Genomic DNA, 72,089 nt, shown 5'->3' with positions numbered 1-72,089 from the left:
CCAAAGCGCATCCTGGAGAATACATCCTCAACCTTCTTCTCTCTGGCTGTGACTCTAGCCCTTCCCACTTGACTCTGGGTAGCATGGTACTGCCGTCCTGTGTCTCCGGTATCCCACAGTCGTTGCCACTTCTCACAGGTTCTAGCTTTAACTAGGCTCTTGACTTCGGCCTTGCTGTGTTGTACCTTCAGGTCAATAGACTCCTTCTTTAAAGCATCCTTAGCAAGTTTGTCAGCCATTTCGTTGCCTCTGACGCCTATGTGTGCAGGTACCCATAAAAACACTATTTCAACCCCAGCCTTGACCAAGTTGTTACCACTCTGCATTATTTCAAATATAAGGTCTTGCCTTGACTCTGACTGGCCATTCTTTATACTCAGAAGTGCTGAGCTCGAGTCAGATGCTATTACTGCCCTCCTGGGCTTGTTGTCCTCCACCCACTGTAGTGCTAACCATATTGCTAACAGCTCAGCTGTATACACCGCCAGGTCATCACTGGCTCTTTTCGCCATTGTCGTCTTAATTCTTGGAATTGCATAGGCCACCCCAACCTTCTCATCCTTCCTTGATGCATCTGTGAAGATTGCTACCCACTCAGCATATTTTTCCCCCATATACCATGCCACAGTGCTACTGTCCATTTCATTGCCTTGCCTCTCCTTAAGTAACCACAAATCTACGTTGAGATCCTCGTACAGCCATGGGGGGACTGCTGGGTACACAACCGTGGGGGACACACTGACTGTGCTCAGCTTCATCTCAACCACCGCTCGTTCAATAGTCCATCCAAAGCTCCTTCCCTCCTTCTCTCTCTCTTGACTACGTGCCAACACAGTCTGAGTCATATGGTTGTCATTGTGTCCCCTCAGGTTTGCCCAGTACACCATAGCCAATTGAGATCTCCTTAAGTGGAGGGGCATCTCCCCCATCTCAACTTGGAGCGCAGCTATAGGAGTGGTCTTTACTGCACCACAACATATTCTTAGGGCCTGGTTGTGGACTACATCAAGTTGTTTCAGCGTCGTCTTAGCAGCTGACCCATACGCCATACAGCCATAGTCAAATACTGACCTCATCATTCCTGTGTAAATAGTTTGTAATGCTGTCCTGCTCGCTCCCCAGTCCACGCCACATAAGCACCTCATCACATTGAGCACCCTTTTACATTTGTCCACCATCTTGCTCACATGTACTCCCCATGTCAATCGCTGATCAAACCATAGCCCTAGGTATTTGAAGGATTCAACCCTTTCTACATCTTTACCAGCCAGCCTAAGCTTGAATTCTGCAGTGTTCCTTTTCTTTGTGAACAAGATACATTTGGTTTTATCTTCCGATATGCGAAAACCCCACTGGATAGCCCAGTCTTGCACCATGTCTATTGCCTGTTGCATTTTCTTTGTTAAAAAGGTAATGTTTCTCCCCCTCTTCCAAATCGCCCCATCATCTGCAAACAGTGCCACCCCTGTCATGTTTTGGACATCTTTAAACATACCATTTATCATTATAGAGAACAGTAGTGGGCTGACGATGCTGCCCTGCGGCGTGCCGTTTTCCACAGTGTAGCGCCCAATGAGACAACCGTTAATTCGCACCATTATTGCTCTGCTGGACAAGAATGCTTTCACCCATTGCAACATCTTCCCCTTTATACCTAGCCGGCTTAGCTGGATTATCAGTCCTTCTTTCCACAGCATATCATATGCTTTCTCTATGTCTAGGAATACTGCTGCTACTGCCTCCTTATTTGTTTGTGCTTTTCTAATTTCGTCCTCCAAGATTAAAACCGGGTCCATTGTTCCCCTTCCTTTCCTGAAACCACTTTGGTAGCTTTCTAGCATCCCCTGTACTTCCACCCAGTAGCTCAGTCTGTCGTTTACCATTCTCTCCATAGTTTTGCCCATATGTGACGTCAGCGCTATAGGTCTGTAGCTTGTCGGCTGCTTGGGGTCTTTCCCAGGCTTTTTAATTGGAATGATTACCGCCTCCTTCCACTCAGTAGGGATCCTCCCTGTTTCCCATACTCTATTGTAAAGCTTTAGAAGTACCTCTTGCCCCTCCTCTGTTAAATTTTTGAGCATGCTATAACAGATTAAATCTTTCCCTGGCGCCGATTTCCCTAACTTCCTTAGGGCTCCCTTTAGCTCGGATCTAGTGAAAGGCATATTCAGTACTCCCTCATCCTCTCCCACTTGCGTGTCCATATGAAAATTACTCAGCGTTTCTTCTCTTCTTCTTTTTTCTTCTTGGTTTAGGTTATCTGTGCTATGCACTTTTACCAGGGTCTTTGCAACAACTTCTGCTTTTTCCTTACTGTCGGTAATGGTCCTCTCGCCATCGATCAATATTGGGAAATCATACGCCTTTCCATTACCCTTCATCTTCTTAATCATCCCCCACACTCTCTCTATTGGGGTTGTCCTGCCAATAGAACTGCAGAATTCCTGCCAGTATTTCAGCCGCCATTGAATTTGAACTTGGCCTCTTTATAGGCTACGGGGATAATTGGTGACTGCAAGGTGACATGGGAGATGTAGTGCGTAAAACGGTAACGCTGCGCTCTCACTCCAGAGGAGACAGAGGCAGTCCGTTACAATATGGCTAACGAGGCTAACGTGATATTATCAAACTTTCTCAAAATGCATCCTTTTGCCTTGATTTTGCTCTAGAGTGACTGTATTTCATCCCAAACGTGCAAAAATGAGGCAAACTTGTTCCAACTCCGGATAAATCCTTTAACTTGGGTTTGGGAGCAATAAAAAAAAACCTTCAGAGAAGGGACAGTTGGGATGAGTTTACTGACACTACCAAGGCTTTTTCATTGCATTTTCATTGCATAAACCCCTGCATGAGGGACGAATGAAAAGTGTGTTGCAAACAGAAATGATTCACTGTACTGCATTTTTAAAATATAAATGACAATGTACTACTATACATGTCATGGGTAAAATCGTATGTAATTTCTCACAATATAAATGACTGAAATGTAGGCCTATAGTTTCTCCATGCGCCAATGTCATTCTTTACTCATTGTTTCGCCTTTTTGCATTTACGCCCCGTGAATTTCCAACACCCCCCCCCCCCCCCAAAAAAGGCCCGTGTGAAATGCCGCCCACCCCCCCACCCCCCAAAAAAAAAAAAACCCGGGCTGCCCCCATAGTTTCCAAAAGTTCAGTGGGAAACACTGATCAGGTATGCATAATTATTAGGCAACTTTGTTTTCTTCTGGGAAAATGGGCCGCAAAATAGTTCTAACAAAGAAACTCTGAAAAGTCTATAAACAAATTGAAGTCTTCTAGAGGGATTGAAATGCGCAAGACGTTGGTCACGTTAGCACAGAACTATCAAATGCACCGTTAGAAAGTCATCAGTCTCATAAGAAATGTCACTGCAAAAAATTGAGAAGAATTTAAGGTGAAAACCTTACCAAAAAACCCTACAAAAAAACATTACCCTGCAGTCCTACCGTATTCCAGAACAGAAACCTACACAGAGTGTCCAGAAGAACAGGGTATTGAGCACTCAGAGACATAGCCAAGGTAAGAAGGGATGACACCAGACAACCATTTAACAAGTTAATTAAGTCAAGACTGGGTCAAAAATATGTGGGGACAGAGTTTTCAAAGGTATTATGGATGTAGGAAAGTGACCCTTGTAGACAGGTCATCAGCTGGGAAAATTAGGCCTTTCGTCCTACCGCACTTTTCTCTGTGGATTACTGACCAGAAGGCCTATTAGAAGAAATTAAAATATGGGGCCACCTCAGTTTTTGCTCAGAGTTCAATATGGCTGCCATTTTCCAAAATGACTTGTTTTCATGCATTATTACACTGTACTATAAGGTGATATTCATGAAAGATTGACTACTTTCAGCACTATTCTGTCCTACTCCCTTACATACATGTTTACAAAGTTGACCACCCTGCAATATCCAAAGGAAAGTGCTGAAAATAATGATTGAAATGCACATAGAAAGTCTATGGCTGGGAAAATTAGGCCTGTTGTCCTGTCAGGGTTTTCATAGTGGATTACAGACCAGAAGGCCTATTGAAAAAGATTCACCAGCTGGTTGCCATCTCAACTGTGGTCCAAAATTCAAAATGTTCTCTGTTTTTCAGAATGGCAGACTTTCACACATTTTTGTCAATACTGTAAGGCCTGAATTATCAATAAAGGCAACCTATTTTCAGTGAAATTCTGTCCCATCTCCAATCTACAGACGTGAGTACAAAGGTTGGCAACAGAATGATGTAAATATATATCTTGCCCCTTTGAAATATCTTAAGGATTGTTGTCAGAAAATGATTGAATTACACATACACAGTTGACTGCTGAAAAAAGGCTATTGACCTGCCAAACTTTTCACATTAGATTACTGACCAAAAGTTTTTCAGGCCTACATTTTTTTTTGCATAAAGCAAGGGTGAGTGTGCGTGCGTGTGTGCCCGCGCGTATCCCCCGCTCATCTTTCCTCTGTATTTCCCCCACACACTATTCTGCCTCCCACACACTATTCTGCCCCCCAACCCCCTCACTCATCCCCCCATGCTACTCTGCCCCCCCACCCCTCACTCACCCCCCACTATTCTGCCCCCCACGCTCAACCCCCCTGACTCATTCTTCCCCCACCCCCCCACAAAATACTTGCCCACCCCCCATCCAATGTGAAAAGTTTGGCAGGTCAACCACCCCCCCCCCCCCCCCCCCCGACTCAACTTACTCCCCCCCCCCCCACACACACACACACTATTCTGCCCCCCTGAACCCCCCACACTATTCCCCCCCACCACCTCACTCATCCCCCCCACACACTATTCTGCCCTCCGACCCCCTAATTCAACCCGACTCATTACCCCCCACCCCCCACTCTGCCCCCCTACCCCCGCTCAACCCCTCATTCATACCCCCGCTCCTCCACATCATTCGCTCTCCCCTACCCAACCCACCTAAACCGATCCCCCCCCCCCCCCCCCCCCCCCCCCCGTCTACTGTGTCTATGTCAGTGTATGTAAAGAAGCACACTGGCCACACACACTTGAGAAAAGCGCACTCAGGCACACACACACACACATGCACGCACGCACGCACGCACACACACACACACACACACACACACACACAGAGTTTGGCAGGAAAATATGCCCTTTTTCAGCAGTCCACTGTGTTTGTGAAATTCAGTCATTCGACAACATTCCTTTTGGATATTTAAAAGTGGCAAGATATATTCATGCCTTTTTCTAGACAACCTTTATACTCATGTATGTAAGGACATAGGACAATTTAGCTGAAAAATAGGTAATCTTTATTGATAATTATGGCCTTACAGTATTGAGAAAAATGTGTGAAAGTCTGCCATTCTGAAAAACAGAGAACATTTTGAATTTTGGAGCACATTTGAGATGGCAACCAGCTGGTGAATCTTTTTCAATAGGCCTTCTGGTCTGTTGCCCACTGTGAAAACCCTGACAGGACTATAGGCCTAATTTTCCCAGCCATAGACTCTCTATGTGCATTTCAATCATTATTTTCAGCACTTTCCTTTGGATATTGCAAGGTGGCCAACTTTATTTTCATTTTTTTTGTTTAGTCAACCTTTGTAAACATGTATGTAAGGAAATAGGACAGAATAGTGCTGAAAGTAATTAATCGTTCATGAATATCACCTTATAGTACAATGTAATAATGCATGAAAACAAGTCATTTTGGAAAATGGCGGCCATATTGAATTCTGAGCAAAAATTGACGTGGCCCCATGTTTTAATTTCTTCCAATAGTCCTTCTGGTCAGTAATCCACAGAGAACTTCGGCTGCCTGATGAAGGTCTAGTACCGAAACGTTGTTTATTAAAGAAAGAACAGCGAAATGGTCAGTGTGCGGGAGTTTCTTTAAACTATTGCAGTAATCCACAGAGAAAAGTGCGGTAGGACGAAAGGCCTAATTTTCCCAGCTGATGACCTGTCTATTGACAGACAGGGTGGAGGAGCCCATGGCTGGATCTTTGAAAGAAAGAAATTTGCATCTTTTAAGAAGGCAATGCAGTACTTTGCTGGCATTTGAGTGGAACTCAGGAACTCATCTGAGTGTGCACATTACTGATCTAGCCATAGGCTCATCTACCTGGTCCATTAACAGTCACTTTCACTAGTTCATAAAACCATTGAAAAACCTGTCTAAAGACATTTCTTGACCCAGTCTTGACTCAAGTTTCTTGTTGAGTGGTCTTCAGGTTTCAGTCTGTTTTACCTTGGCAATGTCTCTGAGTGCTCTTTTCTTGTGGATACTCAATGTAGGTTTCAGTTCTGGAATATGACAGCACTGCAGGGTAATAGTTACCTTCGCCGACTTTGTCGCGAAGGTTATGTTTTGACCGCTGTGTATTTATTTATTTGTGAATATGTTTGTACTTCGTATAACTCAGACAGAACTGAGCCGATTTTTATGAAATTTAGTGGGATGATTGGTCATGACCCAAGGAACAATCGATTAGTTTTTGGGAGTGATTGGGTCAAAGGTCAAGGTCACAAAGTCAAAAACGTAAATTGAGCCGATTTTTATGAAATTTAGTGGGATGATTGGTCATGACCCAAGGAACAATCGATTACTTTTTGGGAGTGATTGGGTCAAAGGTCAAGGTCACGAAAAGGTCAAAAACGAAAATTTACCGATTTTTATGAAATTTAGTGGGATGATTGGTCATGACCCAAGGAACAATTGATTACTTTTTGGGAGTGATTGGGTCAAAGGTCAAGGTCAAGGTCACGAAAAGGTCAAAAACGTAAATTGAGCCGATTTTTATGAAATTTAGTGGGATGATTGGTCATGACCCAAGGAACAATCGATTACTTTTTGGGAGTGATTGGGTCAAAGGTCAAGGTCAAGGTCACGAAAAGGTCAAAAGCGTAAATTTGCGATATCTCGGTTAATTGGCATCCGATTTGCCTGAAACCAGTGCCAAGATGTGCAGAATTCAATTCCCGATCTTGTGATGTGCCACACGTCATGGTGGTGTCCATACGTTTTTTAGTGGTTAGGGGTCAACGGTCAGTGGGGTCAAGACCTTGCGAAATGCACGTTTCTCATCTTTGTCTATGTGGCTCCAGTGACTTTTCTTTGCCAAGCACTATATGCCAGAACAACGTGTGCATGCTGAATTGAATAAGAGGTCAAGAATGGGCCAAAAATGTAATATTACGATATTCCGGTCCGATTTAAATGAAACTAACACCAAAATTTGGAGAATGTTATGCCCCACACTCTGAAGATGGCCAGAAAAAAATAAGTGGCGTAGGCGAAGGTTTGCGCTCTACCGAGTGCCCGTTCTAGTTTTGTGGTAGTTTCATCTTCAGTTCTTCTCAATCTGGCAGTTACTTTGTGAGCTCATCTCATGTGACACTGATGGGTTTGTAACGGTGCATTAGATGGGATGTGACCAATATTTCAAGACAGCCACACCCCTCTGGAAGTTCATTGTCTTTTCAGAGTTTGTTAGATCTCTTTTGTGGCCCATTTTCCCAGAGAAAAACAAAGTTGCCTAATAATTATGCACAGTAATTATGCCCTGATATATTATATTATACAAATATGCATTATCTGGAATGTTTAAATCCAATATGTGTTCATGTCCATAAAGGCTGGTGGCGGACAATATGCCTTAAATGGACGATATGGTCAAAAAACTTGTTTGCCTAATAATTCTGCACACAGTGTATACATTTCAAAAATCGTGGGATGTATCGAATCGTGAGTTGAGTGCATCGTTACAGCCCTACAATAATGTAAATGAATGAATCATGCACTTACAGGCAATGGTAAGGTGGACCTCATTGCTCATTTCAGAGTTGACAACGTTCGATGCATTGCACTCGTAGGGGCCTGTATCATAGCGTGTCACACTCTCTATGGTCAGAGTCCCTTTGTCAATTAGAACTCCATCACTTCCTGTGATCTCATCACTCCTGTTAAACCACTGGAATGAGGGGGATGAGCCAGAGGCGGAGCATGTGAGAGTGACAGAGCTGTTGAACTCCACCAGTTCAGTCGGACTGGCCTCTAGTCTCACATTAGATATTCGCTCTGGAGGTTAAACACAATAGGGATGGCACTTAGTATCAGTGGCGTAACAACTCGCTCACGGGCCCCGGTGCGAGTATCCAGCACGGGCCCTCGGAGGTTGTGCTAATTTTAGGATATTTTATCTAGCCATTACGGGTGAAAGGGTGGGCTATATTCTTTGCAATTGCAATAGCATCGTGAATGCTGCAACGATGTGCACATTTACATCATAGAGTATTTAAGTTATCTGTCCCAAAACAAAACAGGACAAACACAAAGAAAGGCTTTCGGAATATGTGTCTAGAGACCGGTTGAGACAGGGACAGGGGGCTGGAGACAGTAGCAGTGTGTGCGTGTGTGCTTGCGAGCGCATGGTGCCTGCTGACAGCAGGCTACACAGACGAGGGAGACAACCCTGCTGATCTTAAGCACCCCAGTTTAAACTTCATAAAAAATAACACTAAGGACTTAAAAGATAGATAGCACAATCAACAGGATATGCCTTCATAATGATTTCAATCTTCCACTACCCCACACAAGGTGCCATTGCAAAGTAGTTTTGCGTCCTTTGGCATCATCAAATAACGGCACAATATGCAATGCTGGTTATGGAAGACGGTCCCGGCTACCATAAACATGGGAAAAGATGGAGACGGTGCATGAATGGAAACACAACATCCAAGACAACCATGACAACACATTGGTGACAGCCCACCAGTAAAACATACACAGATAGAGCTCTACACACGCACACAGAATCGTCCACTTATTTAGATTTCTTTCTCCCCTCCCCTAGCTGACGACTCGAGTCCACTTCGTAACATAGCCAAGCTAACAGAAGAACTTAACTTATATTATGCTAACAGGAGAAACGCTAGATGATAAAATCAACATGGAGTGGAGATGCTGTTAGCAAGTCAGCACAACTAGTTGTCAATTGGAGAACACACAACTAAGTTATAACGCTGGGAATAACTACAGCAATACCGCTGTCACAGATTACAAACTAGAATGGACACCGTTAAAAATGTGCCTCGTCTCTTTCGTTTAGCCAGACCCTGCCGAACCCAGACTACTGGACTAGAAATGTGACAACAATTGGAAAATACCTAAAGGAGATGAGTGATATGAAATCAATATAATGCCACGGCGGACATTATTATAGGGAAACCTGTCCTTACCTTCTTCGTAGCGTCTTTGAAATCTTCTTAGATAATATCCAAGGAGGTCTAATATCCATAGGATGTTCTTGCTAGCCAGTGACTAAACTCATTTTATGTTCCGCCTTCAAGAAAGCCAACAACGCATACTACTACATCAACAACATAGATAAGACAAAAGGCCACGTTCGACTGACCAGCATGCATTTAATTTGAATTGGTAAGGGAATCAATCATGTGGTAATTCCTAACAGAACGTTACCACTGGCGACTCGCGCTCCCTGTTTACATACAGCCAATGATAGTGTATGAAAATATATATCTCACAATTCCTGGCCGCAATGTAAAAAATAAAATGCACAAATATAGCGTTCATGTGTTACCTTTATTGCTATTTGAAACATTTGTCTGAATAATTTGACTGCCCATGTAATGACCTGTAGCAATATAGTAACTAAAAGTGCCAATTTGCAATTGATTTAATGCTCTAAATTCGTCTTGTGGGAGTCTGCCACGGTCTATAATAAAGCGTAGCCATTCTTCAACTCGCTATCAATGAGTATACAGGTGGGGCCCGCGAACCACTTCGGAGGGCCCGTTCGCGGGCCCCTCAGTGGTCGCGGGCCCCGGTGCGACGGCACCTGCTGCACCGCCTATAGTTACGCCCCTGCCTAGTATCCAGAATAAAGCTTTCCAATTTAGCTACTTTAAAGTGGTAGTTCGCTATTTTAGACATTAAGCCCTGTTTGTGTGACTTCTGGGGTGAAGTAGAGATGTTCTCATCACAATTTTGACATTTGGTGCTGAACGGAGCATTTGGGTATCCAAGACTGCAGCCCCCCCACCTTTACATTGACTCCAATAGAGCACTCAAGCAATCGATTATAAAATGGCATTAAACTTTTGTTTGAGAAGACATGGAACTCACCGTGTGGTCAGTGGTAGACAGCGATAAATTGACCCGAAAATTGCAGCGAAATATGCCTTCTAACTGTTGTTTAGCATTTGGCGGACCTATTTTTTCCCCAGACGCCATTGAATAGCAGTAGACATCCAGCCAGTAGGTAGCGATAGTGTGTTGTTTATGTAGACATCAAGGAGCGAGGTAGAACGGCTATCTTTGAGCGGGACTGGCTACAAAAACTACAGCTTGCATACAAACCATAGATAGTAACGTAAACAAACGCACCCCCATTTCCGGTCGCGCGGAGTAATACTAGTCAAACCAATACAATCAATGAAGACGGACAATAATGAATATATCTTCTCTGGAAGCGTATTTCGCGGTGATTTTCGAGCCAACGTATCGCTGCCCACCTCTGACCACTCGGTGAGTTTCATGTCTCTGCAAACGAAAGTTTAATGCCATTTTATGATCGATTGCTTGAGTGCTTCATTGGAGTCAATGTAAAGGTGGGGGGGCTGCAGTCTTGAATACCCAAATGCTCCGTTCAGCACCAAATGTCAAAATTGTGATGAGAACATCTCTACTTCACCCCAGAAGTCACACAAACAAGGCTTAATGTCTAAAATAGCGAACTACCACTTTAAGTTGGACAACTTGATACAGAAACAACTCCATCATGACAGTAGCCTACCATTATACTCAATGATACACACATAATTCACAGACTGGTTACAATTATTAATACCTATTATGTTCTCCATCAGAATGATATTAAGCCTAGATTTTTTTTTCATAGGCTACCTCGTTGAATAACATTGAATTTAATTTATGCAGTAACAGAGGAAGGTCTAATTTGATTTACTTTGAAGACCATGTTTTGACCCACAACATTGTATCATTAAGATATTGATGATTCAGGTTCTGTTTCTAATTATAACCACCAACAGAACCAACAAAATCAATAACAGTAGGCCTACATACCAAATACTGTCAGTGTGGTTGCTGGATTGCTTACAACATCACCAATCTGAATGATCAGAGTGTACTCCCCAGTGTCATTGAGAGTCAGGTCCCTGAGCCCCAGTGTAGCTGTGGTTCCATCCACAGAGGCCCTGTTACGATAACTAGGATATATGACCACGTCACCACGAATGGCAGGTGAATAGCTCAGGTGCAGCAGTTGGTGGGTTGATGAGTCTGAACTCCACACTCCCTCCTACTGCTCCATTCAGAGGTCCAATTATTTGATGATTTTGACACAAACACTAGCCTGAGAAGTATGTGACAGTGAAATTATTTAATTGCAATGTAATTCTGGAGCATACGACTTAACTGAAATTGTTCATATGATACACATATATCTTTATATCTAAACCATATAACTCTCATAGCCTATACTTTAAAGAGCTTATCCCATTATAAAGACACACATATCAGTTTCATGGTTTTAACATAGGCCCATGGCTCTTACCAACTGCTATCAACATCCACACCGTGATGAAAACCTGTGGATCCATTCAACCTGAGATTAGACTGTGAACTGTTGTGCTGACAAGAGTGATATGAAACTTACATGAGCTCAGACTCGTGTTGTACTTTACTCCCAAAGACACAGCAATGTAGAAAGGAGGAAATGGAAACGGAAAGGGATTTACTCATGTTCTGTTTGGATACAGTAGACTAAAATATACAGTATTTATGGATAAGAGGGAATATTAACCCTCCTGTTATCCTTGGGGTCTATTTGACCCCATTCAAAGTTTAACGTCTGAAAAATACATGATGAACATAATTCTTTTGCTTCATCTTTGATGACTTTTCGTAAATATATGGGGTCAATGTGAAAAAAGTGAAATGTCCACAAAAATGTTTTCTCTAAGTGCTGTACACGTTTTGGTTACATCTGTGTTCCTTGGGGTCAATTTGACCCCAAATTGTTTTAACCCTCCTGTTACCCTCAAATTTTGGAACATCTGTGATCCTTGGGGTCAATTTGACCCCAACCACTTAAATGTCTACAAAACCAGTAGAAAACAACACTTTGGCACATATTTATGTCTCAGATATGTATTATTGCTCTGTTGGTGACATAAAAAGTCCTTTAAATATATCCTAGCACCCCCACACATAGCCCACACACCCAAAAAACTCCATGATTAGGCGAAATTTAGAAAAAAATAGCAAGAAAATGTCATTAATTGGTCTAAAAACAGATGGACACATATAATTGAAATTTTAGTGGCTCCATATACTCCCTAAATATGAATTTCTATTACTAATAACATTTGAATTTTTTTTATAGTCTGGACAGCGTCATGTCTGCAACTCATCTCGCACTTTGTCTTGCTAGCTCAGCTGTAGCTCCACCTGCATCGTCTCGTTGGAGTAAACAACACTCCCCACGGCTCTGAAATATCAGAGCCGTATATAGAGAGAGTCTGGCCAACTATGGGTTCAAACGTTCGAGCTATCCCGCTATTGTGATTGGTTCTGGGCTGGTCACATGTTTTATGGACGCCATTTTCGTTCCCCAAGCTCCCATTAATGAGCATGATCAGATATAAAAAATAACGCTTCACTATAATATTATAACATTATTATTATGACAAACTGTTGTGCATATGGCTGTAGTGCAGGGCCAGGTCAGGAGAAACAAGCGTCATCGTTAAACTCGTGATATAAACGGAGGATTTGGGACATGCATGGATATAAACTCCCCTTTATGGAATATAAAGGTCAGAATTAATAACCGGAAAGCAGCAGATTTCTCCATGTTGTGTGTGGTAAATGTATTTTTCCCCCCTTCGACTTTTGTTAACAATTACTTTTGAAAGAAATAGTCATGATGATGACGTGCTCTCAAAAACTCCTGTCCGCACTTTGAAAACGAATGAAAGGTTTCTGTCATAACTTGGATTTAGCTTGTCAAATCTTAATTGCCACCTGCAAGTATGCTATACTGTGAAAACATACCTTTGCCCACCAAGTTATTAGGCTATTTCTGTCGCGCTAATAAGGTCCTTCCCCCCTGCGATTTAAAGTCACGTCCAGTCTCATACTATGATATCCAGACTCATCCTACGAGCATCCAGACTCATCCTACAGTTCTACTGTCTGCAATCGCGATTATGCACTGCTGGGCACATCGTTATTTTTAAACTACTAAATCTCGACACAACGTGAAACTTTGGCGCAAGTATCACCAGTGTCCCTGTACATGAACTTGACCATCGTTGTGAATATTATTTCTGTACATTACTTAAATATCGACTTTGACGTTGGCTGTACCTAGGCAACAACAACTCGGAAGTAACGCTTGAATGCACTGCTGAGCACATCAAAACTATGCCGACAAAAGCCTCTTTTAAGTTCGTTCTATACGAACGAACTTGTTAACGTTTGTTTTCATTTGTTGAGATCTTGATAATACTACAACCCAAGTTTGATGGTCTATGAAGCCTTATTTGTATTTTAGATCCAGCGATTTTGACGGTATGCTGCCCATAGGGTTACACTGTAGAATCCTCGCCGTGGGGAACGAAAATGGCGTCCATGATTCGAGTTGGCCAGACTAGAGATTGTTTCTAAAGGAGCAACATGTAGGCACAATTACCACTACCCACAGTAGGCCTACAATGCCATATAAAACAGCGTTGAAGCATTAAAAAATCTTGTTTTAATTCTTGTAAAAATCGATATTTCCGGAGTCATGAAATTCATCGTGTGACGTCACATCCAATCAGAAATGTTTATTTTGTAAATTAACTAAAAACTATAAAATTATAAACCCAAATGATTTTTTACTTAATTAATGATTCAGGTTTATGGGTTTTGAATAATGGTGCACATAATATGTAAGAATGGTTTTCTATTAGAATGGTCCTTTAAAACTGAGTTCGGAAGACTTTAGTATTCAATACTATTGTTCAATGTTACAATATTGTACAGTAAAAGCAGAAGACGATATTATTCAGGAAATGTCGTCTGTGCTGAACATATAATCTTACGTGTGCAAAACCAGCCACATGAACATTTTAACAATGTCATATGCAGTGGGACATACAGTAGCTGACAAGTTACTGTTTGTACTTAATATACAGTAGCCTACCATTATAATCAATGATACACACATAATTCACAGACTGGTTAAAATTATTAATACCTATTATGTTCTCCATCAGAATGATATTAAGCCTAGATTTTTTGATAGGCTACCTCGTTGAATGACATTGAATTTAATTTATGCAGTAACAGAGGAAGGTAATTTGATTTACTATGAAGACGATGTTTTGACCCACAACACTGTATCATTAATATATTGATGATTCAGCTTCTGTTTCTAATTATAACCACCAACAGCACCAACAAAATCAATAGCAACAGTACATACCAAATACTGTCAGTGTGGTTACTGGATTGCTTACAACACCACCAATCTGAGTGACCAGAGTGTACTCCCCAGTGTCATTGAGAGTCAGGTCCCTGAGCCCCAGTGTAGCTGTGGTTCCATCCACAGAGGCCCTGTTACGATAACTCGGAGATATGGCCACGGAACCAGAAACGGCAGCGCATATTGTTACAGATCCAAAACTCCAGGTGAAAGTATCAGGTGTTGTAGATGGTGGGTTGATGAGTCTGAACTCCACACTCCCTCCTACTGCTCCATTCAGAGGTCCAATTATTTGATGATTTTGACACAAACACTAGCCAGAGAAGTATGTGACAGTGAAATTATTTAATTGCAATGTAATTCTGGAGCATAAGACTTAACTGAAATTGTTAATATGATACACATATACCTTTTTATCTAAACCATATAACTCTCATAGCCTATACTTTAAAGAGCTTATCCCATTATAAAGACACACAAATCAGTTTCATGGTTTTAACATAGGCCCATGGCTCTTACCAACTGCTATCAACATCCACACCGTGATGAAAACCTGTGGATCCATTCAACCTGAGGAGATTAGACTGTGAACTGTTGTGCTGACAAGACTGATATGAAACTTACATGAGCTCAGCTCCCAAAGACACAGCAATGTAGAAAGGAGGAAATGGAAACGGAAAGGGATTTACTTGTGTTCTGTTTGGATACAGTAGACTAAAATATACAGTATTTATGGATAAGAGGGAAAATTAAACACATAATCAGGTATAACAGTGAAGCCAGTGGAAGTATTTTTTTATTAAACTATTTATAGATGGGGTTTTCCCTCCCGAATATCGTAACAGAGGTATAAAAGAGCCCAAACCTCAACTGCCCCCTGGTGACCACAAAAAGGAACTGCAATTGAGAATCCCAAGAGAAAAAGAGCAGATGGTTTCCTGATAACAGCAGAGAGTAAAGTACAGCAAGGGTTTCTATTCTGGAAAGTTTCTTATCATTCTTCTCAACACAGCAGCTCATTTGTGAAGAACTGATTTGTTGAATGGATTCTCAAGTTTTGTTCACAGCATGGATGCTGACAACAACTGGTAAGTTAAAAAAACAATTAATATTTGCGTTAACTTGGGATATAAACAAAATATATAATGTCCAGTAGATAGATCAGGTAATACGGTTTTGACTGTGTCTTGTCCCTTAGGAGTATGCATGTGCCAAAATATACAAATAAATGGACCTCTGAATGGAGCAGTAGGAGGGAGTGTGGAGTTCAGACTCACCAACCCACCATCTACAACACCTGATACTTTCACCTGGTTGTTTGGATCTATGGCAATATGCACTGCCATTGCTGATACAGTGGCAATATATCCCAGTTATCATGACAGAGCCTCTGTGGATGGAACCACAGCTACACTGGTGCTCAGGGACCTGACTCTCAATGACTCTGGGGAGTACACTCTGGATGTCTCCATCGCTGGAATACAAAGCAATATACAAACAACACCAACATTATTTGGTATGCACATTTTATACATCTCCTGTGTGGTTAGTACAGAACAGATGTTTTATGAAAGTCTGTATTGCATTTTGGCACAGGGCAAGCTGATGTGATTTTACTGTAGGTGTGTTTTACAAGAGTTAGAGCAGCACTGCATTATACATCAATATTCCAGAAAAATAAAGGAATGTAATTGATTTTATGACATGGCCATCCTCAAACCTTGCAAAACCAAGATTGAATGTTATTCCTTTTATGTAAAGATGGATCGAATGATGTTGACTGACACAAACTTTATAATCTAGTCTTTCCAAGTGAGTAAGATTCACCGCTGCTTGATTTTATTAAAATTATTATTTTTTTGTACAGCAAAAGTTGCAGTAGACATTTAATTGTCAGCAGCAAACTACAGAGATATGTAGGCCAAATTGTGGACAACGGGACACTGAAACATCTCCAATAGTTGTGGTTCACAATAAATGTAACCGAGTGAATTCAACACTTGGCTAAAGCATTGAACACAAAAGACTTTGAACAGTAGATATTCAAGGTGAAATCTCTGGTTGTCCTGATCCTGATCTGGTAGCAGGTAAAAGTTCTGTGAGCTTAACCTGTGAGGCCAAGGGCTCCATCACCACCAGGAAGTGGATGAAGAATGGAGGAACTCTGTCTCCAGAACCAGACAGAGTCACCTTCAGTGAAGACAGCAGAACAGTGTCCATCAGCCCAGTACAGAAAGAAGACAGAGGAGAGTACAAGTGCCAAGTCAGCAACCCCATCAGTAATGTAGAGGCTTCTGGAACACTGATTGTGACCTGTAAGTTCAAATTCATTATTGTTGTTGTTATAGTAGTTTGTGTTTCGTTATCATATGTCTCACTTTGTATTACATTTTGGTAGGCCTATATTATCTGATAGGGTTGTTAGGTCAGTTCAAATAGCCTACACTAAACATTGGCCACATTTATTTTATCATTGTCAACTACTGTATTACCCTCATTCTCATCCTTTATTTTTTATAGCACATTTAAACACCACATGGTGTAGGAAGTAAGATACAACAGAGCAATTAATAATTAACTTCGACTCATAGGCAGAAAAGGTCATCTTTATTTTTAAGGTGTGTGGTAGGTAGGTAGGCCTATTACTGTGTTTGTGCAGGGGTGTAGCAAAAAATTGTGGACCCAACCAGCTCCAATGGACCCCCCCAACCATATATCACATAAATCAGAGTGTGTGTGGGCCCCTTATATCCTACATGGGGCCCTGGTCACACTTTACCCCCCTGTACGACACCCCTGTGTGTGTGTGTGTGTGTGCGTGCGTGCGTGCGTGCGTGCGTGCGTGCGTATGTGTGCGTGTGTGTGTGTGTGTGTGCATGCGTGTGTGTGTGAAAATCATGTCAATACATGTCCAGTATGTGACAGACATTAAAGTACGTATATCTTGAAATATATGAAGTTAAACACATCTTGTATGCTTCTTATCTTCACAGCACCAGGTTCGCTTAGTGGACACTGTGGATTGTCCGTTGGAGCCATTGTTGGAATAGTTCTAGCTGTTATTATTGTCATCGCTTCAGCTGGGATTGGAATGTTCTTTGTAGGGATGAAAATAGGGTTTGTTCACAGTATTCATTACTTGCTCTGTTCTGTGTATTAAATGCTATATGTAATATACATAAACTATGCATACTGTAGATAATATTAATATGTTGTGTCTTTTTTACATTGCCTGTCTTACTGTCTGTCTCTGAATATCTGTGTATCTGTGCACAATGCCAAATTTATGTTTTTTGTGGGTCAGGAAAACATCTACAGAAAGAGGTGCCAGTTTTTAACCATTCAGTGTTTTAGAATGATCAGAAACTAATACTTTTCAAGACTTTAGACACAACAAGAGCAATGTCTTAAATCTTTCTGGTTTGTTGTTCAGGTACAGCTGTCTACGAAACATCCTTCCCAACTAGTGCACATCCAATGACAGTGAGTATGTTTTAGATATATTTTTTTTATTTTTTAGATTATTCTTATATTGTTTTCAGTTATTACATTACTACTTATTACATTACTCTGCTTGTGTAAGTCGTAGTCTAGGAGACTGTAGAGACTGTGTTCCTGTCATACAGATGGCACTGGTGTTCATCCTCATTGTTAGCTGAAAAGCCTCAAGTACATCAAGTACACGCTCAAGGGCACTTCAGCCATCGGTGGAGGGAGAGGTAAGGGTGGGAATCAAACCTGCAGACCTGTGATCTTAAGACCACCTCCCTGACCGGTAGGCCACAGCTGCCCAATCCTATGTTTGATAGGCTAAATTGGAAATCATGATGATGATACAGTCATGGTATATTTTTAATTATAAAATACTATGTGGTGTGCTTGTGTTGCATTAGGAATCGTGTGTGAGTGGCCATGTGTATGTAAACACTGTTGGAGCTCCAGAGAAACAGCCTGGTCCAGTACAGGCCCATGTCTATGAGACCATGCCTGCTGAAAAGCTGAAGGTGAGTCACCCATAGCATGAAATTATTACACTCGATGTAGTCCTACATAAAATACTACCGGTACATAAAAACTATATATCATCTCAATGTGTATTTCCACTCATGTCCTTGTTTTATCTAACAGGTTCAAAATGTGACCTATGACACCAACATTGGGACACCAAAGTAAACCAAAGATAACAGTGTTTTATGTTTTGTATGAATTGCGTGATAATGCCGTTTAAGAACAGTATTTTCCAACCCATTCCTTCTGGATGCAGATGCTGACTACCGTGGGAACAGGCATGCTATGGAAAGAATGCGGTGTCCTTATCCATTGTGGAGCTGTGCAGAACATCTATTATTTTATGGTTTGAGATTTTGTACATATTTGGTGTGGAGAAGGTGGACTGAAGGGACAGAGATAAGTTTGTTCATGTATTAACATCGTTGCCAGATTGGGCGGCTACCCACCCCAATTGGGCTAGCCTACTTGGAATGGTCTGCGGGTAAAAACGGGAAAATTGGCCATTTGGCGTATTTTCTGCAGTTTTGTTAAATCAATGCAATTTGTTGAAATTGGGCGGAATTTAGCGCATTTTGGACGTTTTTGAGAACCTTTTGGGCGAGATTTGATCAGACACATCTGGCAACACTGTGTATTAACTGTGTCAGGCATTGTGAGGCTATGCACTGACTGCAAAATCAAGCATCAGTGACAAGTCAAGTTTAATGCAATACATTAACATACAGTGCATGCTATAACTGTAGGACACAACAAAATGTTAAAGCCAGGTCATCAATGTCCTGTGATCTGTTTGAATGAAAGCACACTCGAGGGTGGTTGAAAATAATGTATTAGAGCGATTAAACTATTAACTATGGACTGACTGAGATTATTATTACTGTGCATGAGAATGCGTGCCACCATGTGTATTTGTTCATGTGCTGTTGAACTTAAGACAATTATTGTATTATTGTATTGGAAAGTTCAGCTGGAATTTTTCCTCTTGACATACAAATTCTGTCCATCATGAATGTTCATAATTCAGATCTACAGTATGTACACCTGCCCTATTAACTCTGCACGCTCTACTCTACTGACATATAGGCTAACCATATAAAGTAAAGAGAACTTAATTCTTCCATAAAGCTATAAATATTGCTTTATTGCCATTAGGTTTCCAAGTGATTTGGCAGAACAACTAAACATTGGTTAATTATTAATTTAAGCTTGCCTTCACCTTAGTTGGGAGATGAATAAGGTACCTGGAATTAACGTCTGCGGAGAAGTGGGAACACATTCCCCAGAACCCTCTAGAGCAGTGTTTCCCAACCACTGTGCCGCGGCACACTAGTGTGTCGTGAGAGATCGTCAGGTGTGCCGTGGAAAATTCTTGTTTTCAAAAAAAAAAGAAGAAAAAAAGAATTAATTATTAGGTCTATCAGCAAATAATGCCAATATGTCATTATGTGTCTGCTGTTGACTGGCGTCCTAATCATGTAATAATTCCTTATCACTAGGTGGCAGCAGGTAGCGAATTGCATTGTAGTAGCTGTCAAAAAAGGCAAATGCTGTGCAGTGAGCTCGAGTTACTTTCATTTGAATTTAGGACTACCGGTACTTGTACATGAGATGACCGTTTCCATTATGCTTGGTATGTAAACGAAACACCCTTCACAAAACAAGAGTGCAGACTATTTTGTTGGCCTGCGTAAGCAAACAGAGAACCAAGCAACATTTATGAGGGAAAAAGGTAAACGAGAGAACCTTAAAGCTAGCTACCACGTAGCTGAACTTGTAGCTAAATCAAAAAAGTCACAAAGTGGCAGAGATGCTAATATTACCTGCCTGCAAAGCCATTGTAAATTAGATGCTTGGACCTGAAGCGGTTAAAGAAATAGCCAAAGTCCCACTCTCAATTAACACAATTTCCAGACATTGATGACATGTCTGCTGACATCGAAAGTGTGGTTTTGGAAAAGATCCGTGTCCATGAAATTTGCGTTTCAACTTGACGAGGCTGATATTAGGCCTAGTGGACATGCGCAACTCCTGGCCAATGCGAGTTTTGTGGATCGAGACGCAATCAGAGAAAGCGTTCTATTTTGCAAGGCATTGAACAGAGATTGATATTAAACATGCATATTCATATTGTAACAGTGGAATCTTTCCTAAATATCATTGCTACTGTCAGAATAAGCACTATTTTCTGTATTCCTACAAATAGAATGCTTTTGGACAGAATAACAATTTGTAAATAGTAGGCCTAGGCCTTCTTTGAAGTTTATAGCTTCCTTAAGAAGGGACATGTTAAGTGCACTTTTTATTTGAAAGAAGAAATTTAAAAGATGTTAAAAAAATACATTTTTGTGTTTATTTGATTGCTATTCAAGACACTTTTATAGGAATGACTATATTGTTAGGCGGCTACTATAATTTGTTTTCATTATTTCATCATTTTTGGTTGGTGGTGTGCTACGAGATTTTTTGAAGGGAAAAAGTGTGCCCTGGCTCAAAAAAGGTTGGGAAACACTGCTCTAGAGTTAACTGTGACAGTATAATAATTTTGGGGACTCTATAAATCCCTTCCTCTTAGTTGCTCCATTACTCTCTCTCTCTCTCTCTCTCTCTCTCTCTCTCTCTCTCTCTCTCTCTCTCTCTCTGCTGGTCAACTTGTCATTTCCAACCCTTTGATAAAGTTTTATTACTGCCATTAGGGTTCCAAGTGATTTTGCAGAACAAATAAACACACATTCGTGGATTGGTTAACCATTAATTTAAGCTTGGCTACACCTTAGCTGGGAGGAAATAAGGTAATGAAGTCCCGTGTTAAGAAATGGGAACACAATCTTCCCCCGTACAGCTACCTGTGCCCGCATATTGGGGCCCGGCTGTATAAAAACACTCTTCTCAGCTGTGTTGTTTCTCTCTCTCTCTCTCTCTCTCTCTCTCTCTCTCTCTCTCTCTCTCTCTCTCTCTCTCTCTCTCTCTCTCTCTCTCTCTCTCTCTCTCTCTCTCTCTCTCTCTCTCTCTCTGCTGGTCAACTTGTCATTTCCAACCCTTTGATAAAGTTTTATTTATTACCACAGGCCTAATACACTTGATACTATACAATGGTTTGCACTCCAATATATTTTGTTTATCTTTTTGTTTGACAGACGTCTGTGAACAGTAGCACCCCCTTTAGGCTATGTCTGATCTCTTTGAGCTAGATGGACATGGCAAAGGACCGTAACCATTGAACCCTGGGTCACTAATGATAAAAACATTAGCAAGTTTCAATGCATCGTGAAAACCAAATATTGTTTTGAATGCCTATGTATCTATGTATGTTTGGGGGCGCTGCCCTGAGCAGTAGCCAGTTGACCCTTAATTTCCTCCTGGGGATTTATAAAGTTACTTTACTCTACTCTATCTCAAAATAAAATAGCCCAGAGTTTCTCACAGTGGGGTGCAAGCCCCCCTGGGGGGGCGCGGAGGCATCTCAGGGGGGGGCGTGTGACATCTGATTTTGGGTTTTTTTTCCCCCAAGGAAATGATGTACTGTGTATCGGCCTTTTCCAATTTTCCAAAGTTCCAACTAAAGGCCGTGGGTGGCGTGCAGTTCAGTTCAAAGTTTACGCACAAACACAGGTTTCCAAAAAAGGGTTCTTGTTTATTCCAACGAAAAAGTCTTCATTTTCAACAAAGGTTCCATTTTCCAATATCCAAATTCTTATGTGTTAAATGGTAAAATCTTTTTATCGCACCAAAACCATGCCACGCCGCTCGACATTGATTCTAAGACAAACTTAGAGTGGCGGGCGTGACCTAAATACCTGCACCTGCGCTTGGGTAGGCGTCTCCAAAATTACCTAACTGGGTGCGCTTAAGAAAAAACAGAAATGGCCATGACATTCCGGCCCCTAATTCTTGAAAAACAAGCAATTACAAATCTATATACAATATATACAAGTGAATGGCCATTACGTGTACCGTGACAAATGTAAGCTTACATATTATTCAGTGCTATTTACATATGTACATACAATATTTGCAATTCAGGTTTCAAACATTTTTTTTTGTTTTGTTTTGGCAATAAAGTTCATATTCAAATTCAAAGTGGTTTTCAGTTCATAAACAAAAAAAATCTTCTTCTTCGTCTTCTTCTTGAAAGGAAAAAAGGCTCAGAGTGTATGCAATGGTCTGTGTGCATGTTTTCTGTGTACTTATGGACTGCGTGCATGTTTTCAGCAAAAAAGGTTGTGACGCCTATTGCATCACAAGTCAGTGAGTGAGCATCTGTAAATGTGTAGAGTCAGAGGTTCCAGAACATGACTCCATTGAAGGCGAACATTCAGTGGTACCCCCACCAGGAGGCAGATTCAATGTTACCCCCACCAGGAGGCAGAGGTTGTTGATGGGCTTTTCCAGCTTGTTGGTCTGTGTCTTCACACGGACCCGTGGAACGCACCCCTTGAAGTCGGCCATGGTGTTGGTGATGCGTCCAATGGGCCACGTACCTCTGGGTGCAGAGTCCTCCACCACGAGCACGACGTCACCGACTGTGAAGTTTCTGTGCGGCTTGTTCCACTTCTGCCGCCCTTGCAGTTGAGGGAGGTACTCGTTCACCCACCTCCTCCAGAAGAGGTCAGCGATGTATTCTTGGACTTGGCCTCTGCGGCAGATGAACCTCCTGACGCCGTTTATACAGGAATCTGCATTGAGAAAAAGCACCACCTCCAGGTGTACTGCGTGACAGGTTAGGCAAGTGAAAAGTGCTCCATATCTTTTGACTAGGCTTCTGCCTTTCTTGACTTCTATTGGCCCAAAATAATCTGGGCCGACATGAGTGAATGGTGAGGAATCAGCCGACACTCTGACAACAGGAAGATCAGACATGTTCTGCTCACCTGGTCTTTGGTGCTGCTTTCTTCGGCATATCACACGCTCACTGATGATCTTTCTGGCTGCTGCTTTTGCATGAGGAATCCAGTACTGCCGTCGTAGGGTGGAAAGCACATGATTTCTTCCACTGTGACCAACTTTATTGTGCACATGTTGAAGAATGAGCTTTGAGACATGACTTTCTTTTGGCAGTATTGCAGGGTGTGTTTCCACAGGTAAAGCGGACCTGCTCAGCCTACCACCAACTCTCAGCACATCATCAGTGGCAATGGGGTCAGAGTCGTACAGTGGACTGGATTTCTTCACACCACCAGATTTCAGTGCAGCCAATTCACTGGAGTTGTGTTTCTTTTGCACAAAGCGCACTATCGCCTCCTCTGCTAAGAGCAGGTCATCGACTGTGAGTGGTAAGTATTTTGTTTTCTTTTCCTGTTTAACAGAAGTTTGATCTCCACATTGTGCATTTTCTTTTATCTTTAGCCTTAGCTTTTCTTTCAGTTTCAAAATCCATGCTACAGCTCTTTTGAGCTTTGTCCAATTAGAAAAGTACATTAGCAGTTTAGTGGTGGGACATACCTCTTCAGCCTGAGCTGTGAAGGAAAGGGCCTCCTTTCTCACCTCTGGGATAGCGTCCAGATGCAGTGATGCTTCGCCCATGCTTGCATGCCACTCGTGCTCAGCTTTTACAGGTTGAGCTCCAACTGTTTTGCCAGCATCCTGTTCCGGCACACAGTAATGACTGCTGCAGCCAGTTGCAGATAAGGTATGGTGACTTGTTTGAGTGGCGTCACCCTTGGTGTGCTTTTGCCATGTTTGTGCCATTTCTTGTGGTGCTGCCTCATCATAAGCCGATTTTTTAGCCGGGATTGCGCCCTCTGCTGGTCGACTTTGTTGTTGGGCATTGCTACACTGGGGTCACAGAAGGGCAATTTAATGGAGTCATGACCATAGGTAAGTGTTGCTGAGCTTGACATAATTTCAGCATGTTCAGACATTTTAGTATGTTCACCACAGTTCTGTTTCATGAAATTATGATTATATTGCATAATTAACTTTTCTTCCAGGTTTCCAATTGAGATGCGATTCACCTGCACAGAAGTTGTGTCTTGGGCGTCTCCATCTTCTTCATGTCCAAGTGGGCCGAAAATTACCCACCCAAGACGAGTTTGTAGAGCCAAGGGTCCACTACCTTCACTCTTAACTATTTTCCAGGGTTCCAGTGCTCTAGGTGCATTTGCACCAATCAGGAGTCCAATACTTGCATTGATTGGTGTCAGTTCCACTTCTTGTAAGTGAGGCCATTCTTTGAGGTCCTCCATTTGGGGTATGTTGTCTTTTGTGACAGGGATTGACTTTTGACTGTAAACATCTGGCAGTTTCAAGAATGTGTTGTCACTTAAAGCAGCTACTTCCAGGCCAGAGATCTTATAGCTACTCACATACTTCTCCTGCCCCATTGTTTTCAGCAGTATGTCCATTTTCTGTCCAGGTGCGTTCAGCTGGGCCATTAACGACTCAGTACAAAATGTTGCTGAGCTGCCTGGGTCCAAAAAAGCATATGTCTCAATCACTTTTGTGCTATTATGTAGTTTGACTTTAACTGGCAGAATGGACAGTGCACATTTAGAACCGGCCCCAGTATCACCTTCAGAGTCCAAGGACACAAGTGCATTTGAGACTGACTGGGTTTCATGGTCAGCTGGGGTGTTCTGAGGTTTTGGTTCTATGTGTAGAACTGTTGGGTGGTTCTTACTGCAGGTGCAACATGTTAGCCTTTCTTGACAGTTCCTGCTTATGTGGCCTGGTGTTAAGCATCCAAAGCACACACCTTTGCTCTTCAAAAATTCAATTTTTTCTTTGTTTGATTTCTTTTTGAATGTTGTGCACTCATCAACTATGTGGCTGTCATTGCAAAACAAGCACTGCATTTCACCTGCATTTCCAGCGTTGGGCATGTCACTCTGGTGTGGCACCTGAGCAACAGAGGTGGCGAAGCTGCTGCCTTTGGCTTTTCCAGTGGCAGTGGGGGGTGGTGCTGTGGTGACTTTTGACTTGGAGTTTTGACTTTCACAGAAGACAGGATCCATTGCAGCTTTCACATTCTTTTCCAGGAAATCAAGTAAGTCTTTGAATTTCACTCTTTGTTTTTTCTCCTCTCTGACATTGTAAACTTTCATCCTCCAGGCCTCACGCAGCCTGAATGGCAGCTTGGAGACGAACACCTTCATGTGTGAGGAGTTTTCCATTTCATCCAGATATCCGGCATCCTCCATTGTGTTGTAACTGGTTCTTAGGAAGAATGCGTATGATCTTAATGCTACACCTACACTGTCATCTGATTTCAGGACTGGCCAATCCAATGCCTTGTTAAGGAATGCAGCTGTAATTTTTACTCTGCTTCCAAAGTTCCATTCCAACTGTTTTTTAGCCTCTCCAAATGCTGTTTGTGGGCTCATGTGCATGCAGCTCTGTACCAGTTTTCTGGGCTGCCCAGAGGTGAATTGCTCTAAATAATAAAGCTTATCCTGCACATCATCTGTCTTGCTCTCAATGCCTTGTTCAAATGCTTTAATAAAAGATCTGAATTGCAGGGGGTCACCATCAAACACAGGTATTTGTATGGGAGGTAAAAGTGACTGCCTCTGCTGCTTAATCAGCATAGCAGTGATCTCATTTTGCTTGCGCATTGCTTCAGCCAAATCAGGTTGGTCATTATCACTGCCTGCACTTTGCTTTAGATGACGGGTTTTTGCTTTGCTTTTAGTATGTATGGGGGGAGCAGATGACGTAGTAGGTACATGTATGGGGGGAGCAGAGGACGTAGTTGGTCCAACAGACAACGGAACAGGAGCGGGTGACAATTTTGTCTGTTTCTTGGATGGTGCCGGCGGTATGAATTGGGTAGAGGTGGAGGCTCTAGATGACGCTACACTTTTCAATTTTTGTGTTTCTTCTTGTTCTTTAAACACCTGTGATTTTGCCTTTGCGATGGCCAAATTAGTTTGAACAGACAACGTTTCTCTTTTAGCTTCCAGCTGCGCCTCTTCCAGTTGAAGCGTGTGTTTTTCTTGTAACGCGTCAGCCTGCGCTTGCAGTGTTACGCGCTCGGAAGCATTCAGACCCTCTGAGGGGGGAATGATGGAAAAAGTTTGAGAACCACTGAAATAACCGGAGTCTATAATTTGGAAATAAAAACTGATTGTTGATTAATTATTACTTGAATTTATTAACACTTGGGTGAATTATAACATCAATAAATGTGTTCTATACATGTATAACCATTTAGTGTACTCTTTCAGTAAAGGGGAGAATAAATAAATTAATTAATTAATTAATTAATTAATTAATCGTCAGAAACTGACTTCCTGAGGAGGGTACCTGGTATCCACACATGGGGCCCATGCTTAAAGAGAAGCACATAGTGACAGATTTGCATAAACTACATTTGCATTTTCGTAACTGGCACCCTGCTTTTCACGAATTATGTTGCAGGCAGCATAACATTGTCCATGGCAATGTCAAGGCATCCTTAATTTTTTTTTAAATGTATGTCTCAAAAATCCAAAGCACCAAAGAAAAAAAAAAAAAAAGTGGTGAACTGTGAAGAAGCAGTCGCGCTCTTCCTTGAGTTAAATGATATCTCAAAAATCACCATGGAATGCTATTCACACCTAAATTTGAACAAAGCAGAGGGCTAGATAAATATCCCACCCATCGTCCATTAAATATGCATTTTATTGCATGCGCGCGCGCACACACACACGCGCACACACACACACACACACACACACACACACACACACACACACACGTAAAAATGTTTCAAATATGTAAAATGATTCAAACAAAGTTAAGATGATTTACAGCCAGGTTACACACCTGCCTCCTAGTCCCACCTGTTGCTTGATGTGCTGAATCAGTCTTCTTTTACTGCTCCTTTTCACGTCTACTTGTATTCTACTTGTACCTACCTCCACCTAACTCCACTAGGCATTCAGGAATCAGTGAAACATATTGCATATGTGCACCTTTATACAGCAAGGAGACCTGTGAGGGAACTAGTGAAACAATCAAACAATCAAACAATTTACATATTATGTGTTCTCCTTAAAAAGGAGTTCATTGTATGCAAATTGCAACATGATCTCCAAAAATTCCGTGCTCCTGTACGGATGTTAAGGACACAAAATCTGTGTCCAGCAGCACGGATTTTGCCAAAATTCCGTGCTCCTGGACACGGAATTATTTTAGGTGACGGACACACAGAAGTGCTCTCTCTATACTCCCACAGCTCTATATTTTCCACAGTCTTGTGTTTTCTCAAGATTTTTCCAATTTCAAATATTTTTTTCTCAAAAAAACATTTCTTACTGACAGGTTAGGGTTAGGGATTGTTTTGGTCTGGGCACAGCTAGTTTTCTTCCATTAATTATATGAATTTGATAGCCTAGCAACCAACTGGAAAAGGTATTTCTCAAAAATATGACTTTAATGACAGGTTAAGGTTAGGGAATGTTTTGGTCAGGGCACAACTTAAATTGCTATAGCATTATTTTGTTTAGGATTAGCATTTGGTATGTATTTTCTAATGATAGAGTTAACACAGTGCTGTGGTAATAGCCTATAGAAAGCACTTCCTTGTGCCCATCACGGAAAACAATTCCGTGTCCAGGAGCACGGAAAACAATTCCGTGTCCAGGAGCACGGAATTTTGGCAAAATCCGTGCTCCTGGACACGGATTTTGTGTCCCTAACATCCGTGTCCAGGAGAACTGATTTTTTTGGAGATCAGGCTGATTCTTGCGGTTCCAACTTGAAGTGTTATGGATCAGTAACAGGGTGGAAATGTACTTAACTTTGAGGAGTAAGGAATTTCTAGAGGTTATTCTAGAATTTTACTGGAACACTCTACAGCTCGACGTCTGTGTTAAAAATCTCGCAAAGACATTATGACATCATAATGAGAACTCAAAATTTGGGCAAAATTCTAATCACATATTTGTGATGGTACTCCTCAAAGGGTTAACTATAGTCTTGTGTCCTCTCTTACTGTACATTTTTACTTCCCACAGATAGGCCAATATTCACCTGTGGATTGGAACCTAGCCTATATGTAGGCTGTAATGTGTGAGTTAATCATCATGATAACTGCATTTATTAAATATACTGCAATTATACATGTAGGCCTATGTGGACCTTAACTCTCTTGTAATGTGCATATTTTACAGTAACATAGCCTGCTTTGCTCTGTGAAACTGTATGACAATGCATCCATCTGGTGGAAAAGACTGGTTACAGCCAATGAGTGTACTAGTATGTAACAGTATACATTGTGAATAAGAGTCCATATAAAGGATGTAGATATTTCACTGAATATTTCTTTTACTCAATTATTTAACAACTTCAATAATTCTGCCATATAATTAATAGCTTTTTAAGCCAAGAAAATCACTGATTGGGTAAGTCTCTATAACAGCCAAGTGTTTTGGATCATTTTCTAATTCCCCGTCCTCACCTTGTGCTTGTGATCTCGTACTTCGCTGATGCACCGCCTTCCTGAAGAAAACAATGAAGTTTCCCCACTGTCAGACTACTGTATATGCACAACAACTTTTGGGGGACTTTTCTCCATTCAACATCCTGAATGCAAATGGGAACATGACTTTTGACTAGTGCTTTGGCAACATATTGAATTAAACTTCTGTCATCAATGATGTCAACGTCATCATGAGGCCACAAGCACAAAAGAGGACGTGAGATTACATATTGGAATGGACCCCATGTCTACCTCATGTTGTAATTTATTGACCACAAGGGGGCAGTACTGAACCAATTGCACTTTTTGCTAATGATCAACCCAATTCAGCGATTCAGTTCCTCAGTGACACCGCCGCCTATCACAGCAAAACAATAAGGTATGTGTTTTGCTATTAGTAAAACGTCTAGATAAGATAAGATTGACAGAATATTTTTCGTTCATCATTTTGAAGGTAAATTAAGGATCTGGCGGTTGTGTTGAATCAGGATCAGAGGACTCCCTGACTTAGCGATTAGGAGCCAAGCAGCTGAATGGATCTACAGCTCTGCCTTAGCCTGCTTTTACTCTCAGCTGGTAAGTGACACAAAAAAATTACAAATTACAGTTTTGCCTTAAATAATGTACTGTACAATGAAAAGCTATGTACAGCTTGGACAACAGTGTACATTTACTGTGCCCTCAAAATAATTCAATAGACAGCCTTTAATGCCCCCTGGCAAGAAAGGTGAGTAGCCTACACCACTGAGTGAACATGTCCAAATTGAACAGGTGCTTACATTGCGTTATAAGCACAGTATAAGACAAAAAGAGTAAGAATTATTGGGACAATGACATGTGGTCTGATGAGACCAAGATTAACTTTCTACGTATAGTTCAGATGGTGTCAGATGTGTGTGGTGGAAGCCTGTGAGAAGTAGAAAGAAGACAGTGTGTGTTTCACAGTCAAGCACGGTGGTGGAAGTGTCTTGATGCAGGATGCCATGACTGCTGCCAGTATCAGGGAGTTACAGTTCATTGAGGGAAGCATGAATGCCAATGTAGAGAAGGAGGCAGTCATGAGACATTGCTCATCATTCATAACAAACCTTTCATGAATGTGGAAAACAGGAGGTTTAATTATGTCACGTCTGAGTCAATGTGGTAATCCAATGCCAAAAGACATAGCTTCTGTTCAGAAACAGTTCAACATGTTTCCTTGCTGATCTGTGTTCTTCTCTGAGCTGAGTCCGTGCAGACCTTTTTGGTCCTTGTGAATGCACTGCCCACATGGGAAGACCATGCATGCTGGTAATTCAGAATGGAAACATAATAGACTGGTACTTTAAAACAATATGTGGTGTAAGCTACGGTTTTCTCATATAACTTTTATGTGCCTTAGGATGCTGTTGGTGTCAAAATAAGGAAATACATGGACCTCTGAATGGAGCAGTAGGAGGGAGTGTGGAGTTCAGACTCATGAACCCACCATATCAACCTCCTGGTTCATTCACCTGGAGTTTTGGATCTAAGATGATATGTGCTACCATTGGTGATGGAGTGGGTTTAATTTCTGAATACGTGGGTAGGCTCACTGCTAACCGTTCCACAGCAGCAATGATACTGAATGCCCTGACTACCAGTGACACTGGAGAGTACACTCTGGACATCACCATTGGGGGTGCAGCAAGCACTATGATGACAACACTCACAGTATTTGGTATGCACTTATGCATTTGAAGAGTGGTTGGTGTCAAGAATAGTGTAACATTTGACTGTACAATATAAACAATGTATACACAGTATACTGTATACTGTATATGTATAGTGATTCACCACAATCCCAAATATATAAAAGATGTGGCCGTCCAGAGAAAGAGAGAGAGAGAGAGAGAGAGAGAGAGAGAGAGAGAGAGAGAGAGAGAGAGAGAGAGAGAGAGAGAGAGAGAGAGAGAGAGAGAGAGAGAGAGAGAGAGCATTTATGTGTATACGGAAACAGCTGATCTGACCAACTAGTCTAACAAAGAGTTACACATCCTGCTAAGTGGTTTAACCCACTGATGCTGAATGCTGCGTGTACACAGTATCAACCCAGGCACCAGGCAGGAGTTGCCTATGCAGCATTACGGCTCATGAGATTTGTGATGTTTATTGAATATGTGGGTATGTTAGAGCTGAATGAATGAACACAACCTAACGTAAGGTGGGTCGTAGCTTTTAAATGCAACTTATTTCATGTTTCATGTGCTTCAGATATTGAGCTATGCTGTTTTTAAAGGCTGAGGGCACCTTTTTCCCAAAAAGGGGCTTAGGCTTTTAGCAGGCCTTTTTTGAAGGTGCCTTATAGGCTTAAACGGGTTAATGTGGTTGATGCAGTAAATGGGGATGTGCCTGCAAAACCTTAACCACCATAATACCGGCAACCCTACGATAAAATATTGTTTAGGCTGTTGATCACTAAAGCACTTCAAGGCAATCAAGAAAAATTGTGTGTCACTATCAAGGCAACTTGCAAGGCATCCGTGGTGTAATGGGTGGGGAGTTGGACTGTAGATCAGGGTTGCAGGTTCAATCCCCATCCTTACCAATCCCTTCCTCCATCCATGGCTGAGGTGCACTTGAGCAAGTCACTACCCCACATTTGCTCCAGGGACTGTTACCATTACCCTGTAAAATAACTGTAAGTTGCTCTAGATAAAAGGCATCAGCAAGTGTATGGTAAGTGTAATGACTACATACAATAACGGGTGTTCGGTTGTGTCATCTCTGCTGTATTTCAAATTCCAGAGCGAATCTCCAGTGTGACACTAGTGGCCAGTCAGACAGATCTGGTGGAGTTCAACAGCTCTGTCACTCTCACCTGCTCCGCCTCTGGCTCCTCCCCCTCATTCCAATGGTTCAACAGGAGTGATGAGGTCACAGGAAGTGATGGAGTTCTGACTGACAGAGGGACTCTGACCATAGAGAGTGTGACTCGCTATGATACTGGGCCATACAAGTGCAATGCATCCAACATTGTCAGCTCTGAGATGAGCTCTGTGGTCCACCTAACCATTTCCTGTAAGTGCGTAATTCATTAATATAAATGTATCAATACTAGTGTAATGCATCCAACATTGTCAGGTCTGAAAAGAGCTCTGAAATCTTTCTAGCCATTTCTTGAAAGTGCACAATACTTAAACATGAATTCATCTGTGTAAAAATATCCGCAACATTGACAAATTCTTTATGATATCCTGTCTTTATTGAAAGTAATATTAATGGTCTACCAGTGGTGTCGTTTTATGGTGGGTATACTGTATATTTGAGTAGTTTTTGAAGTGGGTATACTGTATATATTTGTGCTATTCTAAATAGGCCTAATGGATCAATCAATTTTAAGTGGGTATACTGAAATCCCTGTAATTTTGAAGTAGGTATACTCTGTATACCTGCGTTCTACGTAGACTACACCACAGTGGTCTACTATGACATCAAGTGCAAAACAAAATATCTAAACGTAACGTTTCATGGGATTATTTATATAGACCTAATAAACTCATAATAAGTGGGTCAGCTCTGGGTTTTTTTTGCTCTATACCAGGGGTGGGGAACCTTTTTCATTCAAAGAGGCCACTTCAAATTCATTCAACTACTCGGAGGGCCATACTATGAATACAAACCAAGATTTCCCCCTGCACTTTAGGCCTATATTGAAGGCAGCCACCTTTGAAACAGACCCCACCTTCTCTAGGTCCCCTGAATATAACTTAATTGTATTGCAAATGCATTTTCTAAGATTCCTTTACAAAACATATCATATTTCATGTGAAGCTGCATAACATTAAAATGATATCGGGGGCCGGATAAAACGGCCTAATGGGCCGCAAACGGCCCTCGAGACATTGGTTCCCCACCCCTGCTCTATACCAAGGAAAAAGGGCATACCATCCGGTACATACAGTAGGCCTAATATTGCTGTAAATCACCAGCTCGTAATTAAAATGATATCATTCCAAGGGATCTAAGAAGAGACAGTTTGTTTCAGCAAAATGAAGGTTTAATCCCTTTGCGGTGTACGTATGTAATCAAATTTATGAAAACATGTAATTTCAGATGGTCCAGACAATCCTATAGTTATAGTGACGCCTCGAGCCGAGTTCTACAGCTCTGGATCTACCATCGTCCTGTCCTGCTCCTCTGAGTCCAGCCCTGCTGCCCAGATCCAGTGGGCTCTGAATGGAGCCCTGCTGGGTAAAGAGGAACCAGAACTCAGACTGGAGAATGTTCAGACCAGTCAGAGTGGAGAATACACCTGCTGGGCCCATAATAGTAAAACCCAGAGGTATAAACTATCATCTCCAACGAGCATCACTGTGCTGGGTAAGATGCTAGAATTATAATTGTTGTACAGTAGGCTATCTGACCAGTACCGCACACAGTGTCAATGATTGTTTCTTAAATGTCTGTTTCATCATATATCAGTCTAACTTACTAAACTAGACAGTCCCTGATCCCTTTGTTACATACAGGGCTTACAGGAATGTTCATGATTCTGGTATAATTGCCATGGTTTCATTATAGTAAAGTAGTAGTTCTGTGAGGTTAACCTGTGAAGCCAAGGGCTTCATCAGTACCAGGAAGTGGATGAAGGATGGAGGAACTCTGTCTCCTAACAACAGAATCACGATCAGTGAAGACAACAGAACAGTGTCCATCAGCCCAGTACAGGAAGAAGATGAGGGAGAGGGAGCAAGACTACTATTTATTGACTATAGCTCAGCATTTAATAACATTGTGCCCTCAAAACTGGTATCCAAACTGAAAAAACAATGGATTTAGTCATTCTCTATGTGCACGGATACTTGACTTCCTATTCAACAGACCCCAGGCAGTGAAGATTGGCAACTGCTCCTCAAGCATAATCTCCCTCAACATCGGCGCGCCGCAAGGTGGCATTCTCAGTCCTCTGTTGTACTCCCTTTATATTCATGACTGCTCAGCTATCCACAGCTCCAACTCCATTGTGAAATTTGCAGATGACACAGTGGTGGTAGGACTCAACTTCAAAAACGATGAAACAGCCTACCTAAATGAGATTGAGACGTTGTCATCCTGGTGTGCAGAGAACAGTTTAGAGCTCAATGCCTCCAAAACCAAAGAACTTGTGGTGGATTACAGAAGAGGGAAAGATCAGAACTACGCTCAACTGTAAATCTTTGGTACCCCTGTGGAAAGAGTGAGCAGCTTTAAGTTTCTTGGTGTCAACATTTCTGAAGATCTGTCTTAGTCACCTCACATCATAAAACATCAAAACTTTCACCTAGAAGTTTAGTTGAAGCGTTGTTAGCGAGCTCTGGAAGATGACTCCAAAAGGTGAAAAGATCATGTCCCAAATCCCATTACCTTTTAAATGGCAGGTGTGTAAAAATGGCTGGGCTGGCCCAATGGCTGTTTCCTATTCATTTTTGAAGTGCCTCTCTGAAGAGGTCAGCGCATCTTCCACAAGAGGTCCATTTGTGACTGAACCGTTTAACCTATAAACTTCATTCAAGGACTGTCATAAAGATCACGGATATGACTCCAATCTGTGAAAAGGATGTGCCAATTCTTTTTAGTTTTTTAACAACAGCAATCTAAAAACTAGAAACTGTTGTGATTATGCCCTCTGCCTTAGAGTACATACTAACTGCCATACAGACAATCACAACAGGTGCTTGCCAATAAAGGGTTCCATCTCTGTCACTTTCTCTCAACATTCTATTCTTAACGAGCACCTGCTCTACAATTCTATAATTCTATTGTACAGCTCTCCTAGGCAATGTCAAATTGTCTTGCTGGTACGCAGACAACAGTCAGCTGCTTGGCTCATGCTGTGTTCCAATACTCGTACTGTCCGCCCTTTCCGCACTGTGTTTGGGTACGCAGGGTGTTCCATTTCTAATCGCGACGGTGAAGTGTACTGTAAATTACCCGGATAACGCCCCCAAAACGGCCATTTTTCGAAGTGTGGTGTTACTGTACACTTTTCGCACTCAACGGGCGCCATGTTTGTGACGTAGTTGAGTGTCAGATCTGTCAAACGGTTGAATCTCCGTGATAACAGCATAGTTTTGATTCCAAAGACAATCGCCATGTGTATTAGAGGCAGGGGTAACTTTAAAAAGTGTTAGCATAAGGAACAGTGCCTTCCGTGTTGAATTGCATATTGGCGGTTGGTAAACTCGGATGTCACGCGACCAACCGTCATTTCCGTTAAGTGTATCAGACAGAACGGGAATCGGAATGTACTCGCCTCGTGAATTGCGGAGGGTGGAAAGGGTACTTCACTGCACTCAAACAAGGTACACAGTACAGAGGGTGAATAATGGAACACAGCAACAGTGGCAAAGGTGCTGGATTAGAGATATGGAGGTTGTGAGTTCAAATCCCACTCTGACCCATGTTGATTTTCAAATAATATCAAATACTGTGTTCCTTAGCCAAATTAAAATAGCATGTATGTTATTTAGTATATCCCCGAAAGGCGGAGCTCCAACACTTTCAAGATGGCTGAATCCAAGATGGCTGAATTGTTTGGCCCATAACTTCTGACTGGGTGGATGGTTTTTTCCCCCAAAATATTTTAGCTTTGTTTTCACAATAATGCTAGAAGAATTGCTAATGTTAATGCTAATGCTAACATTAACGTTAACGTTTTCCTGAACGTCGTACAGGCTCATTTTTGTTTTGGGGAGGTCATAGCAATATGACACTCAAATGACACTCACCCACAGAAAACTCCCCCTCCCCCCCATGATCAACCCCTTTACCTGTCCTCTGCCAGTGTTAAGAGGACACTGGCCACCATCAACCCACGCAAAGCAGCTGGCCCAGACAACATACCAGGCCGAGTGTTGAAGGATTGTGCAGAAGAGCTGAAGGATGTCTTCACAGACATCTTTAACATCTCTCTGGAGCAAGCAGTCATCCCATCACTTTTCAAAGCTGCTACCATCATACCTGTGCCGAAGAAATCATCACCATCATGCTTCAATGACTACCGTCCTGTAGCACTGACGCCCATAATCATGAAGTGCTTCGAACGGCTAGTCCTGTCACTCATCAAAGCCACCCTACCCCCCACCCTGGACCCCTACCAGTTCGCATACCGAGCCAAGCGATCCACGGAGGATGCAATTTGCTCTGCCCTCCATCCAGCCCTCACCCACTTGGACAATAAAGACTCATATGTGAGAATGCTGTTCATTGACTTCAGTTCAGCATTCAATACCATAATACCACAACAACTCATCAGAAAACTGGACAAACTAGGTTTCAGCACCTCCCTCTGCAACTGGCTGCTGGACTTCCTGATGCAAAGACCACAAGCAGTACGGGTAGGGAACAACACCTCAAGCACCCTGACCCTGAGCACGGGGGCTCCGCAAGGTTGTGTTCTCAGCCCCCTGCTGTTCACGCTGCTGACACACGACTGCACAACGACCCACAGCACTAACCATCTAGTGAAGTTTGCGGATGATACAACACTGGTGGGCCTCATCACCAAGGGCGATGAGACTCACTACAGAGAAGAAGTAGACCTGCTGGCCAGATGGTGCAAAGACAAGCACCAAGTTCCTTGCAGTGCACATCAGCGACAACCTCTCTTGGACCACCAACACTACATCACTGGCGAAGAAGGCCCATCAGCGTCTCTACTTCCTGCGCAAACTAAAGAAGGCAAGTGCTACACCCTCCATCATGACAACATTCTACAGAGGAACCATAGAGAGCGTCGTGTCCAACTGCATCACAGTGTGGGGAGGAAGCTGCACGGAGAAAAACAGGAAGACACTCCAGCGTGTTGTGAACACAGCGAAGAAGATCATTGGAGTACCACTCCCCTCCCTGCAGGACATTTACACCACACGCCTCACCCGGAAAGCACTGATGATCATCAAAGACACAAGCCACCCTGCACACAAACTGTTCAGCCTCCTGCCCTCTGGAAAGAGGTACAGGCGCCTCCGTTCCCGTACCACCAGGCTGGCGAGCAGCACAATGCACCAAGCGATCAAGATGCTGAACACTCAACCCACTCTCCCTCCACTGCCAGCCTCTAGCCAGCAAGGCCACTGACAACCCCCCCCCCATCCCCCACCACCATATCTGCGACTGAACAATCCACCTGCACTACTATACTTGTGACTGAACTTTCAACCTGCACTAACTCAAAACATGCACACACACACACACACACACACACACACACACACACACACACACACACACACACACACACACACACACACACGCACACACGCACACACGCACACACTGCACTTTCTGCACTAAACCCAAACATACACACACTGACACACACACACACACACACACACACACACACAGACACACGAACACACACACAGACGCACACCGCACCTTCTACCTGCACTAAACACACACACACACACACACACACACACACACACACACACACACACACACACACACACACACACACTGCTGCTGGTGTACTTGACAGACCTTTTTAATATTTATTTTTCTTCAAAATGCTACTATTACCATGTCAGAACGCTATAAAGGACTTTTTAGGAAAAGCACAAAAGCACAACAATACCTCTTAATGTATGTCCTCTACAAGTATTCTGTTGTCCAGTCTTGCACTTTAAATGTCTGTATGAGCACTGTCTATGTCCATACTGTCTTAAGTCCATGTATAAGTACTGTCTATGTCTATACTGTCTATGTCCTTACCTAGATTAGTCTATGTCTGTATGGGAAAGCAAGAAATGTAATTTTAAATTCTTTGTATGACCAGTGCATGTAAAGAAATTGACAATAAAACCTACTTGACTTGACTTGATATGCAATAATATTAGCATGCTGATGCTAATAGCTAATGCTAATTTATGCCTATTAGGTTTTCTTAAATAACTTGTGAACTGAATGTTGTAGAGACTCCAAATTTGTTTTGGGGGCTCACAGTCACATGCCATTGATGCTAATGTTACAGTTTTTGCCTACTGCTTAAACACTATAGGCAGATGCTTAAACCAAAGTAGCATATCGTTAAGTTGTTGGTGCATAACTTAAACACTTATTGCTTGACTTTAAACAAAAGTAAGCATTACACTTTCATACCAGTTTAGCAAGGCACTTGCTCCTTTACGCAACACACAGACTCCAGCTGTCTACACACAATTTCATACACAAGACACTTTGTTCAAAAGTAAAATCTCAGAGTGTCATTGTGAAAACACATCTGTTAAAAAAACAAAACACACTGATGTATGACAAGATTTAGACACAGACAATAAAACACATGCCTTCAAATTTAAACACTATTCTGCCATGTTACAAAGTTGCATGCTTTATATTACATTGCATTTGTTTTATTTTGCATTTATTTGTTTTACTTTGATTGCTTGTATGCTAAACAAGGCGAATAGCACAATGGTACTAAAGTGTAGAATATGGAGTATGGCATTGACTGACTCACGTACTGTAAAACCTAGCCTGATACATGCCGCCAAGAGTAGTCTTTTGTCTTCATCATCACATGTTAGGTAATGTGAACATGATAGTTTGTAGAAATAGTGTCATTTTCAGAACACAACCAAGCAAGACCACTGACTGAACATGATATAATTTTGATGATGTCATGTAGATGTCAGCTGCATAGTGTGTCTGTGAAAATGTATTGTATTTCGTGAATACCTCATACCTCATAACCAAACAAAATAGCCTATATTGACTTGATTGTCATTGATGATTGTCAGTACAGCATGTTGACGTAACCCCATATTTATATCATATTTAGATGTTTGAAAATTTGTGAATATAACCAATACACAAAAAAGGTACATAAGCTCACCTACACACTGTTGTATTTAGAGTGATGTACTGTTTGAGATATATTTTGCTTTGGTTTAATGTCCTGTACTGTAAGGTGCAGTTTTGTAATGTACATTTTGTAATGTACAATGTGAATTTTGGGGTCTTGTGAAAATGTACATTCTGTGAGACTGAATAGACTGCTCCAAAAAGAAAGACTGCTGTGTTTTGTATAAAGCAGACAACTGTTTTAAAGTTGATCTAATTTGTTTTCTCATTTGGTGCTTTTGTGTGTCTTTTGACATGAAAGTGAGGTTTTGACAAAAGATTGTAAGGTTTCTACGGCAATGTTTATGCTTTTATAGCAAAGCTTCATGTTGCCATATATGTGATGGATTTATCTCCAAGTGTTGAGAGTAATTGGCTTGTGTGTAGAGTTTTGACTCTATGAGCCAAATTTTGCAAATTGTGTGCAAGCAGTCGGCAAAAACTGTAATAGCTAACACTAACCCAAAAAGCAAGCCCGCTTCCAGGATTTTCTGCACGAATGAAATCTAGTTATTATTATTATTACTATCCTACACAGCAGAGAGTAGTTGCAACCCTCATTTCACTGCCAATTGTGCCAGCACAAGGAAGCACGTGACAAATAAAAATCTTGAATCTTGATTCTTGAAATCTTCACAAAGTCGTCTGAAGGAGTCCCCCCAGCCCAATACATACATTGTAGTGAGGACCTAATTCTGGGGCCCCTCTCTCCCCGAGCCTGGGACAACTGACAAATATCTTTAAATATACAGTCAATCCGGAAAATATTCACAGCGCTTCACTTTTTTCACATTTTATTATCTTACAGCCTTATTCCAAATGCTACAAATTAATCTCTGTTGTCAAAATCCTACACAAATTATTCCATTATGTCCAAGTGAAAAACAAGTTGTCTTGACAGTTTTGGAAATTTATGAAAATAAAAAACTGAAGTGATATGACTGATATGACTGATATGAAGTGTTACAGTTGTGTTACATTTGCATGTTTCTTGTATTTACAGTACCTGGCCCTGGACACAGTGGATTGTCCAGTGGAGCCATAGTTGGAATAGTACTAGCTGTTATAATTATCATCGCTGCAGCTGGGATTGGACTATTCATCTTGGGGATGAAAATAGGGTTCGTTCACATTATTCATTACTTGCAGTGCTCTTTGCATTAAATGCAATTTGTAATTTATTTATTTAATCATATTTATGTATGCATAAAAATATACAATAATAGGCCTAAAATTCATTGTCTTTTTTGCCTTGTCTGTCTTACTGTCTGTCTGTGGATATCTGTGCACATTTTTGGGGAGAACAGGAGAAACGCATCTACACAAAGAGGTGTTGCCTTTTAACTCTGCTGTCTCTCAGTATGATCACAAACTAATATTTTTCAATGTTTTAGACATTAGAACAATGTCTGAAAATGTTCTGGTTTGTCATTCAGGTACAGCTGTCTGTGAAACACCCTTCCCAACTAGTGTACATCCAATGACAGTGAGTATATGTTTTAGATATTTGGTGTCAAATCCTTAAATTTTATTTGGACCTTTTATTGCTTTTCAGTTATTACATTACTTATCTGCTTGTGTAAGTCGTAGTCTTGGACACTGTAGAGACTGTATTCCTGTCATACGGATGGCACTGGTGGTCATCCTCTGTTACCTGAAAAGCATGAAGTACATCATACACAATATGCTCATTGCCATAAGATGACGTGGTCATTGCCATTTTGCTAACAATGTTATTATAGAAGCTCTGTATGAAAGGGTTCAGTGAGGCCTCGTACAATGATATATGGTATGAAAACACCTCTCAATCATTACATTACCCTTGCTAGCGCTTTTATCCTAGTTACTTACAGGGTTTTATTTTCAGTGCCTGGAGAGATGTGGGATATTAGGTGACTTGCTCAATCACATTTTTTAAAATCTTTTTGATAGACTATTTTGGAAAGGATGATAGTGCACATTTTACATTACATTTCACTTAGCTGACGATTTAATTTTATTCAAAGCAACTTAGTTATTATTTGTCAAGGTATTGGTTACAGTCCTTGGTTACAGTCCTTGGACTGGACTTGTGGGGTTAGGTGCCTTGCTCAAGGGCACGTCAGCCATGGATGGAGATGTAGGGAGATGTCAGGGGGGATTCGAACCTGCAACCCCCAGATTGAAAGACCAACTCTACCAGGTGTGGGGAAGCTCTGTCTCGAGAGCCGTTTGCCGCCCTTGAGGCCATTTTATCCGGGCCCCGATGTAATTTTAATGTTATGCAGCTTCACATGAAATATGACATACTTTGTAATATAATCTCAGGAAATACATTTGCAATACAATGAAGTTATATTCAGGAGAACTAGAGAAGGTGGGGTCTGTTTCAAAGGTGGCCTTCAACATAGGCCTTAAGTGTATTGGGAAATCCTGGTTTGTGTTCATTATACGGCCCTCAGGACTTTTACGGCCCTCGGATGAATTTGAGGTGGCCCTTCGAATGAAAAAGGTTCCCCACCCCTGCAACCACTAGGCCACGGCTGCCACAACCACTAGGCCACGGCTGCCCCAACCACTAGGCCACGGCTGCCCCACATTTGCTTGTATTTTCTTTTCTTTTTTTTTCTTTTTTTTTTTTTTTTTTAGATATTTTTTTGGTCTTTTTGACTTTATTCATGATAGTACAGTGCAGATGGTGACAGGAAGCGAGTTGGGAGAGAGAGACGGGGAAGGGTTGGCAAAGGACCCGGGCCGGGAATCGAACCCGGGTCGGCCGCATAGCAAACGTGTGCCCTACCATATGCGCCATGGTAGGGCCTTGCTTGTATTTTCTGCTACTAAGTGGTATCATTCTTCATTCAAATTAGTAAAGTAGGAAAAAATAGTTGCATATTTTTCATTAATAAATACTAGTATTTGTTGTGTTTGTGTTGTGTCAGGAATCGTGTGTGAGTGACCACGTGTATGTAAACACTGTTGGAGCTACAGAGAAACAGCCTGGTCCAGGACAGCCCCATGTCTATGAGACTTTGTCCTACTGAGAAGCCAAAGGTGAGTATAGCTGTCTGTCATAGTGTCACTTATAGATTAAACACATTGTCACCTATAGAATAATATGAGATGAAATTACACTCAGTTGCATCTTCCGATGTAGTCCTATAAAATGTGAAATATGTTCCAACTCAATGTGTATTGTTCTACTCACGTCCTTTTATCTAACAAGTTCCAAATGGGCACTATCACACCACGATTGGGACACCAAAGTGAACCAAAGTTAACACTATTTTACGTTTTGTATGAATTGTGTTAGTAGCCTCTTAGTTCAGATGGGGTCGCTAGCGGGCCTATTCACCATTTGCTGACAATGCTCAACACATCATAACAACATTGCTATGACATTACAGAGAGCCTTAACAGATTAAGACACAGCCATGACAATTTTGGTGACAGTAAGGTTATAACGTAGGTTCTGCGCTAAGGGGTTAAAATGCTGTTTTTTCCAAGTCATTCTTTCTGGATGCAGATGTACTACTGACTACTGTGGGAACAGACATGTTGTGGAAAGACTGCTGTCCCCGTATCCATTGTGGAGCTGAGCAGAACATCAATTATTTTATTGCTTTGAGATTTTGTACATATTTGGTGTGGAGAAGGTGGGCTGAAGGGACAGAAATAAGTGTGTTTATGTACTAAGTGTTTAATATGTCAGGCTTTGTGAGGCTGTGCTACTGTACTGACTGCAAAATCAAGGTACCATGCTCCCTTGTGACAAGCACAACAAAATTGCACAACAAAATATTACAGCCAGGTCATCAATGTCCTATGATCTGTTTAATGAAAGCACATTCGAGGGGTGAACATAACTTATTATACATTTAAATGCATTAAGGACTTAGCTTTTTATTAGTGTGAATTAGAATGTGTGCCACTATGTTTATGTGTTTGTGCAGTTGGACTTCAGACAATTACAGTATACTGTGCAACGGAAAGTTCCGCTGGAATTTCTCTTCTTGACATACAAATTCTGTCTATCGTGAATGTATGTTCATAGTTCAGATCTACAGTATGTACACCTGCCCTGTTAACTCTGCACACTCCACTCTGACATATATAACTGACATAATAACCTTTCAAAGTAAAGAGAACTGCATTCTCCCCTATGGCTATAAATAGGCTTATATTTCTTTACTGCCATTATGTTTCCAAGTGATTTGACAGAACAAAGAAACACAGTGGTGTGGACTGGTTAAATATTAATTCAAGCTTGGCTACACCTAGCCGGCAGGAGAATTAGGTGCTTGTAATAAAGTTCGGTGTTGAGAAGTGGGAACAGTCTCCCCCCTGTGGCAGCATGTTGGGGATCTATAAACATCTTCTTCTCAACTGCGTCTTCTCTCTCTCTCTCTCTCTCTCTCTCTCTCTCTCTCTCTCTCTCTCTCTCTCTCTCTCTCTCTCTCTCTCTCTGCCAGTCAGTTTGTCATTTACTGCCCAGCCCTACCATCATTTTATTCCTTTTATTTTCCCATACTATACTTGTTTTCAACTACTATGCACTCGTTTACACTCCATTACAGTTTGTTTTTTTCTTTTTGTTTGACTTTTGTGAATAGTTAATTTAATACATGTACAGTACTGTTGTATTTTTTCAATGCAATGTTTCAATGCATTGTGAAAAACAAATATTTTTTAAATGCATATATATCTCGAAATAAAATAACCAGAGACTAAAATTTGGAAGTAAAAATGATTGTTGATGAATAATAACTTGAATTAATCAACACATCAATAAATACCTTTGTATATGTAACAATTAAATAGGTCCAAAAAATAAAGGGAACAGCATGGAATGCAATTGAACTCCAAGTCAGTTTGCTGTATCCCCCAGCACAATGTCCAGAGCATGGAGGAGATGCCAGGAGTCATGCAGGTTAGGGGATCATCAGGGGATATGTGGGACGCTATAGGACAGTTTACAAGCAGCAGGATTGCCATCTTCATGTGCCAGGCGGCACAGAAAAAGCACTACCAAAGCCCTGCAAAAGGAGCTTTGCAAGCCACTAATATATGCATGTTGATGGTCAGACTTCTTCATGAGGAGGGTATGACGCCCTGGTATCCACACGTGGGGCCCATGCTTACACAGCGGCACCGTAGGGAGAAATTTGCATGAACTAGAAAAAGTTGTCACCCTGTGCCCTTCACGAATGATGTTGCAGGCTGCAAGGCATCCTCTATGGCAGTGTTTCCCAACCTTTTTTGAGCCAGGGCACACTTTTTCCCTTCAAAAAATCTCGCGGCACACCACCAACCAAAAATGATGAAATAATGAAAACAAATTATAGTAGCCGCCTAACAATGTAGTCATTCTTATAAAAGTGTCTTGAATAGCAATCAAATAAACACAAAAATGTATTTTTTTTAATCATCTTTTAAATTTCCTCTTTCAAATAAAAAGTGCACTTTGTCCCTTCTTAAGGAAGCTATAAACTTCAAAGTAGGCCTAGGCTTACTATTTACAAATTGTTATTCCAAAAGCATTCTATTTGCAGGAATGTAGAAAATAATGCTTATTCTGACAGTAGCAATGTTATTTAGGAAAGATTTCACTGTTACATTCAAGATTCAAGATTCTTTTAATAGTCCCGAAGGAAATTTGTCTTGGACATACATAGCTGCCACATACACACATTATGAATATGCATGTTTAATATCAATCTCTGTTCAATGCCTTGCAAAATAGAACGCTTTCTCTAATTGCGTCTCCATCCACAAAACGCACATTGGCCAGGAGTTGCGCATGTCCACTAATATCAGCCTCGTCAAGTTGCAACGCAAATTTCTCACGGATACGGATCTTTTCCAAAACCACACTTTCGATGTCAGCAGACATGTCACCAATGTCTGGAAATTGTGTTATTTGAGAGTGGGACTTTGGCTATTTCTTTAACCGCTTAAGGTCCAAGCATCTCATTTACAATGGCTTTGCAGGCAGGTAATATTAGCGTCTCTGCCACTTTGTGACTTTTTTGATTTAGCTACAAGTTCAGCTACGTGGTAGCTAGCTTTAAGGTTCTCTCGTTTTTCCCCTCATAAATGTTGCTTGGTTCTCTGTTTGCTTACGCAGGCCAACGAAATAGTCTGCACTCTTGTTTTGTGAAGGGTGTTTCGTTTACATACCAAGCACAATGGAATCGGTGCCGTTGCATCCCACGTACCGGTAGTCCTAAATCCAAATGAAATGCAACTCTCTTTGTATTGACTCGAGCTCACGGCACGGCATTTGCCTTGTTTGACAGCTAGGCCTTTCTACTACAATGCAATTGGCTACCTGCTGCCACCTAGTGATAAGGAATTATTACATGATTAGGACGCCAGTCAACAGCAGACACTATATAATGACATATAGGCATTATTTGCTGATAATAATGAATTCTTTTTTTTTTCTTTTTCTTTTTTTGAAAACAAGAATTTTCCACGGCACACCTGACGATCTCTCACGGCACACTAGTGTGCCGCGGCACAGTGGTTGGGAAACACTGCTCTATGGCACCTTCCAATACATTTCTCACGAATTAATCCCTCAAGCCAGACTACCACATTAAAAGCTTAGGGCTGTAGATGGGACCGCAAGGTTGTTCAAACTGCCTCGGCCAACATTCCAACACATCAATAAGAGCAAGAGTGATTATACCACGTCAATGACTCAAATAGGCAAACAAAAGAACCTTGCGTCGTGATTGAAGGACAGGTTTGCCCTCCTGTCTGACCTCCAATGGTGCAGAACTAGGCCGACCTGCCCGGCAATAACATTTTCTGCTGCTAGGTGGGTTTAGCTTACTAGTTTACCAATTTTCTTGTCACTAGCAGCAGTTGTAATTAAGTGCGCAATCTAAAAAGAAATCTGCCCATTGCCTATTGATTCGGTAGTTTGTCAGTAGCTGCAGTTTCATCCAAGTTTTATGTAGTTTTATGTTGGTTCAAGGTACCATTGGTTCCTTTTAAGTTCCTGCTTTCAATTTCCCGTTTAGGTTTTTCCCATAACAGCAGGTCTTGGTTAATAATTGAAATAAGAGTCCAATAGCAATTCCAAGAGTGCCAATCAACCTTGTTTGATGTGCAGATGCCTCTTGAAAACTGTGTTAAAGTATATTTGCCATTAATTGGTCCTCATTCATATCACAACCAAGTAATAATAATAATAATAATTGTATTTGTATAGCACTGTATCATACAAGGCATGTAACTCAAAGTGCTTAACAAATGGGGAAAAGCATCATTGTTAGAGATGGATTTAAAAGGAGAGGTATAGAGGAGAGGCAGAAATAGCAGGAAGGCAGAGGAAGAAGAGATAGATAGAGATTGTAGAGTGATAAGGTCAACGTAGGTTAGGACCAGGATTCTTAGATGCGTAAGGTCCATAGTGGCTGGGCCTAGCATAAGTCATAGATAGTCACACAGAGATTGGGCGCTCAGATGCGGCCCCTGGTGGCATCAGGGGTGAGGAAAAACTCCCTTTCGCTTGAATCATAGTTTGTAGGGGGGGAAAAAGCTCAGTGAGGTCTGAGGAAAAAAAAACCCTATAGTCAGGAAGAAACCTCAGGCAGAGACCAGCGGCCACCTAGGGGAGCCCCCTGCCAGGGCTGGTTGTGAGCAGTAAGGACGCCTTGGCAGCTAGGAGTTGGCCAGGATGAAGAGGTGGGTCTTCAGCTGCTTCTTGAAGGAGTCGACGGAGCTGGCTGATCGGATCTCGATGGGGAGGGCGTTCCATCTCTTGGGCGCATAGCAAACGAACGCGGCGTCGCTGATCTTCTTTTGCGGGGGGGTGGGGGTCCTTAGCAGCTTGGTATCAGTGGACCTTAGAGCTCGAGCAGGGGCATCAAAAGAGAGCATGTCAGAGATATAACTAGGGGCAAGTCCATTTAATGCTTTAAATACTGTCAGCAGAATCTTAAAGTCGAGTCTGTATGAGACAGGTAACCAGTGCAGGTCTGCCAAGACAGGAGTGATGTACTCTCTCATTCTGGTTCTTGTTAGGATTCTTGCCGCAGAATTTTGAATGAGTTGCAATTTGTCAATTTTTTTTTTTTAAAGTAAAATATATGTCACATATTACAGAGCACACGGCATAATTTTGGCTTGAAAATACTGCTTGTAAAATACAACTTGTGCTTCCTTCGAAGGTATCATGTAGAAGTGAGAGACCATGCTGAAGTGGGAGCTATATAAGACTGAGCCCTCCCACCATTGCTGAGAGCTTTTGTATGTTACAGCTACTTAAAACAGACACATTAAAATTGGAAATGTAAAAAATAATGTATGAGTTGGAAATGATACTCTGATTCTGAGAAACAATTGTGAGAAGCAAAGCATGTGTCGTTGAATGTTGGAAACAACATCCCTCTTTAATTAATTATAACATACTGTACTTTGCAGGACACAATATTTTACATGCGTTTTACTGTATACATACCTACTGTATACTGCAGCGTTTTTACTGTAGTATATTTATTAAGCGCATAAACACACAAGGTAAACTAAATCAATTTAATTTTCTTTAAAAAAATATATATATATTTGTTATTGCAGGTGTAGGTGCTGCCAGGTTCAGACTCTACAGAGCAGGTCAAATGAATCTTTTGACCAAATCCTACTCTTCCTTAAACTCTACTGTTCCTTCATGGTCTTCTCCCTTAATGATAACAGCTTCTGGTCCATCTGGAACCACACAGGCCATTGTTGATATAGGCTGTATTATAGTCGCCAGTGACAAAAACGTGTGTGACAAAAACTCAATGCATGTGAACCAGCATATACCAAAGGATATAATATTAATGATAACAGCCTCTGGTCCATCTGGAACCACAACAGGCCATTGTTACCTCCGCCATTCTCCAGTCTGAGTTCTGGTCCCTCTTTACCCAGCAGGGTTGCATTCAGAGCCCACTGGAACTGGGCAGCAGTAGAGTAGAGTAGAGTAGAGTACTTTTATTAATCCCGAAGGAAATTCAGGTGTCTGTCAGCTTACATAAATACACAAATCCAAACATACACAAAGAATTTATACACATAATTGAACATTACAGTAAAAGTGTACCGCCACACACGCTCTCTCTCTCTCTCTCACATACACACATGCTCTCTCTCTCACACACACACACACATTGTCCCACCCACCCGCACCCACACCCACACCCACACACACATATCCCTACACACACACAAGGTCCTTGTAGGGTATCATGTTGCATACATACACACTACACACTAGTGGTGTGCATTGGCACTGCCCTCACGATCCGATTCGATCACGGTTCGGGAGGTAGCGATTCGATTCGATGCGATTCGATCCGATCCGATTCAATTCTACAATGCATTGCAATGCATTACATTTCTACTGAAAGCAAAGCAAATGTTTCATCAGTCATGATGAGGCAATACAAGTAGTCAGATACTGAGCAACAATTTATTGGCTGTTTTCTGTATCAGTCTGGATCAGTCTGTTGTGATTTTGGGACATTGTTGTGATTTTGGGACAATTGTGACATCTAGTGGCCATTATGGCCTTGTTATTCTTCTTTGGTGGGCGTGTGATCATGTTTGTTTTTGTTTTCATTGATCCATTTTGCCATGTGCTATGTCTCCGCCCCTTGTTTTTGATTCGCTGCCTCTGCCACCTGAAGCCCATCTCTGCCTGCCTGATTGCAAGTTTGTTTGGTATTACCAAGGAGAGTAGAGACAGGAGAGCTTACTGACGTCATAACAGCGTAGTACGAAATGATGGCGAGGGGAGTACGGAAATGTTATTCTTCTTCTACGGTCAGTATTGGACGCATCAGGGAAGCATGCAATGCCACTTCCGCGAGGGTCGGAGTGTGGAACAGGTCATAGGACAACGTGAATGTTTGTCAGCTGTCCTTAATTACCCCCAGCAATTACTGCTGACCAACAGCTGAAGTTAATTTGGCCACAAATTATCCATCATGGTGTCGCCCCCACTGACCATGCGCAAGGGAGTACGGAGATTGTATCCATCGCACCCACTGACCAATGACCATGCACAAGGGAGTTAATTTTCCATCCACTTGTGTCCTCAGGCAACGCCCCCGTACTACACCGTGGCCAATGCATTTCCCCCCGAGAGATTGTTCTTATGTCGAGTTTCTTTGGTATTACCAAAGAGGCTTGAGACAAGAGGGCTTACTCACGTCATAACAGCGTAGTACGAAATGATGGCGAGGGGAGTACGGAAATGTTATTCACTGTGGAACAGGTCATAGGACAGCGTGAATGTCTGTCAGCTGTCCTTAATTACCCACAGCAATTACTGCTGACCAACAGCTGCCGTTAATTGGCCACAAATTATCCATCATGGTGTTGGCCCCACTGACCATGTGCAAGGGAGTACGGAAATTGTATCCATCGCACCCACTGACCAATGACCATGCGCAAGGGAGTTAATTTTCCATCCACTCGTGTCCTCAGGCAACGCCCCCGTACTACACCGTGGCCAATGCATTTCCCCCCGAGAGATTGTTCTTCTGTTGAGTTTCTTTGGTATTACTAGCTACCTGTTCCTTTGTTCTACACTGAGTCTTTGAAGTGCTGCTTCGGTGAGTGACTGTGCAATCCTTGTTTAAAACTTTTTCATTATTGCTCTGTGGAATATTTTGCTCTGGACTATTTTTGATTTGAAGAACTTTTGCTTGTGGAGAATTACTGGATTTAAAGAGACACTGTACTGAAGATATCTTTTGTTTTGGGATTATTGGAATTTTGCATTACCTTGACTTTGAGAACTTGCCATTTGGATTTTGGAACTTTATTTTTTATTTTTTTCATTTTGCCCTTCATTATTGGACTTTTTTGTTGTGGAGCTTTACCTTTTGAAAAACGTGGATTATGAATCTTCTGTGCTTTTGAACTTCATTAAAACCCCTGAACCTTTTGTTACATCTGCATCTGAGTCCAGTTCTTAGATTAGTTGGGTATCAAACCCAGATTTTTCTTCACCGTTGTAACACAGTCTGTATCAGTCTTGTAATGCTTTGAAGTAGTTTTATTTAATTTAACATTCATTTGCTCTCGAAATATCTACGGAAGTAATTGAAACTTTAAAAAAATGCTGCATTGATCCTGGAACTTGCCGCATCGATCCTGGAACTTCCATGCCCCGCATTGGATTGGATCGTTTGGATTGGATTGGATTGTTGACACCACTACTACACACACAAGATAAACATGTTCAGTAAACATAAAAGAGCCAGAGTAGTTCTAATTATTGTGCATTCTAGAAGTCCCTCAGTTCAAAAAGCAAACAAAAATAAAAAAGGAAAATTTAAGGCAGTTGATAAGATAGGTGAGGGCTGGACTCAGAGAAACGGGACAGGACAATTGGCTCGTTCAAAAAGTCGAGAATCCCAAGAAAGCCGACCGGGAAAGTGGGGGTGAAGATTTGGTGACGCAATGTCAGATCGATAATTATCGAGGTTGATCTCTGGCGGAAGTATAGAACAACGAGTTCCCGAGCTTATGTTTTGTATGACGACACACGCATCATCAGCATGGCGCCCATGCATGGAACTAGCCTGTAAACAGTATCATAAATGCTAAAATATCATCTTGTAATCACTATCAACAACACCAGTTGATGTCATTCAATTGCAGATGTACATATGTCAGTAATGCTGGTCTCTGACTGTTTGATTTAGCCTACTTAAGCTAAAATGATATGTCGTGGGTGTGGAGGCTCAAGGTGAGGTGAAAAAAAGAAAAGAGAACCAAAACAAAACACGCATGAATCCCGATTGTTCCGGGATCTGTGGCGTTCATGTGCCAAACTCCAGAACTCGATTGTCATATGAGCAGTGTCGTCAGCTGTCTCGAGAGGTCCCGAGCTGGTGAAGGCAACAAATAGTAGATTCTGAGATGTAGACATCAGCTTCAGGTATCACTCTAATGACAGCATTGTCTGGGGTGAACGCAACCCACTCGGTGAACACACAGTATTTCAAAGAGGTGTGCACCCTGTTAACACTGCAGCTAGAGATGCCGGGAGAAAAGGTAAATGTTTGTAGCCTAACTACTTTCACTAGTGACACTTTGTAATAGTGATGGGAAAATGAGGCTTCCTGAACCAATGAGGCTTTCAGGCAAAAAGGTTCGAAGTATTCGAAGCATTTTTCGAAGCATCATGTCTCACTGGCGCCATCTGGTGTGCAATGAAATGGCACGGGAGGCATTGATTTCATTTGAACTTTTTTTTCTTGTGTCTTATTTGTATCCGTTCCGTTTCAATAAATGTGATGGGGTGTGTGTATGGAATTAATGACTCGTGATTGTGGAACACTCAAATCAAGTTTAACGCTGACCCTGTGTTATCGTGGAAGTGAGAGAGAGCATAATTTTGTGGAGGTCGGCGCGCGACCGGGAGTGATCGGCCATAAACGCAACACAATAAGCAGCCAATTACACCGGAAAGAAATATAATGAATAGAGTCACATTATATGAATGAAATGTTGGCCTAGGCCTAATTCAAGGGATTCTAACAAATATCAGTTATCCGCCCCTTATATTCGAACTCACAATAAAGGTAGCATTCCATCGCCTTCACCACTATGCCAGGCTCGCAGATAATTTCATTGTTTACTTGGTCAACTTTGACAGAAGGCTACCCTGCGAAATCAAGAATTGGTGGAACTGTCATCATCACGTGGCTACCACAAGGATTTGAACCGATGATTCAGAGAATCCAGGTCGGACAGTTGAACCACTGCGCCAGCCGCTTGACTCACTTAGATGGCAGAGCTGACCTTGCTTCTTGTAGTCAATATGATACTTGTAAAGTTTATTAAAACCCGCACAAAACCCATTCAAAATAAAAGATGTCTGCACTCTTAGGCCTATTTAGCTGTATATAGTTGAGTACTAATAATTGCTGACGGAACTGCTGTTTCATTTATGGTAGCTTAGCTCAAGGTAGGCCTAGAACTAAAACAATTTTCCACTTCGTCTTCGGAAGCGTCTCACTTTGAAAATCTACTTCAAAAGGGAATTGCATAGATCATATTTGGACATTTGGGTCAATCTACGGCATGAGCTGAATTTATTGTATAGTGGAACCAAATCAAAGTCACTAGGCCTACATATCCAGTCTCAGCACTCGCACAACAAACGCAATCGGAAAACTTGACAAGTGCTCCAAGGCGCAGAAAGCTTGTTTGAGTAGCGGCGCGCAATGAGACATCCACTCGCCTCGCAAAATGTGAAGCCTCATCTGGCATTGTCACATGGTTTTTATTGACGACACACGCCTCGAAGCGAGGCTTCAGATTTTACGCCCACTTTTGCTCGAAGCAGGCTTCGAAGCCTCGCTTCAAGTTTCCCATCACTACTTTGTAACCTTACTTAAAATCAATAAAAACTTGCAGATTGTAAATAGTTCGCCTTCTTGTTGTTCTTAGACCTTGTTAGCATTTTAAATCATGTTAGCATTTCGCTAGGTGTTTAAAAGCATTGCAAACAAACATGTTTCGAGTTCGGTGCCTACACTCACCCTCTCGCGTTGGGAAAACTCACATGTTTAGATGTTTAAAAGCAGTCCAAGGGCCTTAGTAAATCCACAAGGTTAAAAGTAAAGGTTAATAGGCAGTTTTGGCGATCTCAGTTCATGTTTAACTCATAGTCCATTCAAACATTCAAAACAAAAGCCATCGCCTGGTTGGCGGTCATGTGACACGGTTATGATAAGAGACGCCGAGTCACAGCAACACACAGGCAGAGAGACTGGATAAGATAATACCAGAGACAGTCTATTATGAATTAAAATAATCTTTGATAATATACTCCTAGAATCTCTGTCACAGGCTTGTTTCGCCTACCCGGCCTGAATGAAAATATTAAAGTAGAAGACGCTACTCGGCTTGAACGCAGTTCCATTTCATTACATTTTCAATCCGTTTTCATTAAATTATCGGATATTTTATTGGAAAAAAATTATATCGGGCCGATATTTAAAAAAAGCCCATATCGGCCGATATTTTAGGGGGCCGATATATATCGTGCATCTTTAACTATAATGTAATGTAATATAACGTGAATACTAATCACTATGCAGTATCAACATAATACATACGTTCTGAATTTTTTATACTGTATAGCAAACCAAGCCTTTCGAAAATCAACGTAAATTTGAGGGAATTATGGCCATCTGAAGAGTATGAATCACCAAAAACTCACTGCAACTGGTTGAGCCAGCAGGCTGCGCTAACATGGCCGCCATGCGCGGACGTTCGACCTGCATGACGGGAACGCGGATGGCACATCTAGTCTTAAGGGGTCTTACACACCAGGGCGGTAAAGCGTCGCGGAACTGCCGCGTTTTTTACCGGCGTCGGTGAAAATACATTGAAACATATCTGTCCTTACACACCAACCAGCGGTAGTCGAGCGTCAGCGGCGCGGGAGCCGGCTCCGCGCCGCGCTGCATTTGGAAAATAGAACTCGAGCATATTTTTCACGCCGGCGACCGGCGGTGTCTCATTCAAACGAATGGCAAAGTAGCATGCTAGCTTTGGCTGTGGGGAGGGTTTTGAATAGGACTGGCCGCGCACGCCGACGCTGTCAGTGTGAAAGGCAGAGAAAAACACGCCGGCCAAAACTAAGCAGAAAGACCTTTTTGCTTAGTTTTTCTCTGCCTTTCAGCGTTGGCGTGCGCGGCCAGTCCTGTTCAAAACCCTCCCCACAGCCAAAGCTAGCATGCTACTCTGTCATTCATTTGAATGAGACGCCGCCGGCCGCCGCCGTCAAAAAATACGCTCGAGTTCTATTTTCCAAATGCAGTGCGGCGCGGAGCCGGTTGACGCTCGACTACCGCCAGTTGGTGTGTAAGGACCGATATGTTTCAATGTATTTTCACCGACGCTGGTAAAAAACATGGCCGGGTCTTAGGGGCAAAACATACCAAGGCGGAACGGGACGAACGCGGTCTTTCTGCTTAGTTTCGGCCGGCGTGTTTTTCTCTGCCTTTCACACTGACAGCGTCGGCGTGTGCGGCCAGTCCTGTTCAAAACCCTCCCCACAGCCAAAGCTAGAATGCTACTTTGCCATTCATTTGAATGAGACACCGCCGGTCGCCGGCGTGAAAAATACACTCGAGTTCGATTTTCCAAATGCAGCGCGGCGCGCGCCGCTGACGCTCGACTACCGCCGGTTGGTGTGTAAGGACAGATATGTTTCAATGTATTTTCACCGACACTGGTAAAAAACGCAGCCGTTCCGCGACGCTTTACCGCCCTGGTGTGTAAGGGGTCTACACACCAGGGCGGTAAAGCGTCGTGGAACGGCCGTGTTAGGGGTCCCTGACGCGGCCGTTGTGTAAGACGCCCTGATGTGTTAAGACCCTATAGGATGTCTGTGGTCAAGACAGGCGAGTCTACCTGCGCCAGTCCACCGAGCAAAGTCACCATAAAGGCAAGCCACCATACTGCACATTCATCACTTGCCTGTTTCATGCTTATGGTTAACAGGCACCGTCCTACTGCACTATAAATCTGACTACACTGTTTCTCTCTATCTCCCATGCAGATCAGCACAGCAGACAGCCGACACACCCGTTCCATTGTTTGCATGATTGTTTAACTACTCTTCTGGTTCTTATTCTTTTGATTCGTGATGTTTAGTTTAATATATATTTTGTTTCACTGTGGTGACTTTCAACATTTGTGTAGCATGTATGTTGTATGGAAGATGGTGGAAGAACACCTAGAGGACTGCCATTTAATTTGTCTCACTGTATCACTTTTTTTTTAAAGGATTTTTGCTATGCTTTGTGTGCTAGGTTAATGAGGCCAGACAAATACAATTCACATGATGAATTCATCTCAGCTGGTTCATTTTTCACTCAAACTATTATTAAATAAAGCACAAAATTAAGAGTTTCTAAATCAGCAATCCTGACACACACCTAAGTAATCTGTTGCCTCCAATCACTGAACAGGTCATTAAGTCACTGGGTTAGAGAGTTTACACTCCTTTTTATTCTTGGTTATTGGATCACGTTATCTTATATTTGCCATTTGCTCATCAATTGTTTACGGTCAAGAATGATTTTTTTTCTTTCACATATGACTGTGCTTTCTTTAGCACTTCACCATCTGAGCACAGACGTATCATGGTAAAGGAACCTTACAACACTTTGACTAATAGAATATCTAAATGTCTCGTGACCACAGGCCTCAATGGCCAGTACAAAAAAGTTTAGGCCAAGCCCTGCATTCAACCTGCTGGCACTCACTGAAACTGGATTGAAACCCCAATGCACCATCCTCTACTTCAGGGATGTCAAACTCAGGCCCGGGGGGCAAATTTGGCCCACAGAGCCATTTTATTTGGCCCGCGAGATCATGTCAAATGTCTATTACAGTTGCCTCACATACACCATTAATGCATAGCGTAATATAACTTGAACATGGAATTTGCTGTGTCATAGGATGTGTGGACATATTTGAAATAACAAATATGATGGGAAAAAGTGTATGTGAAATTTAACTATGAGTATGAAGTGCATGCATGCACAATTTTAGTCCATTTTTAAAAAATAATTGAGGAGTTCTGCCCACGACTTTGTTCCAGATTTTGATTTTGGCCCTCAGTCAATTTGAGTTTGACACCCCTGCTCTACTTTTTCTCTCTCTCATTGCCCATATTTGACTAAATGAAGAGGAACAGGTGTTGTGGCTGATGATAATCAATGAGTGGACTTGCTCCCCAAGACTTAAGTCACAACAGGTGTCTATGCTACCTACGTCTACATATACACAGAAACTTCACCTCTGCACAGCAATGGACAATTAAGGATCATGTGCTTTTCTTTTAATGGTGTTTAATTATATTATGCAGTCTATTTTATGTTTTCTGCACATATGGAGTTATTCATTTCACTTCAAGCTAGCCTAAAAGGAAAGGTTTGAATTTGACAAATAAATCTTACAAGTGCACGTTTCATGCACTGCACCAGGACGCTGGATACTGAAACCTGTGGAACTGAACCAACAGAATAAAGCCTTCTTCTTCTTCTTCTTACTGCTATTTATTGGCAGTTGGCAAGCAACTTTTGGTGTGCATTACCGCCACCTTCTGAAATGGAGTGTGGGTCTGGAATACTAAACTACTCTAATCAAAGGAAAGACAAGGATAGAAAAGAAAAAAGGAAAGAAAAGAAAGGGGGGAAAAAAGAAAAAAATTACAGTCTCCATAGGAGACCAGTTTACCTAAAAAATAAAAAAAAGTGACTAAAGCATGGCTCTCCTGTTTGCCTTTGAAGAATTTCTTTCAGCTTTAGAGGTACTGTAGGCCCTATATGTTTATCTCCCTCAAGGCTTCTACTCAGCTCCTGTCTCGCCTAGTGATATTTAGCACATTCCTCTATGACATGCTCAGAGGTTTCCAGAGTGTTACAGTCACTGCATTTTCCATCTTCATGCTTCTTCAATAAAAACAACATGCTAGTTAAACCTGTGTGGCCTACCCTCATCCTAGACACCACGTCTTCTTCTTGTGTGTTTCTGTAAGTATCTCTGCCCCGTCCCACTGTTTTCTGGATACTGTAAAAATGTCTACCAGTTAGTCCATTGTCCCATAAGTCCTGCCATTTTTGCCTAATCTTGCACTTGATTATAGCCTACTCTTAAATTATGTTTTACTGTACTTAACATTCATTTCTACAGTAGGCTGATCAGTTGCTTTCTTGGCATGCTGGTCTGCCAGCTCGTTCCCTGTAACTCCAATGTGCGCAGGCACCCACAACATAGTTACACTGATCAGAATAAAGCCCTGCTTAGATTCTCCTTTTGTCTGTGCTCTCAATACAGGTTATTTCACTAATTACCTCATTAACCTGTCTTAAGTGGCAATTAAGATCAGCTGGTTCATTATATTGGCTGGAGAAAATTTCTGGGTTTTTACTCTCTGAAACCGTCTACATACTGTATATTCCAAGATTTTGACTAGTCCAGTGATGGCCAACCTGAATTCAAAAGCTATAATCCAGGGCCACAGATTCCAAATGACCTGTTTGATCTGTCCACATGCCCTAATTGGACGGGGGAAACTAGGTTGGCATATGTGCCACTTAACTGTAGCCTCTGAAGCCAGATTGCCCTTCACTCAATCAGCATGATATTTATGACTTTATATCATGGGACTGCTGGACCCAGAATATATCCAAAATTCAAAATACTTTACAGAGTGTGCATTTACTGGGCAAAGAACATTTTCATTAAACAGCCGAGGCAATATTTTTCCATTGGGAGGTTTGATGCATCCTACTGTGTGATTTAAATGGGCCTGTCCTTCTCTTACCTCTCTGTCACAAGCTGCTCACAAGCTTCTTTACAAGCTCAAAATGAATTGGTAGGCTTTGATTTGAAATATGGTGATGTTTGGTGAGTTCTTGTTGGATTCATACGCTATATCAAGCACTTTTGGTGCAAATTAGCATGTTCTTAACACGACACTTTTACCTGTAACAATGCACCTTTCCTTGTTTTACTCAAGGCTCACAATTTACTGTTCATATGTACAAAAAAAATTCTGAACCTTAAACCTACTTACTTTGTCATTGCATCGACAGTCTCCTCAAGACTTTAAACTGTACTCTACATTGCTTTCCTATTTATTGCCTTGCCTACATTGCCTTTAAACAATATGCGTTGCTGTCTAAGCCGCGTTGGATGAATCCTATTTGTAGCCTAATATAAACACAGGTTGCAACAGTGACTAAAGGGGGTTTCTTGAGTCCGGTACCACTTGCTTACTCTGATTACCTTCCCCGATTTGGTGTCTGTTCATGGACACAATTGGAAGTTGTTTTGAATAAAAGACATGCTGAGTGTAATGTTAGTTGAGTACATTCACACCTTAAATAGTGGTATGAGGGATTAACAGTACTTCTGTTTTGAGGGGGGAAATCGGCACCATTATAGTTAGAGCTTACAACTTTCTTTCGTGCCAACTGCACGTTTCCATATCATATGAGTTTCAAGGGCAGCTTACAATAACTGCAAATAATATTATGGTTACATGTATTATTATCATTATGTCCATGAGCCTGACCAGATAACATTGACCCCTGTGGTTGGTTCTGATATGTTATGTTATGTGTTCACTGTTCACCATTAAACTAATAAGGATAATTTTAACAATGTGCTGATGTAAATGAAAGCTTGCAGCTTGGGATGACCTACTCTTGAAAACTACATTAACCTCAGTATCATAACAGTGACAAGTGCACTTTCCATGGGTTCCACCAGGATGCTCACTGGGCGTCTAAATAATTTCATGAGGTGGAGTAATTTATTAGGTGGTAAGTTCTAACAATCAACCAGTCTCAGAGGTGTAGCATATCAAATGAAAACATTAAACAGGGATAAAGATAAGCACAAATTCACCCACCAATATGGAACCAGCAGACTACTTGTTGGCCCAAGGACAACCAAATCTCAGTAACAGCAGAAAAGGAAATAGAGTGCTGGTTATTCATCCGCTATAGGCTACTATGGGAAACTGAAGCTGTGGCCAGAATGGGTCTCGTGTACTTAAGGAAACTGTTGAACAAACTCAACTGCAAACAGCTATGTATAGGCCTATAGGTATATAGTAAATTCTTAACATTAGGAAAGGATGAATTCATGAAAATAAAATAGCCTAATAAAAGTATTCTGATCAATTTTATTATTACGTTTGTCTATGCCAGAGACTAACAATTTTGAATGTTTCTTCATTATTCTTTTTTTATGTCAAGTGTATACAAATAATTACAAATATGGATAGTACCTCGCTTTACATAAAATCTCATTTTCTGTCATCTAATCAAAACGTGTAAAACATCAGGGTAAAGATTTTGTATTCATGGCTATCTAACATAGAAAACATGAAGGAAGAAAATAGTTAGGCTAAGTCATAAGAACCCACATGCAGGCCAAAAGTAGACTACCTAAGACAATATACTTTTGTAAACACTAGAAATTAAGCAAGATTCTACAAAGATATAAAAACCTTACAAACGACATTGGGTCTAATATTTCTAAGAAAGTTTGACTGGAAAAATAAATAAATTCAGAATAGATCAAAATAGGTTGACTATTGAACTGCAAACAGAAACAACTCACTGAATTGGAAACACAGTATGCAACACTCTTTGACAAGTATACCAAATGGTTGTAAACTACAATATTTCACTGTTAGGTCACTGTTTTCGACTCCAGGGTCATATCAGTGCCTTTCCCTATCTTGATCGCCTCTGCTCCATTCCATTGGGTAAGAACCCTGCAATAATAGGCACTGGCCATATGAGAGCAGCAACGCTCCACACAATGATAACTAATGTCATGAAGCAAGCAACTAGGGTTGATTCGATGGGTTTGCGGTTTAACCTCCAACTCTTGTCCCCCTTCAGTTCATCAAGGCCAAAGTCTACACAACAAAAGTTTATGGGATCCCCTGATTGTTGCCCTCGCCAGTTTGTTTGCCCAAACCTCCTATATCTCGCCATCCCGCACCCGACGCAGAGTCTGAATTCTTGTTGTCCACCGGTAACTCCTAAGTGCTCGATAACAACAGGTGAGATGGCGCGGTTGAAAGCAGCAGAGAAAAATGATCTGCCGTGGTTGTTGGTGGTGTAAATAAACACATCGCACTGAAATCCAAAGTTGCTACCCCACCGCGCCACAAGTGAGGTGGGGAAAAGCCTCTGAACGCTGACGTTACACTGGGGCAGCGGCTGGGGCGAAGTCTCCGATGATGCCTCTGTCTCCTCCACCGATCTTTTGGCATAACGCACGTCCACCTCCAAGTTCGCCAAAAATCTATTAGTGGAGTTGATTGGAGAAAGCAGAAGGTCCTCGTCACTCCAGCCGTCGGATAGCTTTAGTAATAAGGCCACACTGCTCAGAGCTAGCAGAACATTTAAGGAGTTGTTCAGCATGGCACAGGTTGCGACTCCCCTCGCATGGTGCGTCGCGGGGAAAAAACAACTGAAGATACGGAGCTTTCAGTGACAACCTGCGGGTGGAGACGAGTGGTACAGCTGATACTCGAGGAGACATCCATTCAGTGGGCGCTGTGAGTCTTCTGTTTTACCTACTGCACGCATAACACGGGGACATCAGCTGTAGCGAAACATCAACGCCCCCTCCTTACAGCCAGGCAGTTGGATACTTTGGACTGGGTGGTAAAGCCTGCGCTCGCCCACTCAGGTGGGTGAGAGAGCTAGTGTGACGCGCTACCTGTAGTGGCTGGCTACTGATGTGTGAGGAGAGAAGACCAAGGAAGGCGCGACAGATGTTTGACAGAACAGCAATTGTCAAACCCTTTCAGAAATATCCATGACCTTTCATTTCAGGAATTGGACAAATTGTTTAATTTATTTATAGCTACACAGTAAATGTTGCGGTGTTACTTCAACAATTACAGAGCTCATTTAAGTCCAAATGATGTCAAATCAACTCTCTAAGTGTTAAATGATCACTGCAGAATTTACTGTGTATTATTATTGAGAGTGCATGGCTGTTCTTCTTCATAACTGCTGATTGCTGTGGATAACCATGCACATCAAGCTCAACGTTTTGAAAAGTGTGTAGCATATAATTGCCTTGACTGAAACCAATTTTGCAAACATTTTTTAACAATAAATAAATAACTAGGTCTATATAGTAAATGAAAAAAATGTCATAGACCTTGCAGTATTCAGGCGTGAAATACAACCACCACTTTAATTCAAGAGTAAATTTAAGAGTGAATGTGGGCTATGTTTTGAGGCATTGGGCATTTGGTGAGATGGGAGTGTCCGTTGTGGTCCAATCACATAATTGGATATACAGTCCCTTGCACCACTAATTGGCTACAAATTTCATTGGAAATGGCACTCAGTCAGAGCACATTCAACCTGGCACTCCGTCACACTGATCTCTAATTGAACTATAGGATATAGCCTATCACAGAGAGTGTGGCTAAAACAGATTTTAATTTTGAAAGAAAAAAATATTTTACAAAAATATAGAAGTATATTATCTCAGACAAAGGTCTTGGCAGTGCAGGAATGTGTTGGAACAACCTCCCTTTTTTGATTTTTTCATAGGCCTATGTGTCTTATATGTTTTTGTCAACACCATCAGACACAATGAAAAGAGACATACAGTGTATGTAGACCTATTTTTACAAAGGAATAATTGTATTTAATTCAACAGCATTGAAGATATGCTATAGCCTACATATTGTAATTATATTCATGTAAAACACATCACAGACAAGTAAAACCCCGTCTGATGGTGACATCGATGACACCAACGACGGTGACAGGGTAGCTTGTTCCACATGTGACTGAATTATGCTTGTTAATAAAATATTAAGATATATAGTTTTCATTTTTATCCAAAATTAGCCTCCACTGAGGAAAATTTGGAGGCTTTTGTCAACACCATCAAACAAACAAAAATCTGATGGAGGAGACAAAAATACTTTACATATGCATAATTTGTTCACATTAGCCATTTTGTTTTATTGTTCACATTCTGCATTTTGTTGCAGTTTTTTTAGGTGCCTCATACCTAAAACCCTTTTTCAAAACATATATCAATATAATATGTTATATCATATTTTTATACAAAGATGACAGTGTTGACATGTTATGGTTGTGACAGTGCAGTGTCGAAACCAATTAGCAAATTTAAGAGAAAATAATAGGTAACACTTTACTTTACGGATCGCTTATAAGGTGGTAATTTCATGTTAATTTCAGTTATTTCATAGTTATTTCAGGGTAATAACTGTTTGTTTTTAGTAACAACAGCAATATAACCATACAGTTTCCAGTGCATTGTGGTGACACCCTGATGACTCGCAGCACGGTGACACTTTGTTGACACACACACACACACACACACACACACACACACACACACACACACACACACACACACACACACACACACACACACACACACACACACACACACACACACACACACACACACACACAATGCATTGGAAACTGTATGGTTATTTTGCTGTTGTTACTAAAAACAAACAGTTATTATCTTGAAATAACTGAAATAACTATGAAATTAACACAAAATTACCACTTTATTAGCGATCCGTAAAGTAAATAATAAACTTACACAGGAGCTTCTGTGATGGTGAAGTAGAGATTAAGGTTTGAAAAGGGATCCTCAGTAATGCCCTTATGTATGCCTGAATTTATTGTCTTAATAAATATATATCTGGCGGTGGTGATAGGCTAAATATGTGGGACACATTTTGAGCAAACAGAAAATAACGTCAAATACTGTTCTAAACTCACTCTTTGCAGTTCTGTAGAACAATGCTATTTCGATATGTCCTTCCATGTAATGTTGATATCATTTCATTCTATCAGATGGAGAGCACTGATTCTATCAGGCGAGAGCACTGAGTAATTCCTACCCCCAACAACCTGGTGGGTCAGGATTCAGACCAGCAACTCTCATGGCTACAAGTGTCACCCTAAACGCTTCCCATGTGATTTCATACCTTTCATGTCTGTCTCATGACTTATCCATGTGAAGATGCGACTAGAAAACTCTCAGCAATAATCTTTATGGAATGACTCATCATTTCTCCTTTCAAGTTCAAGAGAGAATACACATGGTGCCTGTATAAATTATTTTGGTTACCGTTTTGCATCTCCGAATGGTTTGCAGGCCAGACTTGTGTCCATGATTGAGGAGGTATTTGGCAGAATCACCCTTGTCATACACATAAACTCACGTATACACGTACGTACACATGTGCCACGCACGCGCGCACGCACACGTGCACGCGCACACACGCGTGCACAGTACATGTACAGTCATTTGCATTACTAAGTTGTTTACACCTGAAAGTGCCTCTGGCTGATTTCCATCAAAGAGGCTTTTATTGAAAGCCATGCTGGATTACCCTCCTTGTATCTCTGACACACACACACACACACACACACACACACACACACACACACAAACACGCCCATGCATGCATGCACGCATGCACACACACACCCATGCATGCATGCACACACACACACACCCAGCACACTGCCAAACTTGGCACACCTGTCTTGTCCACCATACATAGTGCATACGTTCATAAATATACTCTTACACACTACCTAAACCCAAAAATAATTGACTTCTTAATATCAGATATACTCCAGACAATTTAGTGGCGCAAAGAGGGGGGGAATGTAAATGGCTTTCCTGCAGCTCATTAATTATGCTATAAAAATGTAAATTGCTTCAGTGCCAAAAATGCTAATGGGACTGAGATAAAAGCCTCCCGTGCCAAAAGGACAGCATATAAAAGATTCATTCTCTTAAAATATAATTCTTTTATTCAGAGCCATAAATGGAGAGAGGGCCCCCATCCAGTGTGTCTTCTGGCTGGCTTTCTGTTTGGGCCTGGACAAGGGTGATTGGCTTGATTCTTCATCCACGCCGGAGTAATATTCACCAGACGAACGGATTTAATTAGCTATTGGATGGTGGGTGACTTCTGTAGCCTCCTCAATAGTGGAGATTCGGGGCTGCAGACAGCTTTGGCCAGGCCCGTCACAAAGTCCCCTAAAAGGCACCCCACAGTGTGATGGGGACCCAATTCTGATCCCCCTGCCTTCTTGGGCCCAGGACAACTGACCTCTTTGCCCCCCAATAACTTCAGCAGCAGCAGCAGCAGCTTTGTGCCGTGAAGGGGCCCACGTAAAAGTCCATTGATTCTGACTTCGGACTCTCTTTCATAGCGCAGTAGCTTGTCGAGACGCTCGGCTGCCACCGCATCGCTATGGTTACCATCTGACCTCGGCCCTCCTCGGAGATCTGGCTTTATCTCAAAGTAGGGAAGCCATTAATAAAGAAGAGAATGTGGATTCCTTTAAAGTAGTCTTTCTCAACGGGGGCTCTACAGCCCCACAGGGGGTGTTAGGGAGCCCTAGGGGGGCGTCGAGAAGGATACAGCTGAGATGGGCTGGTGGTTACATGCCATTGGAGGGGCATCCTTTTTTTAATACTAAGGGGGCATTGGCAGGCTTATGATAAGGTCAAGGGGTTGTCAGGAGACTTGTGATGAGGTCCCGGGGGGCATTTATTCAAAAAAGGTTGAGAACCACTGCTTTAAAGTGATACCCTGTTCCCTTTTTGGAAATAAGCTTATTTTACAACTCTCCTTGAGTTAAATGATTGGGTTTTACCTTTCCCCTGTACTTCCTGCCGTTCTCTGAGTATGACAGTACAAAGTTTACCTCCAGGCTAGCAGTTAACATTGTGTCCTATGAGACCAGCTAGCCGCCAGCTGGTCTCATAGGACTCAATGTTAACTGTTAGCTTGGAGGTAAAATTTGTACTTCCTGCCGTTCTCTGATTGAAAAATGAATTGGTTTTACCTTTCTCCTGTACTTTCTGCCGTTCTCTGAGTACGGCAGTACAAAGTTTACCTCAAAGCTAGCAGTTAACATTGAGTCCTATGAGACCAGTTAGCCGCCAGCTGGTCTCATAGGACTCAATGTTAATTGCTAGCTTGGAGGTAAAATTTGCACTGCCATACTCAGAGAACGGCAGGAAGTACAGGAGAAAGGTAAAACTCAATCATTTAACTCAAGGAGAGGTGTAAAATAAGCTTATTTCCAAAAATGGGACAGTATCACTTTAAAGCATTATTAAGTCGTGTTATTTGGCAGTTTCCCTAGAAGTGGTTTCCTACCGGGAACAGGGGGTCACCAAGCATCCACATAGCTTGATTTTAAGGGGTTTAGTCATTTCAATGTAAGTATTTTTGGGGGCTTGGAGGCTGCTTGATGAGGCTTATAGTACATTATGAGTACCTATACCCCTCTATGCACAGACCTAGATGATAAACTGTCATAAGGGCTCATAAGATGCTATAATGTTCCATGTGAGGTGATAAGTCGTCAATGTGTGCTCTAAGTAAAGTGAAGTTCATATGCATGCATCGATAATGCACTGTATGCACATCTATACTGCATCATAATGTACTGTACCCATCAGGCAGCCTGTAGTTTATATCCTGTCATGAGCACTCAGAACACCCTTGGATTTATAAAGCTAGATTCATGGTTATTCATTACTGCTAACATAAAACATCATGAAACATCATGGGTGTTGTCATAATGCGTTGTGAGTAATTATAATGTGCATTATAATTTGTTATTAATGCACTCATAATGCACCATAGATATGGGCTTCATAGAAAGTGTTACCCAAGCATTTATTGGTGTTCATCAGACAGGACAGTGAAGCAGAGACAGGAAGCAAGTTGGGAGAGAGAGACGGGGAAGGGCCGGTAAAAAGACCCGGGCCAGGAATTGAACCCGGGTCAGCCGCGTAGTAGACGAGTGCCCTACCGTTAGCACCACAGTAGAGCCCATGTAATTAATAAGATGTTAAATGAATTCGAAAGCATTTAATTCATATGTCCACATGTATGTAGCCTCCCTCTCTCTCTCTCTCTCTCTCTCTCTCTCTCTCTCTCTCTCTCTCTCTCTCTCTCTCTCTCTCTCTCTCTCTCGCTGAGGTGTGACCTGTCAATCGGTCAACACGCACACACACACACACACACACACAGACACACACACAGACACACACACACACACACACAGACACACACACACAAACATTCTCTCTCTCTCTCTCTCTCTCTCTCTCTCTCTCTCTCTCTCTCTCTCTCTCTCTCTCTCTCTCTCTCTCCCTCTCTCTCTCTTAGTTTGTAAGAGGCTTTTTTTTTGGAAAACAACCCAAGGGAGCTGTTGAAGGGCATCAAAACAATGAAACAATGAAACAATGGTTTTGGTGCCAAGAGTGGTATGGCTGCGGGCGACAAGGGCCAAGCAGATGAATAATATCTGTTCTACAACAGATTTAATGGTAACACTTTATAATAAGTACCCCTTTTTAGGCATTACTTAAGGGTTAGTTAAGCCTTATTTTACCATTAGTTAACCCTTAGTGAATCACGAGTTAATCATTATGTAAGTATTATTTCTCATTTCCTAACTATTATCTACTACCGTTAGTAAATGGCTAGTGTGTGCTGATATAACGGTTCGCTAAGCAAAGTTAAGCACGGAAAGGTTTTCACTTTAAAAGTTCCCCAGATATGCGGAAGTAGTGAGTTGTAACTTCTTGTTAATGCATAAGCAATGCCTAACAAATCATTTGTTAACGTTTTGTAAAGCATGGAAAGGTTTTCACTTTAGATCAGTTCCCCATATATACTTAAGTAATGAGTTGTAACTCCTTGATAATGCATAAGCAATGCTTAACAAGTCATTTGTTAACGTTTTGGAAAGCATGGAAAGGTTTTCACTTCAAAAGTTCCCCAGATATGCGCAAGTAGTGAGTTGTAACTTCTTGTTAATGCATAAGCAATGCCTAACAAATAATTTGTTAACGTTTTGTAAAGCATGGAAAGGTTTTCACTTTAGATCAGTTCCCCAGATATACTTAAGTAATGAGTTGTAACTCCTTGACAATGCATAAGCAATGCTTATCAAGTCATTTGTTAATGTTTTGGAAAGCATGGAAAGGTTTTCACTTCAGAGAAGTTCCCCAGATATAGGCCTACTTAAGTAGGCATGGAAAGATTTTCACAGAAAAAGTTCCCCAGATATGCGTTATTAATGCGTTGAAACTTCTCGATAATGCTTACGCAATGCTTATCAAGTCATTTGTTAACGTTTCGGAAAGCATGGAAATGTTTTCACTTAAAAGGTTCCCCAGATATGCGTTAGTAATGCGTTGAAACTTCTTGGTAATGCATAAGCAATGCTTATCAAGTCATTTGTTAATGTGTTGTAAAGCCATAACAGGTTTTCACTTTAGATCAGTTCCCCAGATATACTTACTTAATGAGTTTTAACTCCTTGATAATGCATAAGCAATGCTTAAGAAGTCATTTGTTAACGTTTTTGGAAAGCATGGAAAGGTTTTCACTTTAGATCAGTTCCCCAGATATACTTAAGTAATGGTTCGTAATTCCTTGATAATGCATAAGCAACGCTTAACAAGTCATTTGTTAACGTCCAGAAACATCCATGAGGGGCAGTCACATGAGCCTCAACTTAGGCCTAGGCCTACTGTTTGCCATGCTACCAGTCATCACACACTAACCATTACAAAAGGGTTAAATAAGACTTCACTGATGCTAAAGCAAGAGTTTACAAACCGTTACCATACATGCCTAATAGTACTTGTTAATGGTTAGGTGGTAGGAGACAACAAAGAGATAATGTTTTTTTTTCATAAATAAAGGTGGGTTATCAGACATTTTAATGATGGTTTACTAATGCTTATCAGAAAGTTAAATCACCATAGACGAATGATTAATTAACAGTACTTAATAATTTCACAGAAATACATAATGACTGACTCATGATTCACTAAGGGTTAACTAATGCTTAATTTTGTTTAGCGAGTAGTTACATCAGCACACACTAACCATTTACTAACGGTATTAGTTAATGGTTAAGAAATGAGAAATAACACATACATAACGACTTACTCGTGATTCACTAAGGGTCAATTAATGTTAAAAATAAGGATTAACTAAGGTTTAACTTTGCTTAGCGAACCGTTACATCAGCACACACTAACCATTTACTAATGGTAGTAGATAATAGTTAGGAAATGAGAAATAATACTTACATAATGATTAACTCGTGATTCACTAAGGGTTAACTAATGGTAAAATAAGGCTTAACTAACCCTTAAGTAATGCCTAAAAAGGGGTACTTATTATAAAGTGTTACCGATTTAATCGTACAACTGCTACGGACTACCTTCAACTCCACCTCCACATCAACACCCCCCCCCCCCCCCTGCAAACCGGACACCAACAGTCACCTGTGCAGATGAGCTGGCTGAGCCATTGCAACATCTCCTCAACAGAAGCCTGCATGAGGGCAAAGTACCAACACAGTGGAAAACCTCATGTCTCATACCAATGCCCAAAAAGCCACACTCAAAGAACTGAATGACTACAGACCGGTCGCCCTGACATCACACATGAAGACATTTGAACGTGTTTTGCTCTTCAATTTACAGGTTCTTCATTCACTTGACCCCTTACAGTTTGCTTACCAGGAGAACGTTGGAGTAAAGGATGCTATCCTCTATCTGCTGCACAGGGTGTATTCGCATCTGGACAAAGGAGGCAGGGCTGTGAGAATCATGCTCTATGATTTCTCCAGTGCCTTCAACACCATCCAGCCACTCCTCTTGAGAGACAAACTGTTGCAGATGGAAGTGGAGACAGCGTTTGTGACAGACTACCTCACAGAATGGCCCCAGTACGTCAGACTGGGTGACCTCACATCACAGACTGTGGTCCAGTAGCATCGGAGCTCCACAAGGAACAGTACTCTCCCCGGTTTTGTTCACCCTCTACACTACAGGCTTCAGATAGGTGCCACCTGACACCAGCTAGGTCTGTTGTTGGCACGGAACTGGAGGCCCTCACTGCCACTGCTGAGAAGAGAACACTGAGCAAACTTGACTTTAGTGAAAGTGAAAGGAAAGCCCATTGGGAAACTCCAACTCCCATTGTCATTGTGACACAGCACTCCACAGCACACAAGTGAACACTGCACACCACGAAATTGCATTTATGCCTCACCCGTGCAAGGGGGCAGCCCTCAGTGGCGCCCCATGGGGAGCAGTGCGGTGGGACAGTACCATGCTCAGGGTACCTCAGTCATGGAGGAGGATGGGGGAGAGCACTGGTTGATTACTCCCCCCACCAACCTGGCGGGTCGGGAGTCGAACCGGCAACCTCTGGGATGCAAGTCTGACGCCCTAACCGCTCACCCATGACTGCCCCTATAACAGACAACAACATTCACCCGCTGCACCCTGTCTTCGACAACCAGAGAAGCTTGTTCATCTACAGAGTCCTTGCCATCCTCTGCAAGACAGACAGGCTCCTTTGGTCCTTTGTCCCCAGGGACATCTAGCTGTTCAACACCACACAGAAGGACACGCAGACTAGAGAGAGAGATCATCATTGGAGACTGGACTGCATAATCAATCAACCATCCCACACTAGCACACCTGCACACTCATTTGCACTCTTTTTCCTTTGTGGAGGTTGCTGACACACCAACTCCACCCCTCAACACCTGTGAACTCTTGTTGACTCCTGTCACCCAAACAACCAGGACTACAACTCTGCTTTTGCCAGGCCTTTGATTGCACTGACTGATTTTTTTTTTTTAAACAGTACATCGCCTCTTGTACCCCTGTGTGAGTGTGTGTGTGTGTGTGTGTGTGTGTGTGTGTGTGTGTGTGTGAGAAATTTTTAGGGGGGGTGGGGGGGGGGTGGTGTTTATCATGTGAATGAAAAATGCAAATTTCCCAGTCACAATGAATACTAAGAATTTGATAGTGGCAGTGAGTATTCATGAAAAAGACAACGTATGTGAGGGGGCAGTGTGAATTCTGGCAATAAACGAAAAATATTACACAGTGCACCTTTAAGTAACCGATGAAGACTTGGTCAATACCATTTCAACAATAAGGTTATAACAGAGGTTCTGCGTTAAGAAGTTAAATGAGTCAACAAATATCCCTTATTTGGTTTTCATGAAGACCAGAGCATTTGTGACATGAATGGGAGGGATAGAATTCCAAGAGGCTACTCCACTCCTCCAAAACTCAGTACTGCTAATAGCCTATGCTCAAAAGGCTATAGGTCTACAATAAAGGTAGTGAAAACTCGTACAGTAGCTGTAAAGTTTTGTTTATAGGCTACATTATTAACCCTCTATTGTAACCTTATTGTCACCAAAATGCTTATGACCATGTCTTGATCTCTTACTTAAGACTCTCTGCGATGTCAAAGCGTGATGTAGTTACGTTTTTTTCAGCAGTGAGTGGGAATCGCCAGTGATCCCATCTGCATGGAAGGTCCACACTTTTCACTCATTTTTAGAGCATTGTTCATAAGAAAGAAATCTCTAAACTTCGGTTTAGTTTCTGAACACTCAGCAGCCCTTACTTTGAACTCGGGGGCAATGTAGACTTGTGAAGTCTGTCATCGTCGTCACTAGCAGCATCTGTGATGTGGTATTTTGTGTTATATGCAACTGTGGAATAGTAATTACACTGCACTTGCCCTGGGTGAGTAAGATGGTTAATGTCATGTGTCTGTCTCTTTGCCTGGATCCTGAACAAGGTCTGATTATGTAGCCACAAGAGATGGCTGTGTTGAATCCTGAGGGAAATTAACAATACGATCAAGTCTTCCAGTCTTGAGCTGTTGATCATTTTGCAAGATAATCTAATTGCTGTGTTACAGCAGCACTGGGACACTTCTGTCTCAATACCGGAGACATGAACATCCTGGAGACCTGAGGTTTTCTGTCCCATGTCATTTAGAGTTAGCAAATTGTTCTGAGAAGAACACCTTCATACGGGAAATGGAATGGATGAGTGAGCCATGGTTATGATGACCAACTGCTGAAATTTCTTGATGCTCCACTCCCACAAATCCCAAATTGCCATGGTAATTGGTTCACAGCACTAAGGCAAAGTGACACGAGAGGAGAGGAAAAGAGAGGAGCGGAGAGGAGAGGAGGAGGACAGTGCAGTAGAGAAAATTAGAGGAGAGGAGAGTGCAGATGAGAGGAGAGGAGAGGAGAGGAGAAGAGAAGAATAGAAAGGGAACAGAAAGAAGAGGAGAGAAATATGGAGGAAGATGCTAAAAAATGAGTAAAATGTGGAGAAGAGAAAGAGGATGCTGAGCGGAAACACACAGATCTGGCGGGAGGTATATGGAATCCCTAGTAGGCCCACTGATGAAAAAAGGACATGGGTCTTCTTGGGTTCAACATTTTAACACCATTTCAGGTACTGATTGCAAGACAAAGAGCAGTTTTAGTCATAAAGACCATGGTGGTTTTTTTTAAGGTTTTAGACTGTGAAAAGTGCAGTCAAGCCAAACTATTTATTTTGAAAGCTGACGTGTCGGTCAGTCAGACCGATCAAAGTATAGGTGTTTTTCTAGTGTGGACAGGAAATTGAAAATGACAATCTGTGCATGGCTCCCATCTGCGCAGACAAGCATTCATCTCCGGTGTGATGTCTGGCCAGAATGTCAGTCCTGGTGCTCCTCACAAGTGGCCCACATAATAACCTGCCACGTACTGGTCCACTTGCTGAGGTGTGACCTGTCAATCGGTCAACACACACACACACACACACACACAGACACACACACAGACACACACACACACACACACACACACACACACACACACACACACACACACACACACACACACACACACACACACACAAACATTCTCTCTCTCTCTCTCTCTCTCTCTCTCTCTCTCTCTCTCTCTCTCTCTCTCTCTCTGTCTCTCTTTCTCTGTCCCCCCTCCCTCTGTCACACACACAGCACAGAAATAATCAACAAACATCTTGTCAGTTGTCACAACCGGACAGGACTGAGTGATTGCTCCTGAATCAGTGGCAAACACACACAAACACATTCTGTAAGAAAAAGATGTGCATGTACGCATGCACACACATTCGTACGCACACACACATTCGGTAAGAAAGTAATGGGGATGCACGTATGCACGCACACACACACACCGCCTCAGTACACCACGTCTCACACCATACAAACTACATCTATTTTAGATTCCAATCCCTGGACATCACCTAAAGCTTAACCTTTTTTTCTTAATGCACCCCCTAACCTGTGCCAAAGACAAGCCACGCACCCCCAACCCAAACTTCTACACGTGTATACACAATGAAAAAGGTTTGAAGTGATTAATTGCAATGATTCTCCCTGGACACGAATCAGTATCTTAATGCCTTTACATGGCAACCAAAACCTGTATTAATTTGGCTTTGATTTGGCCTAATTATAATGCTCACAAGCCGAACTTTGATCACAACCTCAACACAAAATTTTGCAAACCCCCTGAAATCTGTGGCACACCCCCAGGGAGTGGCCGCACCCCAGGTTAAGAACCACTGACCTAAAGCATGGTTTTAGTGGACATGCTTTCACAGGTATCAATCCTATGTTCAGAAAATCTAAGTGCTGCTATGATGTCTTCTCTAGTGCGAGCGACTTCAAAGCTGGTCTGCCAGTCCTGAGTGCTCATTGCACACAAATAGGCTACAATTAGCCTAAAGTAAAGTTACACCGGTAACTTAATGGACTTGTCTTGTGCTCATTGCAAGGAATTGTTTTGTGCTATTGACAGATATGTCTGGTATAGTGTGTGTGTGTGTGTGTGTGTGTAT

General features: G+C 41.8%; 2 protein-coding genes across 2 annotated transcripts; one reads left to right on the top strand and one right to left on the bottom strand.

Annotated features, from left to right (window-relative positions):
- Positions 1-29,627: 29,627 nt before the first annotated feature.
- Positions 29,628-41,788, top strand: LOC134449758 (carcinoembryonic antigen-related cell adhesion molecule 5-like). The gene is made up of 5 exons (XM_063199867.1): positions 29,628-29,646; positions 31,686-31,958; positions 32,994-33,260; positions 39,769-39,809; positions 41,687-41,788. The coding sequence occupies exons 1-5, from the start codon at positions 29,628-29,630 to the stop codon at positions 41,786-41,788; spliced, it is 702 nt and encodes a 233-aa protein (XP_063055937.1).
- Positions 41,789-58,076: 16,288 nt separating this feature from the next.
- On the bottom strand, positions 58,077-59,921 carry LOC134448477 (transmembrane protein 158). The gene has a single exon (XM_063198147.1). It carries the CDS (start codon positions 59,726-59,728, stop codon positions 59,030-59,032), a length of 699 nt encoding a protein of 232 aa, XP_063054217.1. The 5' UTR covers positions 59,729-59,921; the 3' UTR covers positions 58,077-59,029.
- Between the last annotated feature and the right edge of the window lie 12,168 nt (positions 59,922-72,089).

Source organism: Engraulis encrasicolus, chromosome 5, assembly GCF_034702125.1.
Source record: "Engraulis encrasicolus isolate BLACKSEA-1 chromosome 5, IST_EnEncr_1.0, whole genome shotgun sequence".
NCBI lineage: Eukaryota > Metazoa > Chordata > Actinopteri > Clupeiformes > Engraulidae > Engraulis > Engraulis encrasicolus.
The sequence above is the reverse complement of the archived record's forward strand: the minus strand, read 5'-3'. Positions and strand labels throughout refer to the sequence as shown.

Excerpts from the sequence above, each read along its gene's own strand:
- LOC134449758 (XM_063199867.1), top strand. Across the intron at positions 33,261-39,768 it reads AACGAGCATCACTGTGCTGG|TACCTGGCCCTGGACACAGT; the intron begins GTAAGATGCTAG and ends TTGTATTTACAG. Across the intron at positions 39,810-41,686 it reads GATTGTCCAGTGGAGCCATA|GAATCGTGTGTGAGTGACCA; the intron begins GTTGGAATAGTA and ends GTGTTGTGTCAG.
- LOC134448477 (XM_063198147.1), bottom strand. The coding sequence starts at position 59,728 with ATGCTGAACAACTCCTTAAATGTTCTGCTAGCTCTGAGCAGTGTGGCC.